A 72089-nucleotide genomic window follows, 5' to 3' on the forward strand; every position below is an offset into this window, starting at 1 on the left:
AACTCCTTGACCTCTCTAGGAGATTAAACTTGATATAGGACATGTTGTGGCCAAGCAGATAAAAATCAACATGTTCATCTGACTTTCCGACTCAACCTCTGTACTCTCTGTTCTCTCCATCCATGCGGTGCCAGATGTGGTCGTCGTCATCAGCATCCATCTCTCGTCTGCTTGCTTTGTCGACCTCTGTCCAGTCACCTCGCCTGACTCGCCTGACAGTCGCTGAGCGGTGTCGAGGGACCGAGTCACGTCACAGTCCCGGTCAAGGACAGCGTCGGCAAACAGGTCGGCTAAAGTTGTTATTCTTGCTGACTACAGGGAGATTAGCTCTCCTGAATTAGAGGGGACAAGAGTTCGGGGACAAGTGGCGGCTGCAGCATTTTGTTTTCTGAAGTTTTCCATGTGTAGTGCATTATTGGAAAAAATAAATGAATAAAAAAGAGACAGATAAACAAGCAATGAAGGGAAAAAACAGCACCAAAAATTGACCAAGTCAGAGAGGCACTCTTTTGTATTTATAAAAATACAATTCTAATAATTGATTGGATATGTAGAAAATGTATGAAATTAAACTTAAAAAGAAAGAAATAACACAGTTTCAGATATAGAAATGTGCAAGGATTTAAAACACATAACATGGATCCAAATGTAAGAGACATCATAAGGTTCAAGGCTATTTCATTTTATTCCAAAATAAATACTTGCAACAACATAAAATGCAAAGTAGACAATATAAAAATTCAAGTTTGCTCGTAATTCACGTTAAAAAAAAAAGAAGAAAACGATGGCAACTGCAAAGGTAAAATGGAAATGTAAAAGGGAGAGCTTAAATAAGGAAGGAACCAAGACTGACACTGAAGGGTAATAAGACATGACAGTGAAGAAAAGACACACATGGTGCAGAAAAGGCAACCATCAACAAAAATAAAACAGGAAGTGATTTAAAAGTTGTCTAACAAAAACAGGAGAAAAGAGAGAGAAAACTAATAATGAATGTTTTTTATTTTGGTATTCAGCAAAGTTATACATAAAATCAATGTAACAAAAAAACACTTTGGATAAACAGGAGAAAGACAACAGTGATGAGGATCAGCCACTCACAATTTAGATGATACAATCCAAGCAGTAACTCGCTCACTTCTGTAAGATAGGTTAAGGTTCTGAGTTTCCTCTAGTGAGTTACACCCTTGCTAGCTGGGACCGTATTTTTAAGACTGAATTTAATAATAATAATAATAATTGAAGATATCATGAGATTGTTTGGTTGACACCGACTGTAGGTCATGGTGACATCGGCACATCTCTTGCCCCAGTTCCAGATCCGAGCGATGCCAGACTTGGCGGCCATTTGCTGTGTGATGTCATCACAGGCAGCCCTCTGCCTCCCCAAATCTGATTCTTATTGATTAGCTGCCTTCATGGAGGGAGAGCAGCATCGGCCACCACCAGAAACTCTCTCAGCGTGTTGCCATGACGACGGCTGGATGGAGTTCTGAGGAAGTCCGGGAAGATTAATGCACATGGGTGAGGAAGCTCTGTGTGGAGGCCCATGAGTGGGGGTCGGAGGGGCAGAGTGAAGGATTCTGGGAGAAGGTAAAACACAAACGTATTTTTGGCCAAGAAACAGAATACGAATGAAAAATAAATAAATAAAAAAGTTCTGAAAGGTGAAACATGACAACAAATTAACGATTAATAAATACTTGATCATTTAAAAAGTCTTGAAGAGAAGAAGAGGAATAATAATGGCAGTTAAAAGGAATATGTGCCACAATTGTTACAACTTTCTTCACCAGAAACGCTCCTAATACCCTCCTGCTGTGTGTTCAACAGATGTCTAGTTGTCATCTTGCCTCAAATGTGTTAAAATGTTTAGTTGTTCACTTATTAGATCGCTTCCTGTTTTATTTAGGTGAGAGTTCCTCCTCCTGTGCGGCTGCAGCATGTCTGATTACCCTCTATTCATGTTCCCCTCCCACTTTATGGTTGATGTCATGTCCATGATCTTCTTTTCTTTTTTCATCATTTCTTTATTTTGACCTTTTGACTTTCCTGTAATACTCAAACCTTTTTTTTTTAGATCTTTTATTTAGATCTTTTTCATCATCCAAGAACTTTTTGTAATTAGTCACTCTAACAACAGTTTTTTTTAATCATATTTTAACACATTTCCAGTTTCTACTTTCTATGCCTGGTGCAGGCTTTGATCATGGTTTCGATTTTAAATAGCCTTCAAACTCCTTGAGTGTCTCGTGCTTTTGATCCATGCTTCCTGTGTTTATCTCTAAAATCGTGGGCTCAGCGACCTCTACTATACTGGGTTTAATCCAATATTTGTTACCGGCTGGTCCTTGAAAAAAGGTGTGTGTCTGGGTAGTTCAAATCCTTTTTACGTATTCAGTTTCTTTAACTCTCTTAATCTATTTTTCTGCTCTTGTCTATGGTGTAGATTTTAGGACATCATCAGGTCTCAGAGAAAGTTGGTCTGGTAGGAAAAAAAAAGAGGTCTCAGGAAAAACTCTCTCACTTGTCAGACGGCCTCAGGAAAACATCCATGAAGTAACATAGCCTCAAGGAAACATCCCTCAGATCGAACATTCTCAGTCTTCAAAATAAAAGCCTTTAGCCAAAACAACCTACAGCAGTATCAGGGCAAAAATGAATTTAACGTTTTATTTTTTGAATGGAACTTGGAAGTACTTGTTTCGTCGTTGAAATCAACTACCTTGGCACGATTTGCTCTAGAAATTTAATTTTTTCTCTAAGTTATAACCTAGTATTATACTTTTTTATGCCACTTTAAAGCTATATATAAACAATTAACAATCAATAAAGTTTTACCTTACCTTACCTTACCTTATATTAGCGTAATTCTATATTATTGAAAGTGCAGTTAAAAAAAGGAAATTCATATTCATGCACATATAGCTTCTATATTTTGTTAGGTCCTCTTTTAGCCATTGTTTTATTAATTCTGAATTGATTTTTTTTTTTTTGATAATTATTACCTGAGACCTGATACATTTTTCCTGAGACCTGATTTTTTTTTTCCTGAGACTTGATATTTTTTTCCTGAGACCTGATAACTTTTTATTCCCTGAGACTTGATATTTTTTTCCTGAGACCTGATAACTTTTTATTCCCTGAGACCTGATATTTTTTTCCTGAGACCTGATAACTTTTTATTCCCTGAGGCCTGATCATTTTTTCCTGAGACCTGATAACTTTTTTTTCCTGAGACCTGACCGACCTGACCATGTCCTAGCATGTACATCATACTTGTCACTTCCACGTCAAGGCCTTAAATGTTGTCTTTGTTTCCTGTCTGGAGCAAACCCTTGTATGTAAATCCTACTGACCTGTTGACCTCAGAGTTTCCGAAGAGGCGTCTTTGTTTTGTGTTGAGGTGTCATGGCGTGATGAGGCAGTACTCGGCGAGACGACAGGCGAGTGATTACCCCGAGAGAAGCTGAGGGATGTGAGGCGAGCGGGTATTTTATTTTGTCAATTGGAGTGTGCAAATGGAAATGTCAGCGCTGCGGGAAAACTAATGAATCTGATGGGAGAGATGTCGTCTCTCGCCGCTCGCCTGATCAATGGCCTCATCCCGACCACGTTTTTCTTCTACTGTTATGTTTCTGATTGTTTTCTCCGTCTGAGGCGCTGATCAGAGCAGCACAATAGGAATCGATCCATGACGAGAACCTTTGTTGGACACCATGATAGCCTCAGTATAATATCTGACGTTTGAAAATAATATGTATTCTATTTAAATGAAACTTAATAATGATTACATTATAACATTTGAATCAACAGCAAAGTGATACCAAGTAACAGAATGGAGAAGTTAAAACAAAAAAGAGGAATTACATTTCAGAGAAAAACCTAAAATATGTCACATCCCAGTGAACCCACAACTTTTTTTTCGTTTTGGAAATTGGATAAATATTTTCATTTTATTTTATTTTTGTATTACAAATAATTTTTAATTGATTTTTTTACACACTGGAGACAAATGGTTTTATTTTTTTATTTGAGGGTTTTATTGTTATTTTTGTTTTATAATAGTTATTTTCTTAATTAATTTAAATATATTTTAGCGTGGCTAGAATGACATTAAAACATTAAAAGAAAAAGTTGACCTTAAAAAAAGTTATTTTATTATTTTATTTTATTAATTATTTTATTATTAGTAGGGAATGTAAAAAAAAAGGCCCAAGTAAAAGTGTTACATTTCAATGATTTATTATTTTAACCAGTAGATTTTTGTGATTGTGTGAGTACTGGTCAAAATAATAAACAACAACATTTTTTTTAACTTGACACAACCCATGTGGATTATTATTGAGATGATAATCTGCTGCTTTAGTAAAAATGCTAATGATGAGCAAATCTTAAATCGTAATTTTTCCATGTGAGGTGCTGTTATAACCATTTTCCACTAACTAGCTTTATCTCAAGTCTCCTCGACTCTAACTGGTTATATTGATTTCCACTAGCAAACTTCCTTTGAAACATGTACTAAACAAGAAATAGAGCTGACGTTATTGGAGGCTATGGTATGTTTTTTAATCCATAATCATCTTGATAGCATTGTTCAATGTTATTTTTGTTCAACAAAATAGGATACTCATTATTTAAACGGCAACTAAACTAACTAACTAAGTCCCTCATCATGACCATGTTTTCAAGTTATTACCAATGAAAGCTCTCCTCGTCTCTGCAAACAAAAGGTTACAAGAGCGAAGTCCATTATGAAGCAATAATAGGCTTCACTTGTTCTCCAGAAGTGCTGAACGCCCTCCTTCTTTCTTTATACACGAGTCCTTTGTAGGTGAAACTTATGGGATTGATGGCGCACGGTAACCAACCTTGAACCAATCACAACAGTGTGGGTGTGGTTAAGGTAAACAGGATTTAAGCTCCAGATTACTAAACATTTCCAGTGGGGTTTAAGCACATTTTCTGAATATTAAAATGAAAAGAGAGTTTTCTAGTTATGGTAACAAAAGAGGTCCAAGATCTATTTAAGACACATTAGATTTCTTGTGGCACTGATGTTTGTCTGGTTGTCATGAACATCACTCAAGTTGTTGATCGTCGCCTCCGGACGATTCTCATAAACTGTTCTACTACGTCCTATCTCTGGAAACTCTCTGAGTCTGACTTTTCTGTCTTGTTGCCCTTTAAGAGCTGTTGGATTCAGCATTACCACAAGTTTGGATCAGTTTCTGTGCCATAACTCACTCATTTGGGACATGCATACAGGCCAATGTGAATCAGACTCACAAAGACCCACAAACCCTCTAAGATTCTAGGAATTTAGAGTTTTCTTGAATTTGACTGGTTCAATGTCAGATTTAGAAAATCCATGACTCAGTTTGATTTCCACTCACTCACTGATCCACCAGTCCTATGTTTCAGTGACAAGTTAACAATGTTCTCAGTCTCACTTACTGAACCAGAATCACTGTGTTTATGATTCAGATGATCTCCATCAAGGTCCTCCTCCTCTGTCTCCAACTATTGATGCATACCAACATAGACATAGAGGCTTGAGAAGTGATCATGGCGCGGTTATTGAGAGCTGCTCGCCTGCGAATCAAAACTTATTAAAGTTTGTTGTGTTGATGGCAGAGTTAGCGGCACACAGCGGAACAGTCAGATTCATTTTGGACTCACAACAAATGACTCACTTTATTTGGACGCTACTGGCTGGCGGGACAGAAAACTGCTGCTGCGAGATAAATAGGTAATAGTAATGAAGCTGTTTCTAACCGTAGACGATGAATAGGGTTCAAGAAAAATCAGACTGAAATATTATTTGAAAGTCTAGGAAAGTTATTTTCTTTCTAATACATTTCGTTTTTTACTGAATGATTTTAAAATGATCCATTGAGTCTTTCATACGTATTTCCTCTATAAACTTTGGAGCTAAAACCGGTTCGTAGGCTTGCTACACTTCACTAGTAACATTCCAGACAAGCAGACATCTGATGAGTGTCACCCCCTGCTGGTCCATCAGCATTAAATCAACGTTGAAATCTGCGCACAGGTTCATCATGTTATCTGCACTGATTGCTTCTGCCATCTCCGCAGGTGTTCTCCCTGCAACGGTCCTCCAGAGCCATCCTCTAATAAAACCCCGCCACCCACTCAGCAGCCCGCGGTGTCGTCATTAAGCCGAAGCCACGGGCGCTGATGAAAAAGACGGTAAAGAAAGTGGTTTAATGGCCGCTGCTCCGCGACCTGTCTTCTCTTGAGATCCGGAAACACATGCACATTGAAATGACTTCGCATCAGAGATGTGATTCAAAAGAGTCGATTGAAGAAGATTTTGGTTGGTTACTTTTTCCAATTTTGTTGCCAATTTTTGGTTTGTAAAATGCTCTTAAAGACAACTAATGTGAAAACCCCACTAACTCCTGACTCACTCACATGTTTCAAATGTCTTCCTCACCAAGATGCAGTAAGTCCCTCATCATGCCGTTGTTTTAAAGTAATTACTTTATGAACTTTTCCCTCGTCTTAAATCTTGACGAACGAGAGGCTACAAGAGCATTATGAATCAACTATGAGATAATGATGGGATTCACCTCTCCCCGCTTTGTTTATACAATGCATCCCTTGGAGATGGAGACTTCCACGGTTGATGACACACGGAAACAAACATTGAAAAACCAAGCAAAACAAAGTGTTTCCTGTGGGCGGGGCTTAAGTATTTCCTAATGCAAATAAAGGTAATTAATCTAATTGTGTGGCCGTGGACCTTTACAACATTAGCAGACCAGAAACATCATGTTTGGATGAAGACACTTTAGAAGAATACATGCTGGAGTTCAGCTGACTCTTGTGACTTCACGTTGCTGGATCTGTTTAATGTAATCAATATATATATATATATATATATATATATATATATTTATATATTAAGAGCAAAAATTAACCATAAAAAAGGGGGGAAAAAAGAAAGATGTGTGAGTTGTAGTGATGCATAATGGCGCAGGGAAAAGTTTGCTGTCGCATGGCGATCTTAAATCAGACGCCTGTTTTTGTTTGTGTCAATAAATCTGGTGAGGGAATCACAAATCAAAGTGGGCCGACCGCAGAAGCTCTTCCGCTAATTAGTAGTCTGTCACGGTGGCAGATGATCGCTTTCTTCCTGGCTGATATATTCCTGCCCGCCTCTGTCTCGCCGCCGCCACACATGACGCTCGGGTCGATGTCGGCTAATGATCCAGAAGCATGTGCTGGTTAATGACCCGCCGAATAGAGACCAGAGAAACAGATTTCTCTGCGAACAACTATAACCATCGGGCCCGCGCAAGGTCAATAATGTTTTCGAACCCCAAAATGAAACATCGACTGCTCAGATTCTCCCTCCTGCTGGTTTGCTGTGATACACGGAAACACTAATGGCTGGTTTATTTTCTAAATGTTAGAGTGCTGGTCCAATTGGAGCTGGACATACACATACATCTCTTCCAGGACCTTTGAATAACAATAAAGTTGTAAATCTCCTTATTTATTGGTACCAGCTTTTTCTCTGGACCTGCCTTTTCCCTGATGAACGAGTCACGCTGGACAGAATTCCAAATGAACAGCACATTCCAACCTTGCGACTGTACCACTATTTCCTGCACTGAACCTGGCCGCTGACGAGCGGAGTGGCAGACATGTTCCAGGAGAACTGAGCGGTTCGTTGATTTGAGACGTTTCTCTGTTGCCGCATCATGATTTGATTTCATAGCTGAGTGAATCCTCTGAGTGTTATCTTTACTTCTGTCGGTCCGATCTCCTCCGTCTCCTCCTCTCTTCACCACTGGTGAGTCTTCGGAGGCTTGATTCCTGGATATAATGCAGCATATGTGTGTACATGTTAGCATCAGGTGCACATGTAAGCATACGTGTGTACATGTAAATAACAGTAAGAAACAGTTTGTCCATGAATGTTTCAGCCAGTGTTGGGAAAGTAATAATAATAATAATTCAAATTTTTGAAAATAGGTTCATAGTGCAAAATGTTTTTTGTTTTTTTTTTAACATATTTTGCAAATTATTGCAAAAATGTTTTTAACATTGAAATTATGCATTATACAGATTTTAACAACATATCCGATTTTGAAATCCTTAACGCACCAGGGTTTACATAGTGGCAGCATTTCTAAATTGTGATTTGAACTACTGTGGATTTCCACAACTGTAGCACTGACGCTTTCTAAAGTGCAGATTTTATTTAGTGGCGGGCAAAGTCTGCACAGAAATGTACGACTTTTCCCAACCTCAAGGATAAAATGCTTATCCTTGTTTTGAGTCAAGTCTGTCTAATAAAATATTTTGCTTCTTGTTTTGATGACCTAAGCAGTTGTGTGCCACAGGTGGCTGGTGCTGCCAGATCTGTTTACAGTGAGTTTCAGCTCAATTTTTGAAAAAATCGACCTATTGGACGAAGAGAAACTGAAGGAGTGTATCGTTCATGGACAAAGTACACTTCGTTCAGTTCACATTCGCCGAAACTATGAGCTACTTGATGAACTTTAGTTCAATGAACACATGTAGGCACAACACTGGTTCCAGATTCATGTTTTAAGACATTTTCGAGTCACTATTCCTTAGTCCTATTTGTGCTTCTGTTTGTGGAAGAATTTAACCGATTGAGATCATGAAAATGAGACGATCCTTCTCGATGATATTTGCATCATCTCAAAAGCTGAATGGGTCCTTATTGTACTAACTTAGTCCAGTGGTCCTCAACCACCACTGGGGCCCAGTTAATGAGGCATTGTTACCACACAGTAAGCCTACAGCCTTTACTTGGATGGGAACATTTTCTACTTTAAGTCTCTGCTGGTTGTTCTAGCTTCTCACCATAAAACAAAAGCCCTATAATGCCTGGATTAGAACTAACTAATAACTTCGGCGGAGTGAAGATTATTGGAAATTTTTGTCCAGTCTGAATGCGTTACGTCGGTAATTCTTTCCCCCACAGTAGCATTACTATTTCCTTTTCACTTTTCATTGAAAACCAACAACAACTGTCAATTGAATAAAATGATGAGGCAGCATCTTTTTAAACTCAGGGCCCAGGGGCCAAATCTAGCCTTTAAAGTCATTTTATGTGGCCATCTTGCTGGTTGTCTCGGAATCAAAGTTGATTTATGTTTTTGTTTATCAATAAGGATTCCAGTGTTTAAGATGAGGAGCAGATATGATATACGCCAACAATTACCCAGAGAAGTCAGATTAGATTAAAACTGATTTTAAAGTAATTTGATGCATCAATGTAGTTTCTTGGAACCTCACTTCAACCTAATACTGATGTCAATTCTACACACCCCAAATAATCTTCTTCTGCATCATCTGAAGAGTTGCTGTGGCACAATTTAGCTCCCTCGTTCTTTGACGTATCACGTGGCTCTAAGAGCTTCGGACCACGCCGCCCTGATGTACGAGCACTCGGCCGCAGTTTGATAAATCCACCATGTCACTTGGCTCCTGACAGCCATTCATCATGCTCCCCTCCATCATGTGAAATGCTCGCCGTGCCGGATGATTCAAAAAGACAAATAATATGTGAAAGTTTGGTCCAGACACCCCCCACCACCCTTTCCCCACTCGACAAGTCGGCCATCTTCCTGCCGCCCTTTATCTCCGTCGGCGAACGTCGTGTTCCTGACATTGATGCGGCAGCCGGTGACTAATTCCAGTGAGACTGAAGGACGAACGTGATCTGGACCAGGCCGCTAATCAATTCTTTGTCTGACTGCTGCAGTTTCTCACCTGGTGGTGACACGTTTTTACCAAGATCAATATTTCCAAGCTGAAAAATCATGAATCACTTCAGACCAGTCACGCTCTGTGGAGGCTTGAAGGTTTGAGTTAAAGCCCATCCACCCTTTTTAACTGAGCTTATCTCAGGTAAATACTCTGCTGCCAATAACTGAACCTAAACGCTGTCATGGTGTTCAAGGCGTAAATGAATAAACAGTGGTAAAGTAAAAGAACTGACTTTTGAGTTGGATTGCTTTGGTCTGACATCAATTCTTAGACATAGCACCGCAGACAACGATAATCGCGAACATGTATTTAAGTCACTCAAATTTCACGTTATTATTGGAACAAAATAAAAAGCTTAAGGAGTCATTATAATGAACTTTACTGCTTAACACCACAATCATTAGAATTCCTCTGGTTTATTGCCAATAAAAGTCTTATTGAGCTAACTTCATGGTATCAAGACAACGTGACTTGTGTTATTTGTCTCGGTTGTTGTTTCTTGTCATTGGACTTTGAGTGACTTCTTATGTCATTGTGATATGTTTATGCCACTAGAATAACTGTATTTCATACTCAATAACATTTCCAGGATGGCCAATGTCAATATCTTCTCTATTTGGATTTCTATATCATATCCAAACTCTCTCATGCAGCCAATGACTTTATGATAAACTGCTTTTGGATGCACGACAAGTCAGGGACTTTATACTCGGATGTTCAAGTGATCCAAAAAAGGAAGATGTCTCCTGACAAGCTTGACTCTAGTGGCATCAACCATCTCTTCTATGATACCAGAACACAAAAGCAGAAATGAAAATATTTGATCAAGATTCTTGTTTAAATGTCAGTTTCCCACCTAGCTAGTGAGGCTAAGGAGTTTCTCATCTTATAACAAACAAGCAACACACAAAAAGAGGGTAAAAGAAACAATGACATTTATTTTTTTCTCTGCACGTTTTCTTGGTTAGTCAGTTGTGCCCATCGATCACATTATATAATACAGTAAATATAAAAATGGCTTTTAACTTCACACCCAAAGCAACAACGAACATGAATGATGCGTGGGGGTCGATGTGAGGGGGGAAAGCTCTGTGTGGATGGATTTGACTGTTTCTTCAATTTCCAAACTGCTTAACTTACATGGTTCTGGTTGTAGGCACTTACCAGGGCAGAACAGACCACCAGACCACATGATCCGCCACAGTCATGAAACACAAAATGTATTAGTTCTCACCACAACATACTGCAATTATTTTTAGATCCAATTTCCTCCACCAATTTTATCTGATAAATTAGTCATCCAAGCTCTCCAAGGTGAATAAGCTAGAGGCGCTTCAAGTTGTAGGTGCTGCTTGTACTGGATGTCTGATGCACAAAACTGTCAGACAACTCCATCTAGGGTGGTCCTTAAAGACATTCTCCATCGATCTGGATCCAGGGAAAGAGAATATCTGCTTATGGGCCTCATATTTACAGATAATTAAAACCATGTAGATGTTTGTGACTTGGCACTGGAGGACTTGGGCAGTATTCGTGGCTAACTAGCACTACTTCAGTTTTCGATAAACTCTAAAATATTATTTTGAATTTAAAAACAAAATTAAATTTGTTGATTGATTGATTTGTTTGTCAATTAAGGAAAACAAACATAAGTTGTTTTAGACTTTCAATTTATTTGATAAAATATTTTGTGCATTTTGGGAGCTTTAATGATCAGGGCTTACATGATCTGACTCAGCGCCACCACTGCACAAAAAGTATGACCTTTAATGCAACACCACAGGGTCATGTGACGGTCACTGTATTTGATATTCGTTTGACCTTGGCCAGAGACAAGCAAGAAAAGGGTTTATTATCAGGTCAATGAACATTTCTTCTTCTTCTCATGGAGCCCTGCATGGGGTTCTACTGAAGGTGTATTCTGAAGAAATCAACTACTGCCAGAATCTGCGAGAATGTAGTCATTTCATCTAATAAAGTTGAATTTCCTGGCACTCAAGTGTTGACTTGTCTGGGCAAGCAGTTGACTAAGAAACTGGAGTGAATGTGATTAATGGGATGAATGTGGACAAAATCATGTTTTTGCAAAGTACAGTTATTTTTTAAATTTCAGGATCTGTTATTGGATTAATATTTTTCATTTTTCTTGTAAAAAAAAAGAAGAAAAAAGACTAAACAAATCACAGAAATGTTCTTTGACAGAATTGACTCCCCTATGACAAACTAATATGTATTCCCAGTCACCAATGGAACCACAATTGTGGCCTTCAAGCATTTCTTTATAAAGTCTTTCCCAACCCCCTCATAGTCTTAAACATCAACGTAATAGAATATATAACAACATCTTCATGGAAAAAAAAACTTTAAATAGAAAAGGGTCGAGGGTATAATCCATACACCAAAAGTCACTGTTATTTGTCTATTCTACTGAAACTCCCTTTTTGCAGAAATGGACAGCAGTCGTATCACTTACTCGTCTATGGATGTTTTATTTCCCAAAAAAGCACAGACGGTATTGCTTGGACCACAAGGACAGTTCCACAACTCCGAACACATTTAACGGTCAGTTACAAGAGCGTCGTCATAATGCCTGTTTCCTGCACTTGCGGATAAATGATCGTCCGGGTTTATGTTGCAAACTCCGACCAGCTCGGCCTAGTTTTGTTTCACCGCCTTTTGTCCGGTTATAGTCAGAGCTGGGCCGCAGAGGTGAAAACATGTCTGAGATATAAACCCATACGCCCTTGTTATTGTTGCGTGAACTGTTCCTCCAGTTCACAAAACACCTTAAAAGGCGTTGTCATAGACATTAATGACTGTCGCTTTCACTTCCACGCCTCTAGATAGCCCACTTCCTGAAAGCCAGAGCTTTGTAAAAAAAGGCATTCCAGAGGCCTCCGGTGTAAGCAGTGCCTCAGAGTGACTTTTCCTCAAATCCTGGTAGAGGCGGAGGTTTCTCAGGGAGATGTAAATTAGGAGGCAGGCGGTCAAGATCACAGCCAATAGAGCACTGAACAAAGTGACCACTGCTGCATCCAATTTCTCTGCGTCTTCGGCTTTCATCTCCAAACCTTTTGTCGTAATGTTAACACATTTGGTGTGATGGTTGTAGTGGAGACTACGGACGTCCACACAGACTTTGTACTGAGTACCAGGGCTCAGATGAGTGACGTTGTAGGTTTCCATGTCAGATGGAACTCTGGTTCTGAACTCGGTAGTGGACTGGTTGGAGTCCGAAAGCGTATACCAATTAATGTGGGGAGCGAGAGTTCCTGGGCTGGCCTTCCATGACACAACAATGGAGTTTGCTTCAACTGACTTGATGACAAGGTCAAGGGAACCATTCGCTGGCTGAGGGGAATAACCATTCACCTCGACTGACACCGTTTTCAGATCTGCCCCAACAAGATTGTGGGCTACACATGTATAAGGACCAGCTTCTTTCTCTGTGATGTCATAGATATCGAACGTACCCTCGGGGTGCATGTAGAACTTTTCATATACGGTGTTGGGCATGACTTTGATACCCGTTGGTGTGACCCAGTATATTTCAGGTTCTGGTTCGGCAAAAGCCCGACAGTGAAGAGACACCGAGCTCCCATTTTGCACTCTGATCTGCCCTGGCATGCTTTCTGGAGAAATGAGTGGTAGACAAATCTCCATCATCTCCCGGAAATGAACTTGACGGACGTGCTGGCCCTCGTACTCAGGGGGCTCAACACAGAAGAGTGAGTCGGGCTCCATGAAGCGTAAGTTAGTCTTGTTCATGTTCATCCAGCGGACAACACAGTCGCAACGGATGGGGTTGCTGTGCATGCTGACCTCTCTGAGGTTTGGAAGTGACTCCACAGTAATCCTGTGTAGGGCACTGAGCGCGTTACCGTTGAGCATTAATGTTTCCAGACGAGGGAGTTTGTAGAAAGCATTTGGGTGGATGTAGGAGAGTTTAGGGTTGTTGGTTGCTTCTATTTTTGTAAGTTCTGGCAGGTTATTGAGGGCAAAGCTATCGATGGACACAAGCTCTGGCATGCTGTTGATCCCCAACTCCTTCAGATGAAGCATGTCCACAAAATCACCTCGTTGTATCCTGGAAATTGGGTTTTTATTCAAATCCAAAAACTTGAGGTTTCTAACACTTCTCAGGGCAGAATGTGGCACCTCTGGGAAAATGTTGTCATAAAAGGAAATGCTTTCCAAGTTATCCAGACCAGCCAGGGCAGCATCAGGCAGCTGAGAGAGATTCATCCGGGTGAGAACAAGACTACGAAGGTTTGCCAGGGGTTTAAAGTTCTGCTCGTCAAGAGAAAGAATGGGATTTTCTCCGATCATCAAGATCTCCAGATTTGGGAGGTGGTCGAACCACTCTTTGTGAATTGCGGTCAGCTTGTTTGAATTGAGATGCAGACGTACCAGTTTGCTGAGACCATGGAAGGCCAACGGGGAAATGTGAGCGATGAGGTTGTGGTTCAAATAAAGCTCCTGGATGTTTGCCACTTCCGCTAGACATCTTTCGGGTAGCTCCGGAATCCAGTTCTCCTCCATGTGGACAGACAGAAGCCGGGGGAGGTTCCCTAGTTGCACATCGCTCAAAGAAGATATGTTATTTTGTGACAAATCGATCTCAGTGAGGTTGGCAAGGTAATCCAGATGTGTGACAAGCGTTGCAATGTTGTTGGTCTGCAGTAAAAGTACTTGTGTTCCCAACGGCAACCCAACTGGGACAGTAGAGAGTCCTAAGTCATTACAGTCCACTGTCTGTGCCTCCATGTAGGAGGAGCTGGGGGAAAACCAAGGTCTGATCTCACACACACAGAGCTTTGGACAGTCTGGTCTCTTCTCTGCTGCCGAAACAAAACAGGCCATGGCCAAGCCCACCAAGAGATGGTCCAGGAATGACGTGTCCCTCATGTTGGACGATTGGTAATTGGAACTGATGCCGTCTGAGCTCTAGAATTCACAAGTGATTAATCATTTGTCGCAGCTGCCGAGGCGATTGACTCAACGCCACTGCCACCGCTGCTGCCACCAGCTGCAGCGGGGCTCCCAAGGGATCTCTTTTACTCTCCGTCTCGTGTGCACACGCCCTTCTGAACTATGATTTATCAGTCAATACTGATGTCAAAGGTCCTGTGAATTGAGGGTCCTCAGCGTCCACTATCTTCCACAGACCAATCCATGTCCATCTGCAGGAGAGAAAGAAAGCAAAGTCAGTCATGTCAGCAGAATAGGTGGCCGGCAAAGAATTTGGAAATGTTGACATTTGTTACGGGCACACTGATGCATGTTGACATTTATAGACTCTCACTGCAAGACGCAGAGCTGCAGATTTTTATCTGCTTGACCTTCTAGAATACGTCGCTGCGGCGCATCGGCACACTTTTTTCCTCAGTCTGGCATTCAATGGTGATGTTGGCTCTGCAGCGCCATTATTGGTCAAATAGCGCTTTGTTAGAGATTCTTAAATGGCAGACATACTTGGGTTGAAGCATTTTTCTTCAAGGCAGCTATCTGCCATAGACAGTGATCAGTTTGTTGCTATAGAAACATGAGACAAGATCTCCTTCAAACATTAAAATAAGATTCAACATAACATTTATGAATGACTTTGTTGTAATTTGGTGAGTATCCTAAAATGTGACTTTTAACAAAACAAATAAAAACAAAAGTTTCATGTTTTACTAACAATTTTTTTAAATTTTTACTTATGTTATGCAATTCATCATTTAGACGAGTTAAAAACTTTGGCTAAGTGTTAAAACTGTGTCTTATTTTAATGAAAATAATAATAATAATAATAACAATAACAATAACAGTAACAACAACAACATTTATGTCTGCACCTTTTTTTAATAGAATGTGTTTTTTCTTATCTTTATTCTTTGACATTTTTCTTCTGGTCATTTTAATTTGTTTTGTACACAAACTACCTCCTGATTCCCTGATTTAATAATGATATTAAATTCATTATTCATGATTTATGATGCCAATCCACTGATGTCGCTAATTCATTTTTTATTAAAAAACAAAGCAACCTCAAACACGACTGATACATCACAACCTTCCTCGACCACAATAATCTCTTTAGATTTCAGACGGATCTAAAGCTGCCGCTTCCAAATGTGACTTTCAAATCCTTCTGTACGACCGTGGGGAATGAAAGGATGCTGCTAGTTGCGGAGAATAGACGGATGTTGAATGTCGTTTCCTTTCGGATGCTTTCAACTCAGAGACCAATTGGCTGATGCAGGGAAGCAAACACATAAATAAAAAAACAAGGTTGTCGGTTATCGCAGCGGCACGTTCAGGCGTCTCCTCACTCTTCAGGTTTTTAAATACCAAACTGTGTTTGAGTGGACAGCTGACATTTTAAATTGAAGCTTTGTTTGAAATGATTTTGTTAAACGATTAAATACATTGTTGAACAATAACAGTACAACCGTTAACATTAAAATGTAAGTATTTATTTTGTATGTTAATATTTCTTTCTGAAAAAAATATTTTGCACGATTATTTAAGGGGATTGGCGGGTAGTCTTTATGATACTTTTTTATTTGATACAATAAATAAGTATGAATAATTAAAGTAAATTATTTGTAATTATATATTTCTTTAATACTGGTCAAAGTTTATAATAAAATTTTCTTCACTTTGTCTTATTCCAAACATATGTTGCAGATCAAACATGCGAGGTGTAACTAAATAATGATTCAGAGTAACAGGAGTACAGACATTTAACCCTTGTTTTGTCACAGGGTAAAGGTGACCTGAAGGCCAAAAACAGATAGCTTTAGTGTTCCATGTTGTTTCACTCTACTATTATAGGTAGGGTTGAAATTTTGGCCCTGATCCTCCACCTGAAAGCTGGATCAGCAATTAGCTCTGGGTCTCGCCGTCAACAAATATAACCACGTAAATCGGTGGGAATTATTGACCCTTATTTGTTTTCTAAATCATCCGACACTGACGATGTTACGACTCCCAGGGTCTAAATTGTAAAAGAAAATTAAAAACTCTCTAAGATAATACATAACCAGATTCATGTAACAATGTGGATGCTTAAAAAAAGGACTTGATCTCATTAACATTTTCTGGAATAATGACCTAAAATAGATTGGATAGTCATTATTATTTAATAGTAGTATATAGTATAATAATAATAGAATAATAGTATAGTATTTCTAAGCTGCTTTATTTGGGGTAATCATGAGTGTTAGTGAATCATTAGAAGATTAATATCTGCAATAAAATATCCAATAAACATATACTAATATAAACATATTAATCATTTATCAATCAAATTTCTATTAAAAAAATAATTTAAATACTGAAGTTCTGATTGGCAAAAGGCTTTCAAGCCGGCAGTTCTCCTTTTATATGCTGCATAAGTGAGGGTGGCTTTTACTATGTGTGTCAATTTTGTCGTCACTGGCCACATTAGCTTGGCTTTGTATTCAAACAACCTTCATTTGATCGTTATAGAGGAATATTTAATTTTTCCATCTGGAAAACTGACTGATGGTTTGGACTCGGATGAAAAAGCGGATCAGAGCACGACAGACGGAGGATGAGCGCCTTTCTCGCCGAGGTCTGAACCTGCCATGCGGCGCTGGCTCTGTCCAGGATCGAATTATCGCGGCTATCGTGGACTATTTGCAAGACGGTTTGACAGTAAACAAATCAGGAGAGGAAGAGGGGGAAGAACATGAGTGGGTCATTGTCAATGAAATTTGGATTTAAAGACTTTCAAAAGTTTTTTTTATGAAGACAACATAGATGCAACCCGGATTAGTCGCAGAACAACGCTCTGTATAGCTACTATATAGCTCATATGCCACCACTGGAAAAAAGTGAAATGCAGGATCGAACCTGTAACAACTAGAAGATAAATCATGTGTCTCTTAACTTCCTGAGCTAAACTAACCTGGTGAGACGAAATACCTTGACATCAGAAGACACAAGGTGAAATGTAATCTAAGCTTCTTGAGACCCTAGACATCAAAGTTGAAACATTAAATTAAATTAACATTAAATTCATAAAATAAGAATATTTAACTTTATGTGTACAAAGAAAATCATTATATTAATAAGCATTTAGAAAATATTCAAAAAAAAATTCAAAACAGAAATGAAACCATGCAATATATAAACTATTAAATAAAATAGGAAAAAATGTATGCTTAAAAAAAAATTGAAATGTTAAATTGAACAATTCAATATTCTGATGACACTGTCATAGCTAATTCTAATACCAACTAGCTAACTAGCAATGCTAATAGTAACTATTGTTACGATCACTACAATGACCGCATTATGTGTTGTGTGTAAATGACTGTGTGAAAACTGCTGAGTAATGCCGACCTCAAGTAACACTTGTGAGAGTCGCCAAATCCGACTTGCTATTTTTTAAACACTCACATTTGGCTGCTCTGTAATCAAAGTGCGACGCTCCTCAGTGACGGGGCCGAGGTCCGGTGGGGGCCAGAATCTGAGCCCTGAAGCTAATTCACCTTGACAGAGGAGGAATCTCTGGGCCACAGATATGAAGCGTAGCTGTTGGGCTGAATTAGGTGTTGGTTCTCAATATTAGCACCTCAAACTGAAGTCGTAATTGTTGTCATTAAATTGATTTTAACCTCACGACCCTCCTTCAATGAGATTTCTCCAACAGGTTCTTGACATAAGACACATTATTTCTGGTTTGCTGTTGGAGGAGGAGCACTTTGAGTCTCTTGAAGCTACTCGTACGGTTTTTTGGTTTCTCTCCAAAGCTCAAGTAAACAGAATATTTTCTATTAGCTCAGATCCTTCCAGAGGAGGTTAAACCTGAGAAACAATTTGAGTGACTCATTGGTATTTACGAGTTGCTCTTCTACTCACTATAGATATAAGTTACAACATTATAACTATAGATATAAGTAACAACATTATAACTATAGATATAAGTAACAACATTATAACTATAGATATAAGTAACAACATTATAACTAGGTCTGAACCATTCATGCACTTTATTTTCTGACTTGAGATCCACATGTTAGCATATGTGAGTGGTGACTCAATTAAAGATATTTAGATAATTTGTCTTATATCTATAATTACTTTTATTTCCGTAGTTCCATTCCATATGTGCTATATTATTTAATGTTTTTATTTTTACAGTTACACCTTAAATAAAGATTATTTTATTTAAAATAATTAAGGTAGTAATCTTTTCATCTTTAAATCATAATATTCAGGCCTGGCCTTCAGCGAATGAGTTTATCGATCATACAGTGACTTGTATAAAATTATGAAAAAAGGAATCATATACTAAATCGTACAGTGAAATATTGCAATTAAAAAAATAATAATTAAGAAAAATCTGAGAAGGACTGATGGACTAGGAAGTGACTTAAATTATACTTAATTTAATGAATCTGGAATTCACGTTTTCATTTTAATTTGTTTTTTAAATAATTAATAATGAACAAAACCTTAATTACAAACACAAAGTCAAGTTAGTTTCTCTGATTCTACGATACTCAATCAATTTTAAATTAAAAAAAAAAATCTTAATTCACAGTCGAGGACAAACGGTAAAATGGAAAATTAATAATTAATAATAACACATTTAACAAGTTAATCTTACTAAACACACAAAATTCAATGATTTGATTTTGGTTGGGCTGGTGTCCATCCCAGCTACTTTGGGAGAGAGACAGTTAAATTACCCTGAAAAGGTCTTTAACAGGAGAATATCTCTGACACACACTTCATTCATACGCCTTATGTATACGGCATCTTTTCTATTTACGTTTGAATAAATCCAAGATTCAACTTTGACTCTGTGATGATGTTTCCTGGCAGAGAGGAAGGTCTCGCCGCCATCTACACTTGAAATGCAGCTTTTTCGCCTCCGCTGGTATCAAATTTCATGCGTATTGAATCCTGTGACTCACTAAAGCTGCTTAGTGCGCTGATGCAAGAGTGGTGTCATTCTTGTGAGAGGGAACATGTAAATAAATATTCAGCTTCCTGGTGATGCAACGATGATGTCATCCACTTCAATTTTAACAGATAAGAAGTCCCGAGCACAGATCATTTACCCAGGATTTTGTAATGTCAGCACCTTGGGGTCATGCTGTCGTTCCCGCAGAGCGATTTTCTGCTTCTACACCTCGAAATTACCCAACACCTTCCTCCGGCTCCTTGAGCAACATGTCATTGCACTGGAGTGTCAGCAGATGATTTTACAGCAGAGAATTGCAAGCATCCATCTTGGGATTCTATTTGGAGCAGGAATATTGGCTCCATTTTTCCTCGTCTGGAGTTACATCATTAGGCCGAGACAAACCTTCTGCTGGAGAGCAACAATCCTCCACTTCACTGGATCGACCGTAGACCTTGTTACTAAAAGCAAAGTTGTATGTAAGGGGTTGTAATGGACCCCATTTTTCTAGCAAGCCACACCAGCTTTGTATTCCTGTATTCCATCTTAGACTGCCATATGGCTTTTGGAGGGAAGGGACTGTTGCTGTATGAACACGAGATCTCGAGAGAACGGTGGAAAGACCGTTCAGTACCAGTGGATGGTTCTGTAAGATAGGTCGGTATACAATATGTGGCAAAATAGGAATCACTGGAAGGAAGGTTAAGGAAAGCAATGGTTCGCAAATGTTCCTTTACTCTGGAAATATATACAGTATTTTTTTAATGTAAGAAAACAGCTTGTAGTGAAAATGTACCAAAGCTGAACAATTGAACTCAAGACTTGTTTGTACAATGTTTGATGTCATTTTCTTTTTCTTAGGAACATTTTTTAAAAACTGGTAATGAAAAAAGTATGGTTCAGGAAGCGTTATGAAAGTGAATGTAACGACAATTGAGTTTTAATCAATACCCAGTCCTAATGTTGGGCAGGATGCCATGTTTGACAAGTAAAAGAAAATAATGAGGTGTAGGTTAGGGATAGAGGCTTTGGATGTGTTGAACTTTGGGTTGAGGAATCTTGTAAGCATCTGGGGTTGTGCTGTGGTAAATAAGGGGTGAAGGCATCTACTGCACAAACAAAAAGAAATGGAGTTTTCTGAAGAGATGATACATTTAAAAAGAATGAAAAAGGATGAGTCTACTGGAACGTGGGTTAAGTTATACCTGTGTTACAGGACAGACAGTAGTTAAGAGAGAAGAACAGACACTGGGTAACTAGAAATAGTAGGAAGTGAGTTGAAACAATTGAAGATCCGGAGCCTGGTGACACAACTCCCTGACTGAGCATCGCAGTACATTGCAGTCATTAAGCTGACTAAAAAGCATTCAGTAGATATGTCAGACGAATCTGGACACCTCCTAATGTCTTGCGTAAACCTCCAAAGTTGGTATAGCATGAATATAGAACCAACTTACAAGCTATAAAGGTATGTAACTCAGTTAGTGGAAATTAAGTCATATTTTTAGTCAAGCCTGTCCTGCAAACACTTGGTTGACATGAATTCTACAAACTATATTATATATTATATAGTGTAATTAAAAATAAAGCGGACAGAACCAAATGTTTCTATTAATTACAAGAAATCAACCTGTTAGCAATACATTATCTTGAAAAGGGCAAACTTATGTGTTACTTCACCGTATCGTGAATCTTCATATGGTCACCAGTGGTCCAGGTGAATAAGAGCATGTAGGTGGGTGTGCAGGTCAGAGGTCATAGTGTTTGATTGTTGTTTTGTCTTTGAATGTTCTTGACTCATGAATGAGGTCACAATGATATTAATGTTCCCGGTCTCAGTCATCACGACATCTTCAGGGTCGTCATAGGTTAATAGACCTCCACCGAAACACGTTCCTCCCCCCACTCTCGTCCTCCACCTCAATTACCGGCTCCCGGGCTGTGGGTGGCGGGAAATTAGCCGCGGCCCGTGTGTCTATGCCTGGCTGGACTTTGTACTTAATAGCCGGGTGGAAGTGGTGCGTGAACTCTGGTCACATCCGTCACACTGCAAGATCCCCAGAGTGGCTCTTTACCAAGCTTTCGAATAATTCCGGGGCACAATAGTAATTTAGCTGTTCAACAGCTTGAGAAGATTAGCATCGCTTATTCAGCGACGCCTCTTCTCGGTAAAACATTTACTTTGAAGATTCCTCTTCTGTGTGGTGTTAAAACACTTATTAACTATATTAAGTGTGTTTATTGATAACTCTAATCCTCGGCAACAACGTCTTGTTCCACAACAAGGACACGCGACTAATTAAAATGTTTGACGGACCAACCAGCTGTCAAATGAGCCTCCAAACAATCGTAACTGCACTCATTTTACAGAAACTGGTGTTAGACAATTGAGAGAGAAGTGTGAGCTCATGATTTCTATTCACAACTATTAGTTCAAGATCCTTTAACTGGAATGTTCATATTTCTGAGATTACTTAATTTGATGAATTAACTCATTGTTAGGAGTGTAATAAAAAAACGATTATACAATCGATATTCAACAGCACTGGATTTATTTTTATTTTTTTCAAATCAGGTTTTATTTTTTAGTCGTAGATTTAAATATATATATATATATATATATATATATATATATATATATATATATATATATATATATATATATATGCAATTAAGTGTGTTTAAAAACCAAAAAATATTTCATTTTCTATTTACAACCAACCTGGACATATTCACAGTTCATTTTAGTGTTGCAATTAAACTTCTGGTTACTAGATGACAGTAGTCATAAATAACTCTACAGCTAAAGAAGAAGAGATCCCAGCGATGATTTAGGATTAGAGAAAAGTATACAGTTGTTCCTTTCAGTTCTATTAAACCTTGTGTTATGTTAGGGTCAAGGTGACCCAGAGGTCCAAAAACAGATGTGTTTGTGATATCTATTTTTCATGTCTGGTATATCCTCGGGCCTCTGGGTCACTTTGACCATGAGATAACACAAGGGTTATTGTAACTAAGTGCAAGAGAGTGGAACAGTTATAAGATTATCACTAAAATTCAGTAGTCCTCCAAAAATCGTGGAAAGTGAATCAAAATACATTGAATCGTATGGTATGATTAGTGAATCGCTACAGCCCTAATTCACATGTTAAATTCAGAATAAAAAGAAGATCATGATGTTAAAATAGATATCAATAAAAGTATGATATTCATTTCCATTTTAAAATGTCCTTGTTGACTTCAATTCCATAACAATAGTGATAACGATGATGAAGAGTGTATGATTGTGTGTGTGTTTGTGGGATAACTCGACAACAGATTCTACCACAGGCAAGAAAACCGTATTTAGACAATTTAACTGTTCATTCAGGGTAAATGCCAAGTAGAAGTCCCGAGTGCTACATGCTGTTAATTAAAATCTCTCCGAACAAACTCTGTTTCTTATGTTGATTCACGTGTTATTTCCTTTTTATGAACATTTTAGTGTTCAGATAATAACATATTTTTTGCATAATTTAATTTCTGTTCATTTTTTGAAGATATATTTTTATATCATTATTATTAGATAAGTATAATGTTTTTACTTGGCTTTGTTTACCAGCATAAATAATGACAATAAAATATATCATTGGATAAAAATGTGTTTCATTAAAATAAAATGCAAAAATAAAAGCACATAGTAAATAATAACCCAGTCTTTGCACATGTCTCCACTGCTTCTATATAAAAGGTCCAATACCATCGTCAGGACCGCGTGAGTCTGAACTGAGCGTCCTGTTTGATTTCCATGAGGAGAATATTGGCCATCAGGGAGGCGATCATAAAGCCGACACGGTTTTAAGAGGTAACGAGGCGGCGACGCTTCTGCCGAGAGGTAGATGTTCTGCGGGTGGAAGACATAAAGGTCAGACGTAAGTGGAGAACTGGAGAATAGTGTTGTAGAAACGCTTCCGTGGGAATTTTGATCTGCCAGTAATAAGCACCGCCGCTGCCTTCTTCTCCTTCTCCTGCGTGTTCTCATGAGTTTGCACTCCCTTGTCCTTTTCATCCTGCCTTCCCACATTTGTCTCCTCTCCTCAAACCCTAATGGAGAACCAATCTGCTTATGCTCCCTATTAGCATCCCGATCCAGCCGGCCGAGGTCTGCCGCAGGAATAAGGCCCTTTTCTTTGTGTTGCTTTCTTCCCGTCCGCCCGTCGCTCCGTCTCCATCAGTCACTTTCTGTCTCCGGAATAATCCCTCTCAATATTTGCCGCTCTGCACGCCGATCCATCGGTCTTACTCCATCTACTTGACAAATAAAAAGGCTGTTTGGCAAAATCCTGCCGCGCAGATGTTCCTGCAGCTGTCGCTGGATGGCCAAAATGCCTAAAGCTGCCATCAAAACGAAGCCCTCCGCGTGAGCTATTGGGAAACAAAATTAAGAGTTTTCCGGCTACGACACGACATATGAGTTTTCTCGGTCGAACAAGGACGGTTCTGAACATCAGTCCAGATGTAGCCAATCCACCAAAAATAATTAACCTGTTACATCAGTGCAGTAAAAAGAGTTTTCTTTCTTTGCCTTCTCAGAAAAACTGACTTGACTTATTTGTCCGCCTCACGGCATAACCTTTCATGGCATAAAACGAGTCTCTTCACATTAAAGGTATGTATTGAAAAGTACATAAGCTTTTATTGTCAGTATTACATTTTTCAAATTAATTAGAAATTAAGGTACCAGCTTCTGCATCTTAAGTAGACTCAAAAATAAAAAATATGTTTTTTCTGTTTAAATGTATAGACATTTCTGATATTAATGAATTAGCATGAGAGTATCTTAGGCACAACCACACGTTGGCTGAATCGGTTGAGTGAACACCTCCATTGCAGACCTTCAGCTACTCCCGCATCAGCAATTTCTGTAACACGTTCAACATTAAATCATCTAATGTTTCTTCATGTTCTTTCTCATTATGCACTATCGATCATACATACATGCAGCTCCTCTGGCTAATGAGCAAGTATGGACTTACATGAATAAAAAAAACAGTATTTGTATGCACGTGTGTTCACTATGTATTTAAAGTGGGCGTGTCAATGCACTGTTACCGGTGAAGCCAATTGTGGGTGGGCGTTTTGTATCTACAGGCCTTCAACACTGCCCTTCACCTCATTGATTTATGATTGTAAGAATTCAAGGTGAGGAAGAGTCCATTAAAGAGAACCTTCCTTCTTGTGAAATTGTGTGTGTGTGTGTGTGTGTGTGTGTGTGTGTGTGTGTGTGTGTGTGTGTGTGTGTGTGTGTGTGTGTGTGTGTGTGTTGGGTGGGGGGGAGTGGGCCCAAACCTTTCGCCTTACATCTGCACTTGTGTGACCATGAATCAGTGGCCAAGTCGGCTCTTAATGTAAAATCAATGTCCTGAATTAACCACAGAACCCGCGTCTCCGGTTTTACCACTGTGTGCACAAACGCACACACACAATATTTGTATCGATCCTGGCAGAGTACACGAACCACACAAGTGCGACAAGTCCAAAATTATAGATGTTTTTGTGTTTTTTTGTTTTTGTTGATGAACACAAATCTGCTGAATTGTGTTGCAACAAAAACTGAAATCAATGACGATGACAACACAAATCAATCATTCACAACACTCACCCAACTGAAAGTACAATGTAGACAATACAGGAGAAAACACATCGACAACAAAAGATGAAAAAAACGCACAACAGTTCACCACCTAACACAGAAACATATTACAAATTACAATACAAGAATGTACCACTCCACGGAACAATTAACTACATAAAATGCACAACAAACACAAAGGCCCTATAGTAATAACAAAGACAAATGGTTTACCATAGTTTTTTCTCAGTGCTGATGTGTGTTGTCGTGTTTATTGATGTTGTTCATGTATCTATTTAATGTAATTTTTAGTTGTTTATTGGAAACTAACTCACCAAGAGCCCTTTGTTGACGTTGTGTTCAATGATATGTTGTGTTATAATCAAATTATATTGGAATATTTGTGTTTTTCGGACGCATTGTAGAGCAATTGTTCAGTCATACATTGTGTTTGTAATTTTTGTATTCAATTGTTGTTTTACAGTTGATTTTTTTGCATTCACCAAATCAAAACACAGCTGCATGTATGGAAACTAGTTGGCATAACAATCGCAACTGTGGCCAATCTCTAAAGGAACGGAGCTTTTCCTCTGCCATCCCTAAATCTTTTTGAATAAACATAATCTGACTGTCGGCCGAAAGGTGAAAGACTCGTTCAAACAGTCAATCCTAGCTCACATAATTGCACGCACACATATCAGCACAATTTCTTGTGCGCTGCTGCCTGCATTTGCAACAGAGGAAGGAACAAACGACGACGTGCACCTCAAAGTCAGAGACAAATTAAATCTGCAGGTGCAAACATGGCGAGAAAGATGCACAGCTATCTATATTTATATGAATAATAAATGTCCGGTCAAGAGGCCGCACGCCTGCAGGGAATAAGTTCCTGCGCCAGACGGAATCAATCATCATATGGTGCTGAGATGCATTTATTGCCGGCTCTTTGTTATCGATTTCACCAGGTTTGAATTTATTTTAGGGGGGTTTTCTTCCCTCGTCTTCCGTTGCCATAGAGCAGATGAATGGAGGTGCCCTTTGAGACAGCAGTGTCACAGACAGGGGGCACGTCATGTGATTGAATCGGAATTTATATGCGTTTATCTGACAAACCACCTGCCAATGTGTGTTGAAATATTGCTGCTGACACTGAGTCGACTATTTAGCTCTTTAATAGCCATGTAAGGTTGTGTTGCTGAAAGACTTGCATGTGTCCAGACCTATTTCGGTACTGAATTGCTCACAAATGAAGCGCTATTGCATACACTTCACATTTTAGCTAAAATTATCATATGTAACAATAACGAACATTTAAGTCAAGTTTATGATCAACAAACAGATTAGCTCTGTACAACCAAATTAAATATTTTACAGGTGAATAAAGCACAAATACATTCAGTCTTTTGTCAAATAACTAGTTGCACCCACACGCCGTCCTCAGAGCTGAACTGCAATTGATTTACACAGTTTGCAAAATAAATAATTTAAAAGGAGATGAAGGTCTTTTTTTTTTATTAATAGGCAAATTATTTTCATTTTATTTGATTTACAATAAACACTAACCATATAAACAATATCTTCATGCACAAATATCAAAAAAGGAGCTGTTTAGTTGTGCTTACAGACGTACAACTTCAGTTATATTGTAAATATAGTGGGTAGTTAGCCTGCAGTGGAAGCATCAACGTTTGCCATCTCATTGAGGAATTCACAGATTGACCATCATGAACATTCACACAGATGTACGGACAAACGGTAGGTAACAAATTTTCAATCAGTTTTGCAAATACTGCCTGAGTTCAAATTTGCTTCAAATGCCGAAGACTACTCCTCCAGCCAGCTGTAAACAGACCATGCTTTGTTTATACAACAAGCCCCTTGGAGGTGGAGACTTCAGGGACGTGCCGTGAAAAACATTGATGCTTTACCAATCACAGCAGAGTGGGTGTGGTTATGTTAAACAAGATTTTATCTCCAGAAAAACAATGTGTTTTTCAGTGGGCAGGGCTTAAGCACATTTTCTAATGTAGCAGCTATTTTATCATCCTTCACCCAAGTGTCCATCTCTCCTCTCCACGTGTCCGGACCATCTGTGCTCCCTAACTTCTCCTCCACATGAGCTGTCTTCCATTCATTCTCCTTTCTAGTCACTTATAAAGAATCTTCTCTTCTGACACTTGCAACTCCACTTTTTGTCTTTTTTGATGCTACTTTACCTGCTGGTTTAGAAAAGCATCAGCGCCACCTAAAGACCGGAGCCTGTGTCGACATTTGCTATTTTCGCTCCTCATATACAGCCAAACATTTCTAGTGGCGCAGCATCACTCCTCCTACAGCTTTCCTATACGTCTGGGTGTTAATTCACAGCAGATGGTGGACGCAGCAGCAGCCCTCACAAGTCCTCCTTCTTCTCTGCTCATGTTTGAAAGAGAGACGGCAACATATGCTGCCATCATGTCCATCTCTGATACCAGTGTGCACAACACTAATTAGCCATTGTCGCCATGTTACTTTGTGATCCTCCATACATGATCTCCTATAAGTGATGTATATGGCCTGGTCACCGTCCTGGTTGTGCCACAGTGATGTAAATGTCACAAGACAGAAAAAGGGGTGTCACGTCCAGATGTGACCTTTGATATCGACCAGTAGAAGGAAATGTCACAGATGCTGCCAGCAAAGCATGTTTTTGTGATCTTTGGCTTCTTTCAGATTCCTGTTTCAAGTCACTATGAGCTTATGCTCTGCAGGATTGCAAAATTCGGACAATTATCGCTCCTAGCCTGTTTTAGCAAGGACAGCCTTGTGTGAGTCACTCGAGTTGGTATACCCGTGAGTCAGAAACTAACCAGGAAACCAGATTCACAGAATCCCTGAATCTCACAAACAGCCAGTAGACAGGAACTGTGTCAGAGACATTTAAAGATGAACATGATTGGAAAACTTTCTTTTAAAACAATGTTTGTGTATCTTCATTAAAATACAAGTAGCTTTCAACGCTAAGTGTTAATAATAAATAAATGAAATCATAATAAATAGGGTAGAAAGGTAAGAACAAAAAGCTCAGCCCTAAAACGTCAAAGAGCAACTAATGTGTTGATTAAAGTGTAACTTAAATAGGTGTTGGACCTTTATTGTACTCATCAGTATGTGTTTGTACAAAACTCTTTTTTAATTGAAATATTTCCATTAGAAAATGTGCTTAAACCCTGCCCACTGAAAATATGTTATTTTGGAGATGAAATCTTGTTTACCACAATAAGAACGCCCGCTGTGATTGGCCCGGAAGTCTCAACTTCCAAGGGACTCATTGTATAATCAAAGTGGGGTGTGATTACAGCTGGCTGGAGGAGTAGTGTAGACCATTATTAAGTCATAATGGCTCTCGTAACCTCGTTCGCCGAGAAAAACATGGTCATGATGAAGGACTTACTGCATCTTGGAGAGGAAGACTTACAAATTTGAAACATGTGAGTGAATCAGGAGAATTGGCTTTTCACATTAGTGCGCAACTAATGTGTTTAAGACATAAACAATAGCAATTAAAATGTAACTTAAAAAACAATGTAATTTCTAAAATTCTCACATCTGGGTGTAGATTCTTGCTTTGTACGAGGTAGACTTGAGTCTTAATTTCCTCTTCACAGAGCAGGACAAGTGCTCGGCATCAAAAGTCCTCTCCAACAAACCTCTGAAGACATGAGGATCTGTGTGACTTATAAACCACTCAAGTGACTCACGAAGAAATGAGGACTCTTGGACAACACATTAGCTTGAAGGTGGAACCCATTTGTTAGAGGGACCCGTTGTCTCCCCCTCCTCCCTATCCTCCGTCCCTCTTTGTTCTCTCATTAATGAATCCTGCATTTGTTTGGGAACAGGATGCTTTCGTGGCGCTCGTGCTCGGCCGAACAGCCTGATGCCCTGCAGCCGCTCAATGAATATGTTTACATGCATCTCGCTCGGAATCCTGCAGCTTCTCATTACCATCATTATGGAAAACCTACGGCAGGTTTGGAAGAGAGGTGTGTGTGTGTGGTGGGGGGGGGTTCAATTGTAAGATTCATTTCAATCTAAAGGCACTTTTCATCCTACAAGTGCCCACTAGGCACCTACTCATTTTTCACCTTGCAGGGACCTGCTGCCCTCTACCTTTGAAGGAATTGATGTGGAACACCCACACCTTCGCTGCTGCTGCGGCTCCAAGCCTTTACTAGGCACCCGCTCCCACATCCCCCATCTCTCCCTGCACCTTTCTCTTACTTCTTTCATACACGGATCGATAGCCAATTCACAGCGCTGCTCACTTTAAGCGAATGACTTGTTGTGGACATGTGATATTGATTTGTTGTGAACAAATGTGCCCAAATTAATGGAGCGGCCCGCTACTGGGCCGCCGTACTGCTCCTCATAAACACTCGCATACCATTTCCACCTGGGTCACGACAAGGACACGAATTAGCCCTTTAAAAAAATGTCATGGAAACAAATGTTGGAACTCAAAATCGACACTCAATTTCAAGCTTGTAGTTTCTCCCAATCGTAGAAACACTTGAGCTGATCTCAGTAAATGAAACTTTTGTCATTTGCTCAGCTCATTCCTAACCACAGACCTTGTCGCGAAGATGCTGCACCGATCTGTCAGTGTGTAATTCAGAACCGCCACAATACTTCGCCGGGGGGAAGGAAAAGGCCTCCAACCTGCCACTACCGCTCTGTTCCATGTATGGGATGCTTGCATGCACAGAGTAGTCAGGCTAAGCTAATCGCTCATTTTAGCCCGGTTGTCCAGTTGCCATCTTACGAGCTGTCATGTAACTGTGGACAGCATGGTGGGTGGAGCTGGTACTCAGCTCATGGATAATGGGTATGGATAAATTACTAAATCATGAAAGACGTTGCACCAGTCCCACTCTTGTTATGTTCTGCTCAATCGTGGATAATCGCTCACTGGTAAAACGCCAGGAGCTAAAACAGCGCTATGAACGCTCTATTAATCAAACGTGAACAGATTATCAGTTTTTCCACATCTGGACGGTTGCACAACCAAACTTACTAGTATAATTGTTGGAATCTTGAGTATACTAATAGTGAAAGAACAGGAATGTACTACTTGAATGACTGAATGTACATGCTTCTCATGATAATAGTAAGAGTTTTGAGGAAGTAGTAATTGTGTATATTAAGTCTAGTAAGTATTAATCGGGTAAAAATAATAATCTAGAAAATAACTGTCTAGACTATAACTGTACAAGTGTTTTAGAGGTTGAGCTTTTGATGAGAAAGTACCACAATCGGTTCTGGAGGCAACAATAATGATATGATAGTGCTGTTGCAAGGGAAGTACTGTGTGTTGTAACTTAATAACTGGAGTAGAATTGTATTAATAAATCAGTAAAGTTATGTTTGGTCAAAATAATATGAAGACATGGATGAAGAAGAACCCACATATACTGTAAGAAAATGAATAGTCAGAGGACTGATTGCGGAAGAAGATGGAGGAGAAATATTGATAACGATAGATGGATAAAGGAGATTCTCTCTTCGATACTTAAAACTGTTGCGGCACATTCATAACAGGCAGATCGCTGACTTGGCAGGAGTTCTTGATGAACGACACAAATGACATAGATGCTGAAGCAGGGAATACTGGCAAAGCCCACGATGCCGATAACGTAGCGTTTGAATTCACGCCTGTAGGAAGATAAAGCCATCGTTTTAGTATGTAGATACTATCATAGCTACAAATCTGACAGACATACTATCATTACTGACGCCGCTGACATTAATCTAGCGCTGAAATATACAATGGCATGGAGAGGTAGCAGAGACACTGGCGTATTTGAAGAACTGGTGCTGTCAACCTGAGACTCAATCAGAGTTGATACTGATGTGGAAGAGATTGCGCGGCCAAGACTTACAGCACAAAATATTTGACAGACAAAGTGTTGCTTGAAGGAACTCACGGCTCATAAAAAGATGAGTTGCTGCAAAGTGGCACTTTTGTGTGACGAAGAAGAGAGACGGGTTGGAAATGTGGCTGTCATCTGAATCTAGTCGCTGGACTGAGGCACCGATGTCCTCCACACATTTAAAGACTTAATGAGATACTTCATTCAAACAAGGTTGGGGAGATGTTTAATAGTTAGAGGACAGAATTATTTGCCTGCTCTAGCTCCAATCTCCACTACAGCTTCCCAAGAAATATTCAGTTAAATTGTTCCAACACTAGTAATGAGGCACTGAGAGACGTTTCTCAAGGGAAACATTGCATCAGCCATGGGAATTAATAAAAAGCAATCAACTAATTGAGAGAGTGAAGTAGTACAGATGCTACAATCAATAACATTGACAGATGCTAACATGGATTAGCAACTGTGATATTGCAAAAAATGGATGCCTTCAGTATAATCTAATTTGTGTATAAATCAATGTAACCAAGGCAGAATTGACAAATTAAAAGACCTAAATAGATGACTGTATTAGAGCGTATATCAGCAACGTGCTAATGAGTCTGAGGTAGATATAACATGCTCCCCTGAACCAGAAGAGCTTCTATTCGTCAGAATAATTTAACCAAGAATAATACTTGTAGTACATTGATACATGTATTGAAAGTCATAATGCTCGTAGCAGTGAACACAAAAACACTTGCGAGGCATTTGAAGAATCTTTTTTTGCAGTCAGAATTTAACTGAGATTCAGAAATTAAGATGGAAAATAAAAAAAAATCAGATAAATTGTTAAGACAGACATGGTGCTAGATGCCAATAAAAGAACAAGAAAGTAATTGAACTGTTTTACGGGTTAGTTGTTGTGGGTTGTACGAAATAAAATGGTGGCGTAGCTTAAGTTCGACATAAAAAATATCTCAGTACATATGCTGGTAATTTGTTTGATAAAATAGCAAACAGTGCTTACAGCCATTAGGATTTCACTATTGCTCAGTACAATATGGCACAATCTCAAACTTGATAACTGTGATAAACTGTGTATTGGTTTGTTGTTTAAGTGACCCTGGTCTGTGAAAGGCGCTTTACAAATAAAATGAACTAACTTATTTACGTACTTGCTTCATAGGTAGCTGCTTTACTATTGAACAAAAATAAATACTATACAATAGATATGTAGATGCAGCACCTCATACTTGCTAATTTTAAGATCCAAAATTGTAAATGGTATTGGTTTTGATGAAGCCGCAATATAATCATGGTGAAGAACTACTGTTGCAATAATGATAACAATAAAAAGATTCCAGATGTGTCCCAGGAACACACTGGTGACTCCTGAAGTTGCTTTTTTATTCGACTTTAACGGCGTACTAGAACAACTGGCTATAAAAGTGACCAGTTTTATGTCCGTACCATGTTAATTGGAGACGTTATAATCGTATCAGCCTGCCATCAGGTCTTTATATCATCTTTGGCAGAGGCTCTTCATATTTGGGCAGCATTTTAGGTGAGTCATTCGATTCGAGGAGGCCAAAATCCATCATATCCATCACTGGGAAAACTGCCCGTGGCCATACAAGCACTCGGAGCTCTTCACGAGCAGGATCATTTCGGTGAAATTCAGTTTTTAGTCATCTATACATTCACTGGTGTCATGGACGGAGTGGAAACGAGATTTTAGATTTTCCTAAAGTCCCGATGATTTATATTCCAACACGTTTCACAAAACAACATTTCCTGACGTCCCCTATGCAACAGGAGAAGAGAAGAGAAGCAGAAGGATGGCCACCATCCCGTATCTCTTATCTTGGGATTCATGCACGAGAAGTCATCATGAGAACGCGCAATTCCGTCCGCAGTTACCGTAATTACCGCGCATAAACGACGGAACCTGAATTTACCACGTTTCCACTCCACTGTCTGTAGTTCCTGCACGCTTCAGGTGAGGATGAAGATGGAATCAAGTGTCCTTATTGTGTTTCTTTCTTGACGAGTGGTAAGTGGATAAAACACAATTTAACTCACCGAATTCAGTCATCGTAGCTCTTGAATCAGCGTGCGCGTTTATTCCAAAGACGGGAGCCAGGCAGTGTTTTACGCAGTTGGTGGACGCCGTTCCTGCGCGCAATACAAGCAAAAGTGCCCAAAAGCCTCACGGAGACATGTTCCTGTGCGATCAGCAGCTCCTTCCGTGGGTTTTTTTTTTGTGTTTTTTTCTTCGGCCAGCACGCGTCCTCACCGAGGCTGCAGCTGAGGTCGCATCCCTCTCCTGGACCACGTCAGACTGCAAGCACGGCGATGCGCCTCCGACCGCGATGATATGAGAGCGAACCTGCTGAGATCAGCCAATGGCGACACCGCAGCGGGGCTGCATCTCTCGCGGCATTGGCTCAAAGACCTGTCAATCACAGACAGCGCGTCTGGCGTTCGAGAAGAGCGCTGCAAGAAATGTTCAGCAGTGAAGTTGCACCTTATACTCAAAATAATGTTCAATCTTAACGAAAATTACCCTAAACAAATCATACAAGTAAATATTTTCTTGGAGAATTCACCAACCCATAATGTAAGTGATTTAAAGTTCATTTGTATGATGGTCTGCCATGTAAAGTAAGCTAATTTATATCAGCAACTATCTTTAAAAACGTTCTTTTCTTAACATTAACACCTTTATTACAGCCTGTTATTTCCGTCTGCTTTTTTATGTTGTGCCCAAAATCAACTTCAAAAAGCGTTTCAATACCATCGTTGCTTGTGTCGTTGTTGTTGCTGCTTTTTGTATCATTTGCATCACTTTTACCTTCATTTTAACGTTGACAAAATTGTAAAAAATATTATTGGTCCTCAACTATAGGGGCACTTTAGTTAGTTTTGTATTTCAGATACTTACTCAAAAGTTACCAATTGAGCTTCATTTGCACCTTAGCTGTGTTCATTCATGTACTCACACAGCCAAATTATATATTTAGTCTTCATTTCTGTGGCCTTATGAAGGACAAAAATATGAAAACTATAGAAGTGTTAATGTAGTGACATTCTTGGAGGAATTCTGGATGTTATTGTATAACTTTGTTGAGAAAGGATGTGGATATCACAAAAACCCTAAAAGCACAATTTTTTGTAAAGGGTTAGTAGTTGAGATAGTAAGTCAAATACAGGTGTAAGAAATGTTTAAAGATGGCAGTAATAGCTTCAAAATATATAAGGTGCCAAACTGCTGGATTAATGGGTGGATGGTGCTGTACTGCAAATATGGACGGTTGTTGTTATTCATAGAATTACTACTGTATCAATGCTTACAAATAATAGTGACTTTTTTTTAATTAGACCTTTTCGTTTGTCCTTCTGTTTTTGTAAAGCTAGATTGTTATCAAAAATGGTTTAAAAGAAAAAAGAGGTCTATTACATGTAAATACAAACAAAGTTTTCTATGTGAGGCTTCATAATTTCATTTGTATTCTTTGTTAAAAAAACACGTCCGTAAAAGTGTGGTCTATACTATTTAGCTGTTGTGTTGTTGTTGTTAATAAGTGTCTAATTTCATTTTTAATAAACACGTGAGTCTGTTTACCTACAATATATTTCAGAGTCGTTATGACACTTTGGATACTAAACAGTTGTTCTCAGGAGAAATAAATTCTCAAGTCAAGGGAGCGACGTTACGGCTCAGATGGCCTCCATCCTTTGGGAGCACTTGAACGCACCACGACTGTCAGTGCTCTGAGCCGATCTGTCAAGATGTCACACCTGATGGCAGCCGCTCGTCAATCTGCACACCTGCCCCAAATCTTCCTTGTCTGCCTCGGAATAAAGAGACAGCGCCGGTCGCTGCTGTTTCTCTTATTCCTCCGGATCATGAAGCTGAAATAGCTTAGAGAAAGATTCATTCACTGGGTTTCCTTTGTGTGTTAGGGTCTATTTACAAGGCTATTCGTTCCTATTAAAACTCAATTTTGCACAGTTTTGATTCAATAACAGGACTGGTTGAGGCTCATTAATGTAAATTGTGCCCTCATTACATCAAAATCACCTTTTTCTTCCAGCAGTGAAAAACTCCAATAAAACTGCTGGCAGCGAACAAACAGAGATATAAACCCAAATGTTTATTGTACAAAACAATATAATACTAAACGGTCAACAATGAAAAAATAAACTTAAATGAGTTAACACAACGTATATAAATAAACTTGCAAATACAAGAACTCATGAATAGCTAAAACAACCAATTATTTAACACAACCGCTAATTGTGTTGTTGATGACAAATTTGTGGAACACACAAACTCGTGTTTAAAGTAAAACATATGACAATCAGGCAGGAACTAAACACAACACATTTGAATTAATTTCCTGAAGACGGGTCTCAATAAAGAACAATTTGGAGAATAAAAAAAAGAAATATACTTGAGGTTTATTTTGACAAGCATACTTAAGTATAGTTCTAGTAGGTCGTTTGGGAAAAATGCACTACATTTAACAGTGTTTCTTAAGCTGTTAAACTTCTGCATTAACATTTGAATTTGAGTACCGTATACAACATATTAGTATTATGAAAGTAATCTCGTAGTACACTTGGATATACCTGTTATTGGGATGAGTTACTAAAGTCTCTCAAGTATAAATATATTAAGTATACAAAGGTATATTTCATATTTCAAGTACTAAAAGTATACTAATTTCATCCTCTTTTGGAATAAATTGGAACAATTTAAGTTTATAGAAGTATAATTACGAGTATACTCATATTGTTACAACTAGTGTATTAGGTATACACACCAAGTAGTTTATTTCACAGAAGTATACTTGAAGTATTATCAAAGTACACTATTCTCTATACAACCAATATACTAGGTATATACTTCTAGTAGATCGTTTGGGAAAATGCACTACATTTAACAGTGTTTCTTAATCTGTTAAACTTCTGCATTAACATTTGAATTTGAGTACCGTATACAACATATTAGTATTATGAAAGTTATCTCGTAGTACACTTGGATATACTTGTTATTGGGATGAGTTACTATAGTCTCTGACCATAATTCAAATGTTTGTCTGCTCATGCTTGTTGTACTACCTCTGAGAAATAGTAACTATTATGTTGTGGTGGAACTAGTGTACCTGAAGCACTGTTGTTAGCATTGCTATGCTTGTTTTGCTCACCCTGAAGTGATCATATATGTGGATTGGCCGCATCTGTATCACTGCAAATATTGGCTCTAATTTCTCTTCTCAGGTTTTGTTGTATGACAGCTGCAACGACTCATCTGGTACAATGTGTATGGATACTAGGTTGAGAGCATTTTATTTATAAATGTACGCACTCTCACATTGATGACAATTCTAGTTGCACTAAATTGTTCATATCACCAATGAAAGATGAAAAGGAGAGACAGAGACATCTTTTTTTTTACGCTGAAGAATAGTCTTTAGGAACAGTTGGTTAAACAAGAAATGGAGGAAACTTAAGAGTCAGAGTACATCACAGTACTTCCGCACAAGCTCTGCCTTTTCAAAATTAAACAACTAAATTCTAAGTGGATGTGACAATTTAGGCAACACGCTGTGATCATTACTGCCGTGGATGCTATGTTATTGTCGTTTGATTGTTGATGGTACATGGTATTTTTATGTTGTGTACACACATTACGTACCCTAGATAGAGTGATAGCTAGTAAGTAAGTAAGTAATTTATATCTATATTGCTTTCTCCGGATATGTTGTTGGGGTAAAAAATATGGGTCAGTATCAGTGTTTGTGCACTACAATGTTTGCTGTACATGAATCAATGCTGTTTATCTATGCCTGGTTGGGGCCTCCAGTCTGAGCTCATTTCATTATTGGTTCAAAACGAACCTCTCATTTCATTCCTTGCATCATGTGAGATCTGGCACCGTGTCAGTTTGTGTACTAAGAAATGACTTTCCTGACGCTTTTCTTTGACACGGGTCAAGACCCGGAGCCTCTGATTTCTCAGACATGACTCGACCTCTCCGACTGAAACGCTCATCATCTGGATTGAATCACCCAAGAGACCAGCAGGCCTATTTAGGACCCGGCAGCCTAGAGACCTCGCCTCCTTGATGGAACATAACCAGTATTGACAAAATAATTATCGAGGGACAGCGTTTGTGTGTCTTCTCGATTTTCTGCAGCACACTGGCACAGAAGAGCTGGCGGATTGATGAGCCTCAGCGTTATTTTAATGCTGCTTAAAGCCTCATTAGGCTCGTTAGTGAATTATTCTGAGTGCTTGTGCTTGTTTTTACTGACCTGTGAGCAGATTTGCTGCTTTCTCCTCTGTTCCCCGCACATTCTGCAGCCACGGTGTGATGTGGAGACGGACATTTTTTACAGTGGAGGAGGAAAAAAGGCAGAGCAGAAAATGGATATCTGTACCTATTAGCTGGTGAGCGCCCGACTCGGATCCCAGGAGGATTTTCTAACACAATGTTCTACAAACTGATGTTCCTGGAGGTCAGACAGGGTTATCCGCTGCCTCGGAAAAAAGAGACATACCTCAACTGTCAGACCGAAAATAGGGTCCAGATCCATGGGCAGAGCTCCTGCCAGAGGGCTGGTTGAGCTCAGGTTGGATCCATTTTGGATTAAAAAAAATGACAGGATGTTATGATAATTAAGGGGCCAGTATGTAACAGCATACTAGCACCATCAACTAGTTTTCTGCCGAAAGCAAAACAAAAATTGGCACCTTTAAATGGGATCAGACAAAAACGTGGTGAGATTTTTTTTAAATAATGTGAGTTTCAACAAAAACAAGGTTATGGCGTGAATTTAAGGTTTCATTATTAATACAAAATTTTAAAAAATGGCCTATTCAAAATATAAAGTAAATTTAAAAAATATATAATGTATGAAATAAACACAGCATTCTGACATTATACAGGTTCTCCTGTTGTATAGTAGACATTAATAACCAGCAGTTATTTTTCTTTATTGTTAAAAATGTGTCTGGTTTGTGTTAAAGTATGTCAAAGTGCAGTTGTTATTATACAGCAGTTGTGTTTTGGTTGTCAGTAAGTGGCTGTAAAGTGTAGCTGTAAATCCATTTGATCATTATGTGGCTGTTTGAGGCTATAGGGTATCGCTCTGATGTTGACATGTGGATGTAATTGTATTGTTGCATCGATGTGTTACATGGCTGTTACAGTGTGGTTGTGATGTGTGGCTGTTGTTATACAGCTATTACCGTGGCACTGATATGGCTGCTGTGCTGTTGTTATCATGTTGTTTAACACACACTTCTCTATCAACAAAGGTTGACCAATTATTTGGCAATATACTGTATATTCATATAAGACTGATTGTTAGTGTGCCTCAGGTTTCCTGTAATTCTTCTTTAATAAAGTCCTAGACTGTAGTGAAACTCTGTTCTAATCATGCTCAGAATATCCCTCACAGGATATCTAAAGAAGGCTCCCTCTGCCTCACATGCCCTTTCAAAATAAGTAAAACTCACATTTGTGTGCTAATATTAGCTGATCCAGCAGGAGGAATAAATACAGCAGTGGTAATATTCAGTCCTGGAGAGCGAGCGGCAGCGGCGAGCTGCGATATCTTCTTCACTTTAATGAGTAGCCTGCCTGCGGCTGACATTTTACTGCGTGATTACAAAGCAGTCCAGCATGCTGCTCTCATAACAACACAGCCCATTTCACTCGCTCGACGCTTTAGCCTCTTTATTGTCCCCCGGCGGCCCGCGGCCACGTTAGCATGGTGATGGTCGTATGACAGGTTAGCAAGCTGGCTGTGCTCATGAGCACACACACCTTTGTTTGGGATTTTTCAAAGGACAGGTACACTTAGTGTTGGTGTGAAAACACCTGCCCTAGTCCTTGGTCCACATAATTCAAGCATTTGTTGGTCTATTAGGAATTAGGTTTCAGGAATCAAATAGATAATTTTCTGAGGCCAGGTGAAGACAGTGATATATCCTGAAGCTGCTCCTCAGTGTGGTGGTTCTGCTCCAGTTGCTCCACAGCCGCCTTCCAGAAGGAGGAGAGCATGGACTGATGGGTGCAATCTATCATAATTGTGGTGTGTTAAGATGTTGTCCATAACCTCCATGCAGCCTTCACCATCCCATGGAAAGTGTTCTTGAAGGGGTATGTGACCGAAATGATAGCTTAATGTATCTGTAGCATGTGCAGTCAGAGATTTGACCTGATGTTGCATCAGAGTTAATTCTCTGATATGCAAACACCCACATGTGTATTCAAAGCATGCAAATTATTCAAACAATCAAAACATCTCACCAACATGTTTAAGTCATCCTTTTTTGTAGGAGGAATTTGTAATAGTATGAAAGTGTAGCTTGAAAGTTTGTGTGGGAATTCATTATATAAAAATATGCTGCAATATAGGTGTTTAGGAATGACATTTGATAGTAGGTTTCTTTAAGTTTTATCTAAAAAAAAAGAAAAAAAAAAGTTTTCATTCCTTTTTTTCTCCCAATTTATCTGTCAAACATTGTGCGATTGACACTGACATTGACACTTTTCAGTGTCCACTCATTTCTGCTCTTTGCTCTTCAGGCCTCATTCGAGGCTGAACTATTTCCAGCTATCCCTCCTGATGTGACAAGGCTGATGTCAATTGTTTGTCCTCGCGGGTGTTTCTTAAAATAAATGCTTGGATTTTGGCATCCAGACAGACAACTTGCTCGTCAACAGCCCCTGTGTTTGCCTCGCATGAGATAAAAGACAAGCTTGTGTTTAAGTTAGTTTTGAATCTCCTCCGCATCAGACCACACGATTGAATTAAACTCTGCGGCCTCTCCGAACATCTGAGACAAAATTTGCATTTATATCAAGTTGATGGACTCTCCATGAAGCGAAGGCACATAATGTCCACAAGACGATGACTTCCAGAACAGCAGGCGGCACGTGAGTCTCTGTGTAAATCGCTTCATGCTGGGAGGCAACGGAAATGACTTATACTGTGTACATATACACAGAATGAGATGAACGGCCGCTCGCTTTACATCCTGCCGTGAGTGACCTAGTGAATAGCTAAACCAACCAATTAGTTAACACAACAGCGAATTGTGTTGTTGATGATAATTTGTGAAACACACAAACTTGTGTATTAAAACATATGATAACCAGGCCTGACCCTAAGTTCCACTTAAGCATGAGGATATTAAAAGCCCTTATCTATGGACCATAGATAACACCATTCACCATGACAACAGGTGAAACAGACCCACACTCTTCCATAGTCTTTCTAGTCTCGACGTAAAACGCTCATAAGTATTAAGTATAATTGTATTCCTCGTACGTGGTCTGTCCTCTACCAGCTCTCGCTATGGGTTCCCACCAGAGGCTCAGACTCTGCATTGAGAAGATTAATGCGCTCACCACCCAGCAGTATGGCCTCACCTATAAAAGGCCTCAGCTCCACCTTAAATGTCAATATTTCATCTTCAGCATTGACGAAAGGTTGCATTTGCACTTCTTGTTTAAAGACCATCATCTTCATCATTAGCACCACTTTGCAGTTGCTTCTCCACTGCAATTGGGTACATCTCAGCAGGTACTTCACTCTCTGTGCAGGGCAAGTCAGAGTTTCTCCTGCCACAGTCAGGTTCGGTGTTTGTCAAGGATTGTTGCCAACCAGACACAGGATCACAAGGAAGGAACGGGGGCTCACAGAGATCAGCACAGCGCCTTGTCCCTCTATCAGCTCCCCTTGTCCAAAAGTAGAGAAAGATGAAACAGCATCATCATTCACAGTGGAACAGCCGGTCCATGCATGTGCCAAAGTCCTGTTCCAGGCGTCCTGCAGTTGGATCTGGACAGGATATGTCACGATGCAGTCCCTCCCTCCTTCATGGAGCAAGCAGCGCTACTCATCAGAGCACAGCAGGAGAGACAATAGCGCTCAGTGGAACTTTTCCTATCAAAATTGGGAACCAGTTAACCTCTGACATCTAAGTCATATAGACCACCGGTGTTTCCAGACTTCTTCCCCACCAGGGCAGTTGACTGGCTGGCCAAAAACAGGATTAAATGAGGAAGACCCATTCTGGATCGGAGTCGCTTGAACAGGTTAATGCAGTCCAGTCCACTATTGAATTTGCATGGATAATGTTCAGTGTCCTGTGGGTTTCTTCCAAGCAGAAAGAACAGCATCCCGGCGGTCACATGACAGGGCAATTTCAAAAAGAAATCAGGGACAAAGAGTCCCTGGAATCTGTAAAGTAAAGAGTGGACAAACTCTCCTGGTGTGGGCTCGTTGCCCATTATCCGAGGCACATGGATAGAATACGGGTGTTATTTGGTGTCACTTTGGTTGTTCCCTGGATTACAGAACCCTTGTCGCTTTTACATCACTCCTGAGAGGAGTTTAAGCAGTGATCTGCGTCGCTGCCTCCTGGACCTTCACACTGACACTTGCCAGATACTAAGTTACATCTGGTTATTTGGCTTAAGCAGTGCCGAGTGTGACAGAAACCCAAAAGTTACAATTATAACTGTGGTTCTATGAATGAATGCAACAACCTGTACTTGTATTGACTAGCAGACTATTATATATCAGAGTTTGAGCCCTGCCTTGTAAGTGGTGAATATTTGTAATTGCAACACTTGTAAGTGGCAAAACTGTGTACTTGCAAGACTTGTAAATGGAGATTTCTGATTGACAAATGTATTTTTTTTGTTTTGTAAATTAAAATGATTACCACCTTGATCTCTTGAGGCAACAATTATGTATATCATTGCAAAGTGCTTCCTGTACATGAGCAAGATTTAGTTGTTTAAGACACATAAAAACATCCACAAGTCTACATCTTGTAAGCAGCTGCTTAAGTGGATGTTCTTCTCGAGAAGGTTAAACCCTGTCAACCTTCTGAGAAGGGTTGCTTAATTTCATTCACAAGAACTTTCTATGATTCAACAGGTATGTCGCCTCAAATGTGTTTACTGTCTAGCAACATAGAGATGTGTGAATCACTGTGCTGACCCACCTAATAGGTCAGAGAGACGTTCTACAACATAACATTGGCACTTGCTTGTTTTGCTGCTTGATAGTTGGACTTCTCAGTTTTGATAGCGTTATAGGTTGCGGAACTATGTTGTCATCTGATTTTTGCTCAACTATTCCATGCAACAGGGTGCCCTTTGGTTGTTTTGAGCACTGTAATGAACATATTATAACAACATATATATATATATAAAATTATATATAAATTAAATTGTATATACAAATGCAAATGTTTTTTAAATACAAGTTACAAATGTGACTTTGACATTTGTGAATGTCAAAACACACATGCAACCAATATTTACAGATCACCCTCTGTACAGTTACAAATATTTATAGGTAGGTAGGTAGGTAGGTAGGTAGAACTTTATTGATCCCTCAGGAAGTATCCTTCGGGACAATAATAACTCCATATTGTGATTGTTCTGTCATTGCTCTTGTGTCTCAAAGTTCCTGATCCAAATGTCTCGACCAATAGAATCTTATATTGAAAACAGGACAGGAAGTGATGTCTGCATTGATGCAATTGATTACTCTTTGAAGTCTTTCCTGCTTCATCGTCGGACTGTGCGTCTCATGTGTGTTCAACTTCTAGTAAATTATTGATTCACAGTTTACCGTTGAGTCGTTTATCAGCATCTCTTGATCTTCTTCTTTTTGCATCACTACCTGTTTTTACACGCCGCCTTTCACTTCAAAGTAGTGACACGTTTATTTGAACAATTTCAAGCGTGCTGATCAATGCTGCTGACATTCTGTTTGAAGCTTGAGATGATCGTGCTGTGAGTAAAAAGAAAAAAACCTTTATGATCCGTGTTTGTCCCTCGGACGATGCAGGGAAAGATCGGAACGGTGTCCTCGCAACGTCAGAGGAGATTGAGTAGGTTTCAGCTTCACTTCCTCAGAAATAATGGAATACTGTGAAGACAGGAGGTGGATTCAGACCTGGATTGTTCAAGGCCGACTAGGATCACTTGGATCAAATCTGGATTTGGTGCAAAAGACAAAATAATTAAAGCTAAGATTTCAGTTTCAGCAGCGAGCTGTGGTGGCTTACCAACCCAACACTCTCCACGAGAACCTGAACACACCACGCTTCCTTTATTTCCCATTGTGTTTGGAAGTGACATTAGCTCACTTTGTGTCCATGACTAAGTTCCTCAACCTAACAAAAAGGTAGACTCTTTACAAGTTTCTTTAATATTTTGTTTAATATACTGGTTCTAGTGATGTGTAAGAAAGGTCAACTGAACGCAGAAAGGACGGGATGTTCTTCTGAGACCTCACAGGTCTAATGGTCCAGAGTAGGCTGGTCTAATTTGTAAATCCTACAAACCTTTTGTGAATTCGTGTAACTCTAGTTGCTGTGCAGAGCTGAGTGAGTCGGAAGAGACAGGGAATACAAATATTATTCACGCCTCAAGACTGAACACTCTTTTAAAAGCTCACACCTTCAATGTAACTTTGTAGAAAGCTGTCTCGTCAAGTTTGCTCGTGCTCTGTGCCTCCTTCCACGCGGCACTGGGACGCTGTAGCTGCCGGGTCAGACTCGTCTGTGTGAGATCCCGGGGCCCTTAGAGAAATCAAAAACACACCTGAGTCCCTGAACGCAGCTGTAGAGCGAGTGAAGCATAAACGTAGCCTCTCAGGATCGCTACATTCCCTCAACGCCATGTCTGAAAGTTTTCTGCTGCAGACTCCAAATTAGGAAAAGAAATCAGGATTAGAAGCTCAATAACAGGGATTTTTGAAGGTATCACAAACAGGAGGTCGATATATGCTTGTATACTTAAAGGTCCCTTACCCCATCTCTGCCAGCACTCAATAGATGTCTCACTGTGAGGCAATGGATCTGAAGTGTGTGCTCCTCCCAGCTAGAGTAGGCCAAACACTTTCAATGAAAAGTCAGCTCATGTCTGACTAGAATGGCTTCTCTAAGACCGAGAATCCCTTTGAAGATATCATGCTGTGTTGACCATGTCTGAAGTCTCAGCAGCAAATCTTCCATTTATATTTCATCTCAGTCACGTATCTGGCAGCTCCCCTCCCGACAGAAACACTTTGTTCCCTTTTACAAACATTTGTGGGTCAAAACCACCATGAGCCACAAGGGTGACTCCAGGCCGGGTGGTCCTGACGAGGAATGACGAACCAGGTCACTGAGTAGGCAGACGGTAATCCTTCCACGCCTCGGTGCGTACTGACCTATTTATGCCACGCAGTGAAAACAAAAATCTCTTACTTCGGCTCACAGGAGCAGGTATTTCTAGAAAGCTACAACGGTTTAGTCTCACCAGGCAGCCCACCTCCTGCTTCCCTGCAGTCAGGGGTCACTCAGCTCCCAGAGATAGCCTCTCTCTGTGAGCTGACATTCCTATTTCCTTTTGAAGTGCTTTTCTGACTTCTTTTATCTCCCTTCCTGTGTTTAGGTTGCCATGGCAAAACTAGCTGTTTACCAAAAAGAATCAATTGATATGCCAGAACTGCTAAATGATATCACTGCTGATAAGATATTGACACCTATTTATCCAGATGATCAGACTTGTTTATGAGCCACCTTGATCTCTTGAGGCAACAATTATGTATATCATTGCAAAGTGCTTCCTGTAAATGAGCCAGAATGAGTTGAGTCTAGTGATGGGCTGATGAAGCTTCATGAAACAATGTCATGTTGTTTAGAGGTCAGTAGGTGGCGCCATCAGTTTGAAAATGATGTTGTGTTTCATTGAACACTTTCTTAACAGTTTGCTTTCTCTTCATTCGCAGGAACTTTCTATGATTCAACAGGTATGTCGCTCATATGCGTTTACTGTCTAGCAACATAGAGATGTGTGAATCACTGTGCTGACCCAATTAATAGGTCAGAGAGATGGTTTACTTCTACATAACATTGGAACTTGCTGGTTTTGCTGCTTGTTAGTTGGACTTCTTCGGATTTTTGCTCAACTATTCCTTGCAAAAGGGTGCCCTCTTGTGGTTTGGAACCCAGCACTGTATTGACCATATTTGGTTAACTTGTGTCCAGTTGAGAGATCTGTGTGATGTTTTGAGTTAATACCATTAACAGTTTTCTTCAGTCACAGCACATCCTCTCAAAATATCATTGTGGGTTCATGTCTTTCTATTGTTGAAGAGGACAAAGGCAACATTAGAGACAACTCGTCGCAGTCTTCGCAGACAGAAGCATAAATCATCCCAAAGTTCCCTTTCCCCACTTGTCAGCAAACTTCTCATACTGCTGGGAAGTCGCCAGGAAAGCGATCGCGATGAGTGCGTCTGTGACGAAGTGACGTTCTTACTGCGTCTTACATATCGCTGAATTAAATTAAGGAGTTTCCGACAACATTTTCACTGAGATGCTCGAATTAACGCCTCTCGTCTTCACCTTCCTTGCGTCCATCCTTGTGGCAGGAAACCTACGATCCGGTGAAGCGTCCGAGTCTGGTTCCCTCCTCCTGCAGCGTGGCTCGCCGGGAGGCTGTCAGAAAAGCAGCCACCGTTCATCAGACAGCGACGATGGGGCCATTAAATTAGACGAGCGTCTCAGCTGCATCCCTCTCCGAGCGGCGTGGAGGTGAAGAGGCAGACGTTTGTCGTCTTGCGATGCCTCTTCCCGAAGCAGCGCGGTCAGAGGCATATTTACTCATTGTTGTCTTGTTAAAGAATTGTTTTTCTTTTCGCAGCCAGAAACAATCAATATCTGATTTGTTCACGCCTGTCGACTACAATCAAGAACAACAATCTGTTTGCAGTCTTCACTTGTTTCTCTGGACTGATATCAAAATAACTAAAACAACATATGTTTTCAACAAAAAAGAAAACACGTCTCTGACGGTCATATCTGGACCTTTTGGACAAGGTATGTAACTGTATAAGAGTTAATGGTTCAAAGATCAAGTTCCTAAGTTCTCCAGATCTGTCAGCGCTTCTTCGACAGAAGTGGACGTATGAACAAAAAAAATAAAAAATCCTGATTATTTTGAATAAAAATATCTTAAATTATGGAATCATATGTGGATCTCATAGACAGAATTCTTAGTTTATAAGCAAAAACTTAAAACAGAAAATTAAAATTATAGCCAGGGGAAGATTATCTTTTGTAAGAAATAATCTTACCCCATTTTGGCTTGGGCGTGTCAAAAGCTGTGCGGCTGCTGGTCTCATGGCTACCAAGCGAAGCCAATTATGTCGTGGCAGGAATTGGGCCCTGAGGAAAGATTGACCACAAGCCTGATGGGATGAGCAGGTGTCTTTATTGACGAGATCAGCAGTCTCTCAGTAACAGATCAGTCGTGTATTAAGCAATGCACCAGAATCATCATCGATCTCTTGGATTCAAGACATTTTATAGATCTTGGGCAAGAGGTCATTGATAGGCTCTTACTTCCCCTTGGTTACATGATTTCTCGGAATTGACCAACATCCCCATCTACATCACCAGTCCAGATGTTTTCGCTCTCAATGTCCCAAACAACCCATTGTGTGGCTGTTCTTCTGGCATAAACATCTCCTCATGTGGTCAGGTCATCACAACCCAGTGGTTTTTTGGTCAGAGTGGCTTAGCCATGAACTTAAGTTCATTTCACGTCTTCTTCTTGGGGCCTGAACCAGCTGAATCATCCATATGATCTATGTTAAAGATATTGGCAATGAAAGACAGACATTTTGTAAGAAAAATCTAAATTGGAAATATTGTGCTTTAAGTATAAGATTAAGTTTAATGATAATAATAATGTGTTTGCTGTCATGAATCCTGTACAGTATTTTATTTTGGTGATTTCCTGTTTTGCTTTTTGTTACGTTTGACCAGGAGTCAGGTGCGCAGCTGGATTTGATTTGTCGCGGTCTCTTTGGAGCTTCCTAAGTAGAAAGAGATCGACAGTTGATCGTGTCTCATGAAGAGTTCACCGGTTCCAGTCGTGCCACTGTCTCCTGTGTTCTGGATTTGGTATTTTGGTTTTTGCCCATGTTGGTGCCTGTTTTGGATATAACTCTTTTGGATATAATTTATTAAAGACACTGACTTTTGGATCTACCCTTGTTTGTGTGACTGTTTCCGCTCCTGGGTCCTCTGACGCTCCCCTGTGACATTTGCTTCCTTTATTTTATCAGGGTTAGAAAAACATGTCAGGTACACTAGCAGATGACGGAATAAAAAAGTAATTATTTTCATAATGGAGAACAAAGATGGCTGCTGTTTGTCGATCAGGCTGCGAGGTAAATCTCAACACACCAGCCGGTGCCAGAGTTAATTAATGTGACTAAACACCTCCGACAAATTCTCTTTCTCTTCCGCTCACTTTTGTTTCTCCGTCTGCACTGTAAAGGAGCAGCATGGCAGTTGAAACAGCCGCAGTTAAATACGATTCTTTCATCTTGCTCAACTCTGCAAATGGACCTCATTGTCTTTACGATTTCAATTTTGCCGTCTTTCTGTGGGCGCACTGTGCTCCCCCTCTCACTGCCCTCCCCGGGGCCCCACTGCGGCGACTGGACGTTATCTAAAGCGTGTTGTAGTGGGAAGGTAAAGTTCTGAGTGATGAGACGGGAAAGGCCACTCAAGGACACAGCGGCGCTCTTTTAAATTGATACTCACCTTTGGAACACAAGATCTTGAGAGAATCAAATAACTTTCCTTGAACACGAAAAAAAACTCAGTCGTCTGGACATCACATGACCTCACAAGCAACTTCTTAAGGTCAAGTCGGATCTTTGTTGAATCACACCTTCTAATTTAACTGTTTCTTAGAAAAAAAAAGAAAAAAAAATCTGGGGAAAAGTACGTGATAGAGTTCACCCACATGTCGAATAAGAGTTGGGATTATTTTCAGAGTAATCTGTTCCTTTTTAGATTTAAAGACAAAATGTATATTCATTTTAACAAAGCGACTGATATTTAGTAGTCTCCTTTTGCATCTTTGTCCAAAAAGTCATACTTAAAAGATCCATATACCTCATTCTTCTATTCTGTAACATCCATCTTGTATTGCAGCCTTTGCAAGAAAATTAGTTCAGAAAAAAATAAATAATTTCATATTTTAGAGATTGTTTGTAGCACATGTATAAATAATATCGTGAGCACTTCCAGATCTCTGGAAGAGTAGGTCAGTATGGAGGTATATGGATGTGTTTTATTGGTGGAAGATAAAGACAAAGATCACTGAGCACTAGTCGCTACATAAAAATGAACATTGAATTTTAAGAGAGACAGAACCTGTATCCAGCTACAACAAGATCATTCAGGGACGTCATAGCGTCAATCCCAGCTCCAGACAAGCTTGTGTCGTTGTGTCCCTGAGCAAGACACTTTACCCTGATTGCTCCTGATGGTGAACTTGGCGCAAGTGTGCAGCCTACTCACATCAGTATGTGTGAATGGCTGTAAAAAGCACTACCGAATTTCCCCTCGCGGGACTAATAAGGATACTAAAAAAAAAAAAAGATTGTTAGTACATTTCACACTTTGTTCACACCAATTTTCCTTTCAGAATATTTTAATTTATCTTAAAGATCCTCCTCCACTGAACATGTTTACTTTATTTTGATTGTTTGAGGAATTGGCAGTAAATGTCTGTGCTAAGAAACAACATCGGACTAAGACTTCCGTATCAATGGTCTGCAGCTCTTACCATGCAAACTGATGCTACTTTAGGACTTCTACCATCCGGCTTCATGTTTTGTATCTTTTGACGTGCGGTTGCACAGCTATCATTCCCAGAAACTAACTTCGTTCCACTCACTCAGTGAATTGAATAACAATATAGTCCTTGATTATGATTTTGATGATGACTGTGTGTGTTAATCTACAGCTGCACCTAAACAAGATAAATTAATGTATTCACAGGGTTAGGGTTTGGGTTAGGGTTGTGATGAATTAAAAAATTTGTCACCTGACTTCCACCTCCTGTTCTTCCCTCTTTGTCGACCTGCACATATCCATCGATCCTGGTTCAGTAGAATCCGAATCGGAGATTTCAGTTCCTCTAGGGATCGAATCGTTCTGCTGCCAGGTCGTGTCAGACACATTACTCTGGAGATTTTTAGCGTTTAACAAATTAGCCTGTTTGGCGAACGTGAAGAAGCGGTGGACTCTCCCACACCACGAGGTGACCAACTCTTACGAACCCTTTTATTAAAGGCGACGAGTGGCATCTCATTTCTGTCAGCTGCACTCTTCACCCCGGGCTGTTGGTACGCATCCCATTAGCAGATTAAAAGTGTGTATATGTGAGCAAGTTCAGGGAGGAGCAGCACATGCGTAGACACATGTTACAGTTAAAACACAGTCATCCTCCCAGTGAGCATCTAACTGAGTTGATCCGTACTTCTGCGCTGGCCCAGAGGGCCAGGTGTCAAGTTGCACAGTGAAGTGTGACATTAGAACACTTCTTTGGAGCTGGACTGAGTCGCCCAGAGAAGCTCTCACACACCATATTGTGTTGGCTAAAAGTTTTCTGACTGACTCAGGTAAACAAGACAGGGATCAGATGACATGTCTGGACATCATGTCTAACACTTTAATTGACTGTCAATTGTAATGTGTGTGTGTGTGTGTGTGTGTGTGTGTGTGTGTGTGGTGTGTGATGGTCAATAAGAGCCAATACTTTAACCCATGTCATGGCAGTAGTTACTAGAGTCAGATTTCACTTACATAACTCACACATTCATGTAATAATTGAGTCCAACACATGTGAGTGAGTCCCTGTCACCACAGTAGCTAGGAAGTAGAAATCCCACAAATTACCAATTTTATGCAACTCAATTACGGGCATCACTCGCTCCGATTGTTGATCGGGTTAATTGGTAACCATTGACAACAAAGCCAATGATGTGTCATTTGTGAATGTTTTATTTTTGGAAAATGCAACACTTGAATGGGAGCCAAATGTTGTACAAACAGATGAATAGATCAATAATCAATGACTTTAATGAATCCCTCATGAGTTCTCAAACATGTAATATTCCAGAGAAATGAGCTGCAGTTCAGTCAGTTGAGATCGCGTGAACCAGAGAAAGAGATGTCTCTGTCCTTGTAATAGTCATGTGATGTTTGTGTAGGGATGAAGAATTGACTGTGTAACAGCTGCGGAAGATTGCTTTTGTGACTAAATGACTCAACTGTGGAATAACTGATGCAATTCTATCCGACTACAAATGTGTACACAACAATAGTGACGACTTCTTCGTGCCTCTATCTTCTAGTGTTTATTGAATTTTCTCTTTGTTGCTTCAAATGACCCTCTTTTATTATTCTTCATTCTTCTTTCAGAGAATCATCTCTAATTCTTTAGAAACAACATGTCCACTTTGGTCCAGCTTAAAATTGAGATGTAGAGATAGTATACATTTTAGTTGTGTATCACAATAACTAGATGTTGCTTCATTTTTTTTTTCTCCCCCTGGGGTTGGAACACAGAACCTCTGAATGTATTTACTTCACTCTGACTCGACCACCATCATCTGCAGCAGGCTGAGCCTCACTTCAGAACCAAGTAATTCTATGTTTATCTGAAGTAAACGTGTGTTACCCAACTCACCTTGACCATCCGCTCACCTCCATTACTGCATTGTTTTTATATAAGCCGGCACATGTGAGCGCCGCACCGAGTGAGCGGCGGCGCCCGCGTGACCCTGACGAAACGAGACGACCGCACAGCACCAGGAGCTCCATTTCATATCTGTGGGCCTGCTTCCCTGCCACACCAGACACTTCACTTATTCATTACGCTGATTTAAAGATTGCTGCTGCTATGGTAACCTCAACTTATGCAGAAGCTACACATCCATGACTGGATCTTACAAGGGTGTGTGTAGATGTGTCTTCACTGGGTTTTGTGTAACACTTGTTCTTGTTATTCCCCAAGAAGAGCAGGAGGAACTGTGTGGAAATATGGAAGTCTTACTTCCGCTGCTGTCCCTGTGACATGACCTTGGAAAAAACAGGGCTATACTCAGACATCCATGGGATTTGAGCCAAACGGCTTTTGGGGTGATGGCTTGTGGATTCAGGGGCACACATCACAAAGATGAAGTGACGTTTCTGGCACAGGGTCAAACGGCGCACCAAGAGCTCAGGCATAACCAGGGCCCAGAGCGCTCTCTGAGCACTAGTACAGGTGCATGTTTGTAATTCCCTTAGTGTGTGTCTAACATCTGGTACATCCATTTTAACTGAACCAAATTAAAGTGGGGGTTTTTCGGAGCCATACCAACTTTGTTGAGGCGCCCGGGGGTCCATCTTTGTGTTCAGCTGGTTTATAGTAGCACAAAAAAAACAGCCTGATAAAAGGATGAGGCGAGTTCTGACCTGAACAGAGGGAGATCCTCGCTTGACCGACTCTGTTAGGTGTTCGCACCACTCAGAGACCAGAGATGTGTTGCTCTGGGCTGTGAAACAGCAGACGATAGAGGATTTGAGTGCCTGAAAAAGCATTTTCATTTATCCGTGTAGCTGCGCAATATTTTCGCTCTGCATTAAACACCGGCTCCGAGGCTCGCCCAACCTCCCGAGCCACTCGTGGTGGCGAGCAGAGTGATTTCAGGGTCAGACTCATGAAAGCAGCGAGCTGTTGTTTACTGCCGAGAAGTGGCAGCTGATTTTTTCTTTCCTCTGCGGGGGCTCGAATCTCCGGCAGCCTGCAGAGTCAGAGGAGCTCTGTGTGAGGACAGATGAACAGCAGTTGGAGAGAGTTTTCATCCCAACTGATATGTTTAAATAGTTTGTGCTTCGTGAGCCATCAGCTGTTCAAAGAGAGACGTTGGTGACTATTTTAGCACCACTATTGGCTTAGATAAGGGTCCCTCTACCTGCTATAAAGGACATTTATTTTTTGATGGGGTAGTGGCATTACCAGCGAGAGCATTTTTAATTTATGTTAATAAAAATACATGCCCAAAACTGATGCTTTTTTTTCTTGAAATTGTGTGATATAGAGTGACCATACGTACTCTTTTAGAGGTACTGTTTTATGGGATCCTGTCTGGGGGAAATACCATTCTTTACATGGTAAACATGCAGTACTGTTTGCAAGAGTCTGCAAAACAGCGAGACCACAGAAGGTGAACCACGATATGGCTAGGGACTGTTGTAATAATATTCTAGCAGCAGAACATGCTAACATAGTAAGATCGAAAATAGCAACAGTAATGAGTTGCTCATTTGAAGGTCAAATTCATGGGTCGTGATGATTCTCCAAAATATTAACTATGTGATGGTGTTTAAGTCACGGAGATTCTATTCTGTTGTGTTCATCCTTTTTTCCAAAATGTATTTTAGGATTTAAAATTTGCCGCTGTAATCACACAAATTATAACCTGTAAAACAGCAGGAACAATTGTAATCACTCATTTGTCAACTGTAATCAAACACATTTCAGACGATTAGACAAGATATTTATTGAGATTAAAAAGGGCACAGAGAAGAACTTTCACTAATGATAATGCTGGGTTTATCTTGTCTTGTGTTCAATGACGTGATCACTATATATATTCATACAGTCATAATGAGCATATTATGTGTGTCATGTGAATTTGTGTGCTCATGTAAGATAAAATTATGTTGTATGTTATTCTGGCTTAAAAGGGAACCTCTTGAGAGTCAAGACTTCTTGAGGTGCTTTTAGAGGGCAACACATGTCACATCAGGACTCGTTCAGTTCCAGCTGATGACAAGCTCTCGACATCACCTGCCTGCCGACTTGGGTCTCTGCGGACGATCTGGAGTTTCTTAAGTGGGGATGTCAAGTTCTCTGCTGACAAGGCGACAGTGGCAAGTGCAGTTCCGTCCCACAGCATCTGTTCCCCCCTCTCACATGCTGTCGTACCGAGCCGTCGACACAAATCTGTGTCCGGGCTTCTGTACCTGTCTACGTGCGCCGCTTTTGTTGCAAGAGCTAATCCACTAGAAACCAGACAGACATCGTTTGAGTCTCCACTGCTTTGTTGTGTCCCCGTCAGAAACACTCAAACTCCAAGACCCTCTTGTGAACAAACCTTTTTTGGAACAGAAGAGAGTTTTAAAAAAGCCATTTGCTGGTTCAGTCGACAAAAATAGTCGATACAAAGAACATTTGTATTCTTTAAGAAAGCTAATTTTAGCCATCTAGAGCTGCAGGTTTTCTTACTAATTCTCCATGTGCTGTAGCCTTGCACAACACCTCCACGTACAGAATGATCACAGCAGTAAACAAAAGAGGCGGCAAGATGCTCCCAACAGAGCACACATTCTGGAGGGAACATGATGGCAACTTACCAGTTCTGGAAGGTGACAGGAAGAAAGGTGGCAGGCTGACCTTCCACAAAGAGTCTGGTCCCTCTATGACACTTGCCAGAACAGATGTTGCTGCCAGCTCTAATTAGAACTCTTATGTTCTTTACAAATGCTACTCTGCCCGAGTTACTGCCAATAGATGCACAATTAAAGAGGAAAGACTTGGAGGTATGTTTTTCCACACAGGTAGACGGCAAAATAAGCTGAACTTACCCTTTTTGAAGTGAATCAAGGTCACAACTGTGTTACCTGAGAATGTTGATTACATTTTTGCGACTATAAGCGACCTTCAGAAAGGTTTATTTTTCACCGACCATTGAGACAAAAAGGAGCAACACTCAAATGTGGTTAAGAAATTAGGTAATGCCTTGAGGTCACCTTACCATCAAGATGAAATCACATTTATCCAAAAATCCAGGAATCAGCATTCCAGCGGATGCCAAGTTAGTCCTTCAAGATTATTATTCAAAATTGGTGGCAGCATTAGCGAAAAGCCTCTTAAGAGGGGCAGGAGACCCTTAGTACAGGTCAATAAACTCAGTTTGGTCACTCAGGAAAAGTAATAATATTCATTTTTAATTTTTTCTTCACGCTGTTATAGTTATATTTTTATAATTCTATGGTTAGAACTAAGAACACGTCTTTTATTTAAATTGCCAATATGAGTCTTTCAATGTCTTTAACATTTTTGAATTACTTGACGAATTCCTTGTCCTTTTTTTGTTTTCCTACCTACACCACTTCATAAGTTTGAGCCCCCACACACTAGTGCTGGCAGAGGCAGTAGTTGGTGCTTGACACATACCCGAGAGACTCAGACCTCTACTGAGAGCTGCGTCAGTGCATATTACAAGTACGACATATTCCACATTTGAAGTGGCGTTGCGAATAGCAAGGCCTGTCTAGGAAGTCATCTTTACAGTAGATGATAAGTAAAAAACAGGCATACAGCCTATTCAAAGGGTGTTCTCTGGATGTATGGCCAGCAGGGTAAGGAAATAGGTCGGTGTTCCAAAGTGCAGAGGAGCAGGTCTTATTTTATATGTCTTTAAATGTTGGTATAGCCCAGGACATGTTACTGTCAAGAGCGTCTTTTGTTGTCATGATTTGGAACTGCTAGCTGTATGCCTGCGGCCATATTACCTGACATATGAGTTTAGCCATGTTTTTACATTCCACTGAGGGCCGATGCACCCTCTGCATGTGAGAGAACCCACAAAGTTAGGCAAAATACACCAACCTGTGGCATTCATTGTCATATTTGCAGTCTATAATCACGCCACTCTGGACTGAACTCTGCCCCTGTTGTCCAACAGGCTGTGGACTTCAGGATAATCAAGGTATGTGAAGGATGCCTACATAGCCCTGCCTCTTAAGAAGAAGATCTGCGATGATTCTCCGATGCCGAAATCTATGAAGGTTTTGCTAATGTTGACGGATGATGCTGCTGTTTAGGGAGGCATTCTAGAAGTGTGACCATTTGTAATACTGTCATGTCCCTGTTTAAAGAGGTGGTGAAAAAGCTGGAGAGGAAATATGTTGAAATGTATTCTATCTAGCGGGCTACTCGCCACCCTAAAGAACCAGTCTGGAATCGCTTGACCCGCTTCCGTTTGGAATTCAAAATCAGGTAATGAAGGCATCACGTGGTGCACACCGGGTGCGTCCTCTTCCGATTTGATGACCCTTCAATACCGCGATCCAATCAGATCGCCTTATTATTCACGTGACCATGTTGTTGTGTTGGGCTTAGAAATCTGCCGAGAGATTCACACATGTACGAGCTGGTTCCCGCCAGATCGCAAAATCGTCATAGTAACACTTCTTAGTAATTTAGCAACATGAGGCACTGAAAGCTTTTCTTACCGGGAAAGACGTTCTCGCCCTGCGCCGCAAAGCTCCGGCTTGCGTGTCAGCCATGTTGATGATGACGTGAGGCGGAGATAGACAGATCAGATCAGCGCGCTTTGTCCAGAGTTGGGACGAATTTTCGAATTCCAAACGGAAGCGGGTCAAGCGATCCCAGACAGTTTTTTTAGGGTAGCGATTAGCCCCCGGTAGAAATATGATGGCACCCAGGCTAGCAGTGCCTCACCTCTCAATGCGCAATCATCACAAACTGTGTTGATACATACAATTGACGAGTGCTGGTTGCCGTATCTCTGAATGCCGCAAATATAATGCTCACAGATAAGGTTTTTTGCCTTGGTTTTCCACAGTCTGGCTGATGCATTTAACCATTAAAGTTTAATGTTTGTATTAGTTTCACTGATCGGAAATACAACCGCGGTGAAAAGGCAAATTTTGAGGCACACACTAATGAGCCTCCACAAACTACGTCACATCTGCATTGAGCCGGATATTATCTAATGTCTCCAGTCATTTTTTGGTTATTTTCACTGCTGTTATTTTGATTTGTTGTTTTGTCCCGCTAAGAGGGGATGAGAAAGGGATACGCGGATTAAGAGGTTGCAGGAAACGGACACAGGGTGGCAGCACTTGCGGGCTGTGGTATTCCTTACAATAAGTCATGCAAGTAAAACTCATAATCCAAGGGAATTGGATGGTGAGCACTCGTGGTCCGGTGTCATCCCTTGCCTTTGTGTTTCTAGGTTGGTTAAGAACTCTTTCTTTGATTTCTCTTACTTTAAAATGTTTATACAATGACATGAGTATCCTGTAATGTGTGATTTAGAAGCTAGATGATACTTGTGTGTGAACAGAGAAAGTGCCTCGGTACGTGACCATCGTGATTGTTAAAATGGCGTCTATTGCCATAGTTAAATGTTCATGTTTTCTTTTGGCTCCTTGGCATTTGTGGGTTTGTATTGGATATCCTATCCGTCAGCGAAGATCCTGCTGAGACCTGCTACAGTTACACTGCAATTCGGTGCTAGTTTTCCTACAGCCTTGGGTACCCTTTAGTATGGAATTCGTCAGACTTACAAAATCCTTTTATCAGGAATCTGGCAACTCGTGGTTAAAATAACAAAATATTTGAATATAAAGGAAACACAGCAATAATAACACAGCCTATCCACCCATCCATCCATCCATCCATCCATCCATCCATCCGTCCGTCCATCCATCCGTCCGTCCATCCATCCATCCATCCATCCATCCATCCATCCATCCATCCATCCATCCATCCATCCATCCATCCATCCATCCATCCATCCATCCATCCATCCATCCATCCATCCATCCATCCATCCATCCATCCATCCAACCACCTTTTCTATCCAACTACAACAAACCCTGCTTGAAAACAGAAGACTTCAAAGGAGCAACAAAGTTTTTTGAAAGTAAGCAGAAAAACATTTTTGTTGGTACATATTGTTCCATCATCGCCTGAATTCAAACTCTCTGGGAGAGCTGCTCCTAAAAAAAAATCCATCTGGCCTCGGAGAATCTGGAACGTGAATCCTGTTATCTTGTGGATCTCACACTGACATTTCTGTCCACTCAGCATTCAGTGCAGGAGGAGGGGCAGCACCGAGGGCCCCCCGCTGCCTTTGAATCTGAAGTCAATACAGCCGGGATCTCTTATTCCGCCCGCGATTAATCCCGTCAGTAAACAAAGCAGAGGTCATCTTGTTTTTGGAGAACTCCAATTAGAGAGTAATCAGTGTTAATCAGATGAGCAGCTCTGCCACTTCCAGGCAGCTCCAGCCCTCTGGTGAATATCCCGCCCTCTGCGCTGACCGACCCGTCCCGAGCCGAAGGAGTGGGAGGAAGAAGAGAGGGAAAGAGGCTAATTAGAGGCGCCATTCGTTAGCGCCCGTTTGTTCAGAGCATCACTCTCGATGCAACGCTTTAATGTGAAAGTGTGCATGAAAGCGTGGTACATCTGTGGAGGAGTCAAGAGTAGGAACCGAGCATTGAGGAGCGCGACGCCATCCATGCAAATGAGTCACTTCATAGGAACCAACGCGGCTCTGGCTCTAATTAATTTACCGGGTCTTCTGGTTGGGCCTTCTCATGACACATGTGACCGTGTTGCTATCACATGGAAGCAACTGTACCATGAACATGTTGCGATGTAGGCTTTTGTCAGCAGTATTTCTTAAGAAGACAAAGACGACAACGAAACATATCATGATGATACCATGTTAAATGCTTAAGAGCCTCTATTATGCCAAACCAACTTTTTTCTAGTATTTGGGATGTTATGTTAATGAAAGATTAATTAAAACTATCAATAGTTTTTGACTTAAATACGCCAGTGATAAGACGAGTAGCTATACCTGGATACAGGTAGTGTTCTGTTGTTATGTTGATAGATAGACATGCATTCGACAGAGTAGAATTTTAAGTCACATTGTTTCTCGACACTTTATTTGGTTTATATTCTCAATATTGTTGTAATTTCAGATTTGATGCATGTTCATGGTTAAGTAAAAGTTTCCTGGCATGGAGGTCGCCAGCTTCGTTACCCATATAAACACTGCTTGACTATAATGTTTTTGGATTCTAGTTGTTTTCACCTACAAGTTACCAAAGTGTTGTATAAAATATGTTTTGAGCTTACAAGTGATTGCAATCAATTTGATGACAATATGATAATTAAAAAAATAGTTCTGTAAATCAAAAATCATTACAGTATTTAATATGTCTGTTTGGAAAATAAAAAAAACGGAATTATTTATGATTCTGTAGTGAGACATTCTTCAAATAAATTGGCTTTGAAGTAGGCATTCTGTTTTTTTAATAGAAAGTGTGAAAATGTAGCAGAAATATTAAAAACTCATCATCTCCCTGGTCCTTTTCAATCTCATAAAAATTGCATTTCCATCATAAATGGAGTATATTTCAAAGTCAAACATTTATTATCAAAAACAGATATAATCAGGTGTAAATAACACAATGAGATTAAAATCGTATATTATCTTTTCTTCCCCAATATTGGACAGGAAATAGTTTGCTGCTAGAAGAGAAATTGCCTGCCAGACTGTGGCATCAAAGAAAGACAATATTGACTCACAAGTGACCTTGAGGAGACTTAAACTACATTACAAAAGTAAAATATTAGTCCAGTGTGTATTGTGTATTATCAACTTTAATTCAAAGCTGTCAGCAGAGATGCTGGCGGGATTTTTCCATTAATGCTTTGTAGAAATATCTTTTTTATATTTGTCCAAGCTAGTGTTTGCTGTGGAAAAAGGGAGTAAGATATGATAATTGATTATTGGTTTCTTTCACGGAATATTCTGTTGCATTATAATAAGAATAATAGAGAAAACGCTGCAAAAGTATCTGGGAGCTTCTTTTTCAAATGAGGCTACAAGTTTATGGCAACGTTCTAAAAGTATAAATATTTGATTTAACTCTTTAATCTTAATGAAGCAAGTACTAAATAGAGATGTTCGTCATATTCAGACTGTCTTTCTACTACTCAAAGTGACTTAAAACCTCTGATGCGGATTACCTTGAGTTGCAGTGAAATCCTTTTCCTCCTCCTCAGCGATTTAATTCCATTTTGTTACATATAAGTTTAGATGCAGAAATCAAAGGGCTGTGTGGAAGAATGTTTGCTGACGCACCTTTTGTCTCACTGTCATAATTGCAGAATTTGCTGCCTAAAAAGAAGCTGGCGGGGGAGGAAATGGTGTGAAGGCCGACTCGACTCTTTTTATTAAAAGGACGAGAATTCCGCCGACAAGGTTTATTAAAGAGAAAACTTCCTCTCAGCTAACGAGGCGCCAAATTGGCATTGCGTTGAGCTATTTGGTTACCCCGGAATTCCAAGGCGGTAGGCTGGGGAAGTCTGTTTCACTGAGGGGGAACAGCTGGATCCTAATATCCTCATTAATTAAAACACAAGAGTCTTGGCGACGGCGATGCCTTTGATGCTGCTTTTGTCAATTAAAATAGTCATTACGGGTTACAGGTTTCTCTCAAGGATGTTCTCCAGCTTCAAGAGTCCATGAGACTTCGCAGAAATATTCGACACGCTTTGATGTTGCATAAGGGATGGATGGACCTTCTCCAGAGGGTCCTACTCTGGACCACCATCAAATTGACCCAGTTAGCTAAAAGTCGAATGAGCAGAATGTATTAACTCAGGTCTTGTATGAGCTATTATATCGTTTTCATGTATCACCTTTTCGTTTTCTTAGTTCTATGTATTTAAGATTCAGAAAAAAATGTTTGTTTTTTTAAAGTAAAAACTTAAAATATAACTTTTTGTATAAAAAGATTTGATATGTGTTGTATTTTTCACTAAATATCTTTTCAAACCCACAGTTGAAATTAAGTGGGATTCATTAAATTTAAAAAAAAATGTGAATCCGCCCATGTTATTTCTCTTGAAATACAACTTTTGCAACAGCAATGCAGAAGAAGATTAAAGAAGTTTATGTATTTAAGACTAACTAACTTCTGGTAACTTCTCCATTGTTGCTATTTTGACTTAAAATCGTGTCATAGTGAGTCCCAGCATTTCTTCAACAGAATTGTTTGCACACTCGCTCAGTTTAGCTCCGATGAAGCTCAGACAAAAGTTTTTGAAACGTAAACTTTGGTAGAATAAAAAGCAATGATCACGGACGGGATGTTGAGCAACACAATGTTGTTTGTGTTTCAAAATCTGGTCAAACAACAAACAGCTCAATACTGAACCGGGGATTCAATATTGCTAATTCCTCTTTTGGCCAGGAGGAAAACGGAGCCGCATGATTTAGGCCGACAGCGGATATTGAAATGAGACAGTCGAGATATAAGACGCTTTCTGCCGACATCACTCACTCGCAATGTTCGGGAACTCGATCGCTCTGTCCCTTCCAGGTGATCAAATATTGAAAAGTGAGTGAGCAGAGAGGGAGGTAAGGGGGGGCATGGAGGGGAGGAGGTTCTTTGGAGGGGAAGAAGCTTTCATGACAGGCAAACAAATGCATTGAACAAGCAAGGTGGTGGATTGACGCTTTATTTAAGAGGCCATTAACTTTACATACGCTGTGAAAGAGCATGTGGAGCGCAGCAGCGCTCCCACTGTCCCGGGGAAACAGCAGATTAACCCAAACATTAAATTAATGAATATTTATCGACGTCCTTTTAACAACCAAAGTTTGTGTTGCTATTTATGGTGCCACGTCTCGGCTAATAGAAAGAGGGATTTGACAGCGTGACCTTTCCGATCCCGGTGTTGGGGACTTGGGAAAGTAGCGTACAGTAAATCAGGGAGAATGCATCGCATTAATCACACGGGGTCTACAGTTTGGTTCTGTCAGCTCCACCGCCACAACAACCCAGAGAGAGTCAAGGAGAGCAGAGCGGGCCGCGGGCGTCTGCGCCACGTAATTAATGGAGTTTGTCCGAGCAAACGGTTGCAAGACAAATGTGTCAAGTATGATCCCTGCACTTGATATTAGCTTCAACTGCAGACGGATCAGCATCTCTAGATATGGAGTACACAGAGAAGTACTTTGTGCTTTCTGCCTTTTTTGTTGTAGTATTGCTAGTCAGGATTTGGGGTGCCAAACATCTGACATAGTTCATTTTATTGTTCAGACTGGGATCACTCAAGTGTGGCATAAAATTGACTTGTTGAAGGTCAAGACATGAGAGATGAACATGTTGAGTGCAACCTAGCTGTTATGAAGTGGTTCTTATACTTCAAACTGAAAAAAGGAGAGTCCTTGTGAGACTATCATGTCAATACTAGTGATGGTCGGATGAAGCTTCATGGAGCAGTGTCATGTTGTTTAGAGGTCAGTAGGTGGCGCCATCAGTTTAAAAGTGATGTGATGTTTCTTTAGAACAGTTTTTCAAAACAAAAGAAAATAGTGCAGAGACTGCCATCTAGTGGACTCTGAAAATAATAACACTGCTTCCTGAAGCTTCATCAGACCATTACTAGTCAATACCAGATGCAGTGACAGGGCTTTTTTCTTAAATTATCAATCAAATTGAATTTTTCTAGCTCTTCAAGTAAATTAAATTGCATTCAATTTTATTCAATTCAATTGAAATTGTAAAATGATAACAAAGTTATCTAAAGACACTTTACAGTTTAATTAAGACAATATTGAAATAAAGGAAAAACAGATCTGAGCAAATCAACAATGAGTGAATCACAGCATGACAGGGGTGAGGAAAAACCTTCTTTTATAAGGCAGAAACCTCACATTAACTCACTTTTAACTAGACTCAGTCATCAGCAGCAACTTTACAGATGCATGGAAGACAAAACAACATTAGAACTTTTGCTAAGTTTGTGGTACTCATCGTTGTAAATGAGAATTAAGTAGTAGGAGCTTCATGTCCCTATGATTCATATTCACACGTCGTCTACAGATTCTAAGAAAAATATTCCAGAAGGGGAAACATTGATCTGTGGATTTAGAAAAAAAGTAAAAAGTATTCCCCACTGACATGGAGCTAAGCCTCAGGTTATGTGCATTGACAGATCTGCAAAAAGTTACCCCTCAGCGTTCGGCACAACTTTAAGTCTAGACCAGTTTAATTGACTTGAACATGTTGGAGGATTACAGGCCAGTTCCTCCAGACCAGCGTGACCACATTCATCAATCCACAGGATTTATTTTTCAAAAGACTTGTGCTCTTGACAGCAGACCGGACAAGGGTTCTGTCAGGTCACAAAACATCTGCACTGATCCTCCATTTATTTTCCATCCGTGAATCAAAAACCCTGAAAAATAAAACCTTGCAACTGCAGGATCGGATCCAGCTCTTGACCTGTTGTGTCCTTCTTTCTTCTATACGCCACATGAGACGATTCTTAAATACACCCGAGTCATCAGGTTCTGTTTTTATCTCACGGAGAGCAAGATGCTTTTGGATCCTGCAGAGAGAGAGTCTGATCAATATTCAGACTAAAGCGGACCGCGGCGAGAACTTCAGGCGGGGGGAGAAATTGGACGTGAGAGATGACCTGCCATAAAATCCGATATCCCACAATGCCATCTGTCAGGCGGAGGCCGCTGCAGCAGTGACAGCAGCTAATGAAAGTTGAGTTCTGGTTTAAATCTGCGTCTCGCTGCGCTGACTCAGAAACGCTCTGCCAATGGAGCACAAGAACAGCTCGTACCATGATGAGGATTAGCGGTCATCTCTTATAAAAAAAAAAGGTAATTTGCCTTTAATTCCCTGTCCTAGGCGTAAGATTGTATCAGAACATAAAGTCACTAAGAACAACTCAGGTGCAGGAACAGTTCCCCTGGTATACAAATCCCCTGAGGTGAATACTAAGTATAAGCTTAATAAAAGTACCTTACTTTTACCAAATACCTACACTTGAACATTTAGATCTAGATTGCAAATGTTCCAGGTGGATCTTCTCACAAGGCAAACTGGTTTTCCACAGATATTGTAGCGCTTACTCCATATGTGGGATTTGGAAGTCTGAACCAAAAAACTATAGGATGCATTTTGTTTTTTAAAGCCCTTTGTCTTTCTCAAAATCCCTGTAATACTTGATTCAACTTGGACATTCAAGTCCAAGGTATTACACTTGAGTCTATTTGGAAAGAGGCTGGCAAACAAAAAGATACTCATTTGTTGACAATGGTATTGGAAGTGGGGTGGTAGAATGACAGTATGAAAGCTAAATGAAGAGGGACTTAAATGACTAAGAGATGGTTTAGGATTTTTTTAGAACTTCCATGTCTGGCCTAGATATCAGAGATTTCTGATTGACCGGAAACTTAATTTAGGAATGTTCTAGTAATACTCAGAGAAGCCTGGATGACATCATTTAAAAAAAACGTAGGTAAAAGCAGGGCTTGTTCTTTTGAGCTGAAATCAACTCTCTAAGCTGTTTGGACTTCAAGGAGGTTCCTAACACAATGAGCTCTGATACTGAAGATAAGATCATCTTTCAGCTAAAGTATAAATATCCCTGTAAGATAAGAAACATTTGTTCAACATTTTGGCAGAACAGAGCTGAGGCACTGAAACTTCTAAATTGTTCTAGGGTCTGTTTATCAAACCGGATACACGTGTGGCTCCAGCAAACCAAAAATGTATATTTATGAATACATCCTAAATCAATCAGTTTCTCCCCAAAGTCATTTCCATATTGATAATACCAGATTAACAAAAGCAGAAGAAGCAATGAAGCATGAATGAGAAGATCTTGGAGAAATGACTGCAGTTACAGAGCTGATGAAGCATGAGATGGAGAAACCTCGATCTCGCCTTATCAATGTTCATTTGCAAACAAAAAAACACCCAAACAAACTAGACCAAGATCTGCCTGATCGTTTGAGAGTCTTAAACAGGAAGCTTCCTTCAAGTAGTCAGTCTCAAACTAGATCAATCCAGGAATCTCTGATGGTGTTTCATCTCGAAGTACGCGAGTCACTCAGCTTGTTGACCAGGTTTGATGGGCAGTTATTATGTGTGTGTGTGTGATTGTTGTGTTTCCCGGCATAAGTTGAGTCACAAAATATTGAATTAAAATTTGGAATTCTACAGACCACCTCAAATCAGTCTTTTTTATCTTGTTATTCAGCATGTGAATGATCTAGAATTGATCTGATCTAACTAGTACAACATTGTTCTGTAATAAGTTTGTTTTGTAAGTTAGTTTTTATGCAAGCAATGTTTAACACTAAACACAAATATGTTGTGTTAATTGCTTTTTGAAAATGGATTCAGTGTTTATAATAATAATATAGAGAAAAAAAAAACGGTATAAAGCGAATCAGGAAACTATTCATGGATTTTAAGCATTTGAAAGGTGTAATAAGGTTCCAAAAAGAAATGTTGTGAAAATAGTTTAATATAATTAAAAAAAGAATAACATTGATGAAGTGGATACTCGGACGAAAAGAAGTTGAAACTTGTTGAAAGTTGAAACTAAACAACATTTGGACTCCGTAACAGGACTGGCAGGACTCGACAGAAGTGTTCTGAAAACTAACGGCGCATGAAACGTGGAAGTCTCCCTGGTCTGTTGTGTGTGTCTGTTTGTGTCTGTGTGTGTCAATATCTGTCCAGTTTCCAGGGAAACCTTTCTCACCTCGCCCGCCTGATGAAGCGAGACGCGTTCAAGCGATGAATAATGTCAGATGAATGGGTCATTATCGGTCAAGCAAGCAAGAGACTGTCCAGGCGCGACGTCTCCTCCTTGACTTTTGATTCTCAAGTTTAAAAAAAAAGTGTCTTTGTGACGATTTAAGATGGAATACAGACCAGATCTGACCTGGAGCCAATGTGAGAAGCACAGATGATCGCCAGGGACGTTTTTCTCGGATGGCAGATTACTTCACTGCACCATCTGCTTCTTTGACCTTCTGTCTTTAGCCCTTGGGCAAGGAATGCTCCCAAAGGGCTGCTCACTGAGGCTGGACACTTCCTTTCTTGAGGACTGTTATTCAAAGTGAGGACGCTCCAAATCATTGAACACATGAGTTTCAGATCTTCTCTGCACTCTCCTGGAGTCCATGAATTCTTTTGAGCACAGATCTGGAAAACCAAGAGTTGGACGTCAACAGGAAGCAAAGACGGTATCAGACTTTTGAACCAAGCTTTAGAAGAGAAGTGAGTCAAAGAACAACACGTCTGATGTGTCAGTGAATCATGTGAATTGTTGGATCTTATATTGTCGCTATGGTATCTCGACAGCCTCGAGATAGTTCCGCTGTGACCTGAGGTGCAGATCAGGAAGTGAGTATGATTTAACGAGTGACGTCAATGCATGAATCTCTAGTGATGAGCTCTACCGACTCATGGATACAGTTTGATTAAACATAGCTTCAGAGTCGGTGATGCACAGAGTAGGTCAGGTTCCGTGGGAAGACCATCTGACGTTTCTCTGACGAATATTAATAAGACAAGTTCACAAGCTTTTTTCCTCCTTCTGGAATCCCATCGGTCGACTGAAGCACTTTGGAAAACTACATCAAATAATTAAAGAGCAGTAAATATTTCATTACATACATTTATTTTTTATCCCTTTGTGGACCTTTTGGCCAATGTAAAGTCTTTGATAATGTCGAAACAGATTATATAGATAAAATATGATTTATTTTTCCCGCCAGAAGAAATGTGGACTGAACAATTGGGACAAGTACCTGGCTGGTTAAAATAGTTAATTCTTGGATTAATATTGAGGATATTGTTGGTGTAATGTTTTATGTCATGTCAATAGAAAGATATCTTATGATATAAAACTGTACACGCTGGCTTTGCGATCTTTTGTTTAAATATCGTTTTCTTGTTCAACCATTGGATTATGGTTGTTTATAACCAGGTTTAATGTTAATTAAGGTTGGTTAAGAGATGGTTTAATTCTGGAACTGTACATTTTGCCTACATTAAACTGTGAATTATATGTTTAATTGTGGTACATGGACTGATGACTATGTTGTACCATAGTTCAATATCTGATGTTATCGTTTTGCTAACTTTTATTTGGTTCTTAGTTATTTAGGTTGTGAACTACAAAGGTTTACTACTAAAACAACTAAACAAAAGGTCAGTATAATAGAAAATCCAGAGACTTGGATGAGTGATCCAATAAATCTATAGAATGGTTTGGAGGGTTATGAAATGTTTTGGCAAAATAGGAGAAATGAAAGGGGAGGGGGTGTTGCCCTGTTTGTGATGCCTGCCTTTAAATGCACAGTTATTTGGGATTTGACCATTGTTATTGACAATGTGATGGAATGTTTAACTATTGAAATTGAGGCTGAAAGATCAAAAAATATATTAATTAATTGCTTTTATAGAGCACTGGGATCATGTATTGACCAATTTAATAAGAAGATTTTTGAATTATATTAAAAACATAAGGATAAGACTATTCTGGTCTGTAGTGACTTCAACCTTGATTTGAACATTACGTTTAGTTCGAGTTTTCGCCTATTAATCCTAAAACCTAGTAGAATAACCAAATATGCTGCAACATAAATTGATAATATTTTTACAAATGTAACTGATGTGAAAATAATGTGTTAGTGGATTATTAGTGACTGATGTAAGTGAATTACTCGAAACACAAATACTCGAAAAATGTTACACTAAATTTGATAAGAAGTTATTTAAATCATAGGTTTCAATATGTAAAACTTAATAATACGGTGTCACATTTTGGAAAAGTGACTTGTGGTGTACCACAGGGTTCGGTTTTGGGACCCAAGATATTTATACTTTACTTAAATGATATTGGTTCAGTATTTAATAAGTTGAAATTCAATACATTTGCGGATGATGCAACTTTATATAGTTCAGGATCAGGCATTACAGAATTGTTGACAACAGCAGAAGAGGATTTAATCATGTTAACAGAATGGTTTGATGTAAATAAGTTATCATTAAATGAAAATAAATAAAACAAAGTTTATGGTGTTTGGTGGTGTCAGGGCTAATTGTGAATTGTGTAGATGATCAATTTATTCGGAAGCCACACACAGAGTAAAAAAGCTAAATCAATCGGTATAATATACAAAGTAGGGGATTTGTTAAACAATAAATGTCTCTGTATATTATACTTTTCACTAATAATGATGACATATATGTCATTAACTAATATTATTTTTTTTAAAAGTGATGAGAATAATTAACAAAGCTCCAAATCGAAAAACCATAAATACATTATTTATAAAGTCTGGAATTTTAAAATGCATTAAAAATTGTACATATAAAAACATTAGATGCATTATTTTGAGCTAAGAACAAAAGTCTTCCCACCAGCATTCAGCATTTCTTTAAACTGAGAAAAAATAATTACAATTTAGGAGGGTTGTGTGTCTTTGAAATGTGTAAAGTGAGAACCAAAGTTAAATACAGATGTGTTTCATTTCCAGGTGTTACATAATGGAATCGACTTTGCAACAAACTGACATTGTTTAGAGCACTGGTAATTTTACAAAAAACATTGAAAGGTAAAATATTTAGGGACTACAATTTAGAATGATGGAATGTGAAATTATTTTGTTTTTTTTTTGTTATCTTTGTGTTTTACTTGCATTCTATAACTGAATATGTTGGGGTTATTTCAGGGATTAGAATGCATAGGTTAGGATGAATAGGTTAGGCAAAAATAAGATTTGGCTTCAGCCTATTCCCTTTTTGGCTAGTTTTCTAAAGTGATGTTTTTTGTACTGTAACCGAAATAAATTATTATTTCATTTCAACTACTGATATATATTTTGGATAAAAGCATACAATGAATTAAATAATGAATAAAAGCTGCTTACCTGTTTATAACTTATTAAAGATGATTTAATCTAAGTCAATATTTTACATTTTTTTTATATAATGGTTGATTGTTAGAACACATTTTAACATGGTAGTGAAATATTTATTTAATATTTGTGAGTGTATAGTCTTTATCTTAGTCTAACAAACTGGTTAGGCTTTGGCTGGGTGCCTTTCTGGTAGTGGGGGAGGTTTGTCTGTTGTTTATAGAGATAGTTGTTCTTGCAAAGTGATTCAGACTCAGGAATTCACTTCTTTTGAGTCTCAGATGATCTTGGTTTGTTCTGAAAGACCTTTCTATTGTGTTTCTGTCTACTGTCGGCCTGGTCCTGCGGCGGTGTTCTTGAAAGACTTTAGTGACTTCTTATCTCCCATTATTCAAATGTAATCTGTTCTTATTCTTGGAGACTTTAATCTTCACGTTGATGACATCACATCTTGCTCTGCTAAATAACTTTTAACTCATCAAAAAGGCCATATCAAGACTTTAAGTGAGACTGAAGAGACTTTGTTGAAAGACTGAGTGTCTCTGGAAGTCCACTAAACTTGAGGTACACGGACTTTACCTCAAGGATCTGATGTCTTCATACAATGAGGTGGTGGAAACTACCAGATCGGATTACATCAGGAAACTGGTAGCAGCAAATAAGAAAAACCTCTCCCTTTCCACAGGGGTTTTTCCCAATGCATTTAAACATGCCATTGTGGAACCTTTGCTCAAAAAAACAGGCTTAGACCCAACTGACCTCAGTAATTTCAGGCCTATTTCTGAGCTCCCTTTCTTGTCCAAGATCTTGGAGAAGGTGGTGTCTGAGCAGCTGTATTTGTTCCTGGAACAGAGCGACATCCATGAGAAGTTTCAGTATGGCTTCCACAAACATCACTCTACCGAGACAGCCTTACTGAAAGTGTCCAGTGACATCATGATGTCGGCTGATTTGGTAAATACACTGTTCTGGTTCTCTTTGATCTGTCCTCAGCCTTTGACACAGTTGATCGCCAGATCCTGCTGGACTGAGGGATGAAGTGGGACTGTCTGGGTCTGTGTTACAGTGGTTCTTGTCAAACCTTTATGGGCGCAGTTTCAGTGTAAGTTCCTCAAAGTTCTGTTCTGGGTCCTTTATTGTTTGTGCTGTACTTGATTCCCCTGGGTAAAATCATTCAGAAATGTTGTGATGTTTTTTACCACATTTTTGCTGATGACATCCATCATTTGATTTAACTGAGCCCCAGAGGCTGAACAGCTTAGTCAATTGTTTGCTAGAAATCAAAAAATGGCTGAGTGAAAACACTTTGCAGCTAAATGTGGACAAAACTGAAACTCTGGTGATTGCTCCTGATGATAAGATTCCAGGGTTGAGTCAGTACTTGGGTGACTTAGTGACTCTGTCAAACTGAGCCTGAGAAACCTGGGTGTTGTATTTGACAAATACATGTTTCTTGTTCAACACTGCAGAAAACTGACAGAAACTTCAACTGAGAAAAATCTCTAAACTTAGGAAAATGTTCTCACAACATGATCTGGAGCTTGTAATCCATGTTCTCGTCTGGACTATTGCAGCAGTTTGTTTTCATGTCTTAACAAGAAGGAGCTGTCTTATCTGCAGTTGATACAAAACTCTGCAGTGAGAATTCTGACTCGGTCTAATAGAGGAACTCACATTTCTCCGATCCTTAAAACTCTTCACTGGCTGCCAGTTTCTTTCAGGATCAACTTTAAAATTCTGGTTCTTACTTTCAGAGCTATTCATGGTCAGACTCCTCCTTATATCAGTGATCTGATCCAGACTTACACCCCAGCTCGGGCTCTGAGGTCTGTGGATCAGAATCTACTGATGGTTCCTCGCACACTGTTCAGGACCAGAGGAGAGAGATCCTTCCAGGCTGTTGCTCCTAAGCTTTGGAACGATATTCCTCTCCCTCTGAGTTTGATGGATCTACTGACTGCATCAAGAAACATCTTATTTTTGTTTTGTTTGTGTACATACTGTAAAGTATACTATTGGTTCATTGCTGCTAGGTTAGTAAGTCTAACTGGTGAATAAATGCTTGATTTTTATTGTTATTATTGTTAAAAACTTTATTGTTAAACATTTTTTATTGTTTGTTTTTTTCCGCTACATATCCTGGTGAAGTCACAGCAACATCTTCATGTATATGAGAATCTTGTTGCAGAAGAAAACTCAGGCGGCTCATTGGTCTCACTTCTGCCTCAATGATGTGCTTTTAAGAATAATTATTCCCAAACGACACAGAATTAAGGCAGATGTGAGGAATCAAAGTGGCTGTACGACCTTTGTCACCATTAGCATAATGTGGTTTTCAACAATCAGGGCAGCCTTCAGGGGACGGTGGGGTGGGACGGGGGGACGTGTGGACGGCAGCATGTAAACAGTCAACACTCAGACCACCTGGGTGACATCACGCCAAAAGTGGACGTGTTCAGCTGAGCGAAGAACGTTGAGGTAATGAGAGAGAGGTTGAAGATTCATGTGTGTCAAGATTTATTCCTGAAGAATTAGTGCATCCATTAGTCTGCATTAGAGCAGCCTGAGAACGTTGATGTTGATTCATACATGTTCAGTTATTGATCCAGAGTCAACAACGACCTTCACTTCCCTCTCATTAACATCCTAAACACACTACACAAGGCTGTTCCACTGAGAAGTGTCCTTGACAGGAGGACTACTCGGGAGACGATCTCTTCACATTTGTTTCCAGAAGTAGATGAACAAACTATAGAGTTGGACACTAGCATGTCGGAGCATTAGCATCTCATAGAAGCTAAAAATGAGATCTCACTGAAGGTGTCGCTTGGCGTCCTTCGCAGCTGGACCTGCAGCCAGACTGTCATCCTACTCCCCGAGGACAATGTGTTCTTAGTTATCTGTCAGTAGTCAGGAGTCCACGCCTGCCAAAGAATGTCTGATAGGATTTGATTATCGCCTCAGAGGAGACAAAATGTAATCTTGGCAACGCGACAGTCCGGAGCGACCTCAGACGAGGACGGAGGATTCAAAACCTAAAACATCAAAACACTGATTTTTAAAGAGCGTGATACTGGGAAAGCCACTCTGAAGCAGCTCCTGCAGAGCCGAGGCTCACAAACAACATATGCTCACAACAATTACGTCGCCCTGGAGGGAAGTTTAACCTTGAATCCCGCTGCAGATGTTGCTGAGGATGGAATAACGGAGATGGAGGCAGCTTCTTCTGCACGGCTGAGCTCTGCAGTTGCGTCATCTGGTGCGGCAAATGAGTTGAAATCAAGCGAAAGAAGAGACAACACCTTTCAAATCAACGCTCAGTATGTTCTCATAGAAGCTTGAAAACATTGAATATTTAAGACAGAATTTAACTTCCAAGATGGAGTGTTTAAAATACGTTACTCTCATGTTACCTGCCTTCCAGTTGTGTCTCATGGAGGTTGTTTGGTTAATCCCAGTGGTTAAGACTATACAGGAAGTAGTTATTTATTGAAGAGCATTCACTCACTCAGATGTGTTGGACTCTATTCCTTTTCCAAGAACAGCTGCAGTTGTAGAACTGCAGAGAACTGACCCAGAAGTAACAGGAGTCAGGTGTGAGTCTGATCTTTTTGGAAGTTCTCAAGATAGAGAAATGGCAGTCGATCAATTTTCCGTCCAAAACTTGCCAAATGAACAAAAAACAATCTTTTGTGTTTGTGCTTCTCGAAAACTAAATTCAAATGTGCTCAAGGGACACAGTACGGTCTTCTATGAATTCCTGGTGATGAGTCAACACCAGCTCTGAGAAAAGAGACTTTTGTGTTGGACTGCTTCTTATTTTCTGGCTCGGCACTCGTCGCACCCTGTGGGTGGACAGACCGTCTCCCTCTTCCCAGCTAACTTAACGCCTCCCTGCTCGGGTCTGGAACACCAGCTGTCACAGTCAGAATCCGGCGTGAACATGCAGTCTTCTCTGAAGAGTGTTTGTGGACTTGTTTGGCGCCCAGTTGGGAAGGATTGGCCCCCGGAGTCTAGTGCCGCTCATCAGTACCGAGGTCAGACAGACACCGCTGGCGGACTAACATGTCAGAGCTGGATTCCTCGTAGAGATCAGCGCTGCCTGGTTGGAGCCTGGACGCCAGCAGAGAAGTGACCCGTGAGGTCGGTGAGCGTGTTTGGCCTTGAGCATGTGGGCGTAGACCCCTGAGGGGAAACCATCGTCCACTACAGCGAGGAGCTTGAACTTACCAACACCAAAAATTGCACATTTGTATGCACACGTCGATAGTGCAAATTAATCAATATAGGTCGTAAACAGAAAAGTTCATCAGCTGCAGTGTTTGAGTCATTAGAAACAGTGTAGATTTGTAGACAAGAGTCATGAAGTCGACATTCATTATGGGTGGTCATATTGTAGAATA

General features: G+C 39.9%; 1 protein-coding gene across 1 annotated transcript; it reads right to left on the bottom strand.

Annotated features, from left to right (window-relative positions):
• Positions 1–10689: 10689 nt before the first annotated feature.
• Positions 10690–33524, bottom strand: lrrn3b (leucine rich repeat neuronal 3b). The gene is made up of 2 exons (XM_087787773.1): positions 33293–33524; positions 10690–14960 (listed from the first exon to the last, which is right to left on the bottom strand). The coding sequence occupies exon 2, from the start codon at positions 14683–14685 to the stop codon at positions 12565–12567; it is 2121 nt and encodes a 706-aa protein (XP_087643899.1). The 5' UTR covers positions 14686–14960; positions 33293–33524; the 3' UTR covers positions 10690–12564.
• Positions 33525–72089: the final 38565 nt, after the last annotated feature.

Source organism: Callionymus lyra, chromosome 3 (genome assembly GCF_982586985.1).
Source record: "Callionymus lyra chromosome 3, fCalLyr1.hap1.1, whole genome shotgun sequence".
NCBI lineage: Eukaryota > Metazoa > Chordata > Actinopteri > Syngnathiformes > Callionymidae > Callionymus > Callionymus lyra.

What these genes read in the sequence shown, in the direction of transcription:
- lrrn3b (XM_087787773.1), bottom strand. Translation starts at nt 14,685, where the DNA reads ATGAGGGACACGTCATTCCTGGACCATCTCTTGGTGGGCTTGGCCATG.